At 38.3% G+C, this 72,089-nt stretch overlaps 1 protein-coding gene across 1 annotated transcript; it reads left to right on the forward strand.

Annotated features, from left to right (window-relative positions):
• Positions 1-5,763: 5,763 nt before the first annotated feature.
• Positions 5,764-10,840, forward strand: eny2 (ENY2 transcription and export complex 2 subunit). Its single transcript, XM_017413109.3, has 5 exons — positions 5,764-6,008; positions 6,131-6,219; positions 8,294-8,364; positions 9,541-9,615; positions 10,563-10,840. Exons 2-5 carry the CDS (start codon positions 6,152-6,154, stop codon positions 10,634-10,636), a joined length of 288 nt encoding a protein of 95 aa, XP_017268598.1. The 5' UTR covers positions 5,764-6,008; positions 6,131-6,151; the 3' UTR covers positions 10,637-10,840.
• Positions 10,841-72,089: the final 61,249 nt, after the last annotated feature.

Below are 72,089 nucleotides of genomic sequence, written 5' to 3' on the forward strand. Positions count from 1 at the left end.
TTATCTCCGATCTTTGTGCTGCAACACTGTTATTTCTCTTCAGGTATCATTAAGGTATTATTCAGTTCAATTATAACGTGTGCCTTTAAAGTACTCTTGTATTTTCTCGCTGCCAAGCTTCATCTGCAAGTTTTTACTGCCTTTTAAGTTAATTAAGCAAACTCCAATTTTGTTTATCTTCAAGAAAAGAACCACAACCAAAAAAAAATAAAAATAAAATAATAGAACTGCTTAGTAAAAAAGAATAAGACTGCTTGTAAGTAATGATGAGTTAAATTGCAGACAATGCACGATGGTTTTACTTATACTGGTACTTTAGTGTGCTATTAGAGGAAGACTTTCTCTTTTTATTAGTTTAACCTTGTGCTTTAAAAAGACAGATGGAGGCTCACTTGATAAATTCACTTATTTACTAAAGTAATCACAAAACAAGGCTGCACTCGCATTATAGTGAATAGCTCTGTCATCTCAGTGCCAGAAGGTTTTCAGTTTAAGTCTTGGTTGTACAGAACTTTTCTGGGTGTTTGCATGTGTGCACTCTCTAGAGACACGCATCCTGAGCTGCAAAGGCAGCCGTTTTCTGGAAAAAAACCCCAAACATTTTAAATAAACTTGATAGGAATAGAAAAATAATCCAAACAAACAAATTTATTTAAAAACCTTGTGGGTCATCATAGTTAGTAAAACAGGTGGATGAGGTTTGTGCAAGAGGGTTGAGAGATTTGGGGTACAATCTTGGTGAATGAACTGAAAAATCATTCTGAATATAAATTTTCTGTATAGGAGCAGATTACAAAAGTGTTCACCCCCTTTTTGCATTCTCTGTGTTTTGTTGCCTTACAATCTGAAATTTAAAAGTATAATTTGCACGACTGCATTACTATGCCCGTGAAGATGCTAATCTCTTCAGGTTTGTCTCCACAAGCTTGGTACCTCTAAGCACTGACATTTTTGTTCATTTTTCATGAAAGAACTGCTCCAGCTCCTTCAAGTTGAATGGGTACCACTTGTGTACAGTAACCCTTTAATCGTACAACAGATTCTCAGTTGGACTGAGGTCTGGGCTTTGACTGGACCATTCCAGGACATTTAAGTGTTTCTCCTTGTGTTACCTTATCAGTGTGTTTAGGCTCATTGATGTGTTGGAAGTTGGACCTCCATCTCAGTCTCAAATCTCTGGAAGACTCAAATAGGTTTCTCTCAGTTTTGCTCCATCCAGTTTTTCCTTCAGCTGTGACAAGGTTCTTAGTTACTGCTGATTGTAAGCAATCTACACAGCATAATGCTGCCACCACCATGCTTCATTGTGAGGATGGTGAAGCATCCTAACGCTTCATGATGAGAAGTGTTAGGTTTGTGTTGTCCTTGATGGCTAAAAGTTTATTTTAGTCTCATCTGATCACACCAACTTCCTCAACACATTTGGGAACTCTTCAATATATCATTTAGCAAATTCCAATTAATGTGTTATTTTTAGGTTGCAGAGTAAACAGGTTCAGGAGGTACACACAGACATTCCTTTCCCAGTGACACTATCCAGCTTCACCTGGGGAATCCCAAGGCATCCCCATTTTAAAGAGGATACATAGTTCTACTAGCAAGTTTTGGGTTTGCTCAGGGGTCTCTACAAAGTGAGATGTGCCCAGAAAACCTCCAGAGGCAGGCGTCCAGGAAGCATCCTAATCAGAAAACCACCTCATTGGTTTGCATTCTAAAGGTTCTGGCCTGAAGATGCCAACAGAACTTCCTCATCTGCAAAAAGCAGAGACGAGACCCTGAGGTTCTCAAAGCACACTCTCTCCTCTCCCCGATTTCATCTCAAGATCCCGCCCATGGACTCCACAAACTGGACAGCCCCGGCATAGTCAAACTCCCACTGGGAAAGAGGTCATCTTTGTGCCAAAGTTGCAAACACAGCTCTCACTTTGGATTCAGGGACTGTATAGCCCCTAAAAATGGCATTGATGCCCCATACTCCCACAGCAACCCCCACAGAATGCTTCACGGAACATATTTATAAGCCTTATCCAAATTCACAAAACCCATGTGGACTGAAGAGACAAACTCCCCTGACCTGGTCCACTGTTCCAAGACCAGGACAAAAGCCACACTGCTCCTCCTAAATCTGAGGTTTAACAATCAAACAGAGCCCTCCTTCCAACACCCTGGAATAAACAGGGAGGCTAAAAAGTGTGATCCTGCAGGCTAGTTTTTCACTCCATTGGAAAAACTGTCCAATGGGGAAAAAAAAGACTCATTAAATTTTAACTTGAGTTTGTCTACATTGTTTAGAGACTGTAGTTGAAATTGAATGTGTTTTCTTTAACAGTGGCTTTCTTTTTGCCAGTCTCCAATAAAGCTCAGACTGGTGAAGAACCTGGCAACAGTTGTTATATGTACAGTCTCCCCCATCTGACCTGCTGAAGCTTGGAGCTCCTTCAGAGCTCACAGGTGTCTTGGTGGGCTCTCTCACTGTTCTCCTTTTTGCACTCAGTTTGTGAGGACAGCCTGATCTTAGTAGATTTACACATGTCCCATATTCTTCCATTTCTTGATGATGGATTTAACAGAACCCCTTGGATGTTTAGGGCCTTAGAAATCCTTTTGTATCCATCCAATAACTTGTACTTTTTGATCATCTTTTCTCTGAGTTGTCATTTTAAAGGGGGTGAATATTTATGCAATCACTTATTTTACATGACATATTTTTATTTCATTGGTATTACTCTCTACAAATTTGGTTTTACTTTACCATTGAAACAGGTTGTTTATTAATTTTTTTGTTTGTTTCTATGTCTTTTGCAAAGATGGCCAATTTATATAGACCATGACTGATTTATGACAGCAATAAAAGCATCAAACATGAATATTTTTCATAGATACTGTAATTCTTTTCCCACACCATCAGTTGCATTTGTTTTTGAATAGGCACACACACACACACCTCACTCTCCTTTGTGGTTTCCATGACAATCCCCATGGGAATCTAATACAATCTTTCCCCCACAGGGAAATGCACCTGTTTTGCATTCTCACAAACAATCACAACATTGTTTCAATCATATTTAAAACGCTTCTTGCAGCTCTGGTATATAAAGTTTTTTTAAACCTTGCTCACTGTTCATTCCACGGCAGCACAATAACCAAATTATATACTGTTACTGAGATGTTCTTCTTAGGCCACTATTGAAAATTAGAAATGATTTAAAAACAAATGGCCTTGATAAAACATTCTGGTGTGGCCATTTCTAACCAGGAGTACAAATCTAGTAGGAATGAACACGACAGGAGGGTTAAATTTAATATCCAGCCTATATATGCTGCACATTTTTCCCTTTAATTGCACACAGATGTGCCTGTTATGATGAAGCCAATATGAGGTTAGGTGTCTTCTTCTCTGACATGTGGAGGGGGTGGGTTTTACCAACTGAACCACCCGATTCACTGTAATAGTAATGTTAGCACTGTGGTTTGTTAGCCATTCTTATGCAGATCAAGCATTAAGTTTAATTTTGCTGTCAAACAAATTTTACTAATTATATTTCCAGAAACTCCTGAGCTTTTTTTTTTTTTATTGCTATCCCTGTTTTCTCATAAACTTGCAGTACTTGCTGTTGGGAAGCATCCACAGGGCAGAGTACAGACTTTGCAGTGAGGCCTGAGCAGTCTTAAAGCTGTGTGGTGTTTATGTAGCTTAGACTAAAAATAATACAGTTGATATTAGGCTCAAAAGTTATTTCCCCCGCCCTCTTTTAAACTTTCCAGCATCTCACGTGTCTGTCGTGTAACCAGAGAGGTGATAACTGTTATGTTTACCCTAAAAACACAGAATCCTATTTGTTATTGCCCTAAATCAGTTTTTGCCAATGAATATACAGTGCTTATCACAGGGCACAAGATGGTCAGTTTCAAATATGAATGAAGAAAAGCTTTCCAGCTTTTTGTCCTTCATTCCATTCCTATTATAGTGTGCACCCCGTGAGAGTGGTTGGTGCAGGATCTGGAGAAGAAGCATACAAGTCTTACATCTTGACACATTATTCAGTCCAGACTGACATTCATCCAGCCCTTCTCTCCATTTGCTGCACATTATTTCACCTTGTCATTTTCACGGGGATGGTTTCATTGCTTATTAATAAGCATTTTATTTACAGTCAACTTCGTAATTAGTCTTTCTTGACATCCCAGCAGCTAATAAGTTGAAGCAGCCGTGATAGAAATCTAATCTTACATGCTTGAAGGAGTTCATCTTCACTCCGTCACTCCTTCAGTTGTTTTAAAAGTTCATTAGTTTCCCTAATATTTACCTATGTGCCATTTGGAAAATCTAAAGAGGTAGTCTGGTGATTCTTCAAGTGATGTTCTGCCAAATAGTTATCAGTAGTTAGTACCTTATCAGTTGTGACATTAATCATTCAACATGGAGGATATGGAAAAAGGCAGAAGTCTTCCTCCAGACTAGGCTGATGGCTGGCCAAATGAGGGCCCAATTTATACTGTTTTCTCCATATTATCGAACAATAATTTCTCAAAAATGTCATTCTGTTGTGAAAGAATGCTACATTGACTAATGATAACCTGTCGTACTTTTGCATGACACTGTTTGATTAGTTTGTCACTGTTTTCTCAACCAAACAACATCTGTGTTACTCGGTGAATTTGTGTGCTGAGTGTAGACCGCGTATATCATGTCGCTGGTGCTGAGGCTGCTAAACGAATCGGTCTGCCTGATCAGCACGTCTAAGCTTACTTCACTCCCAGTGGGCCGATACATTCAGCAGCATCAGGACACTGACATATACATTTGAACAGTAATTATGGACGTTGTTCAGTTGAGAAAACAGTGTGAAACTAAACTAACAATATCATGCAAAAGTGCAGAGGTTGAATATTAGCTAATGAGTTGTTCTTTCAAACCAGTATGTTGTTTTATAAGTCTGTAAAGCAATATAAAACAGGCTACATTTAGTTAGCCTTTAGCCCATCCTGGAGGAAAACCTCTGCCCTTTTCTTTGTACTCTGTCATGTGACTGATGACACGGCCGATAAAGTACTAATTATAAACATATTTTGGCCATCAAATACATGCAGAGCCACCTCAGCTCTTTGGTGTAATACTCACACACACATAAGTGCAAACACTCTTATAAATGGCTGATGATGCCATAGATGTTCTGCAGCTGGTTAAGGGCACAGCTTGGGGAGCATTAGAGGCTGTTATTCTTTCTTTGGCATTCAGGTTGAGCATGTTTTCCTGCAGCCCTAACAGCCAGACCTCTTCTGTGAGTGGTGCTTGTGAGGGAAATCTGGTACCACTGCATTTGGAAACAAAGTACATAATATCTTATCTAAAACCACTTGAAATAAACACTTCTACTGAGTGCGTTGTCTCCACATGGACATAGAGCAAGTAAAAAAAAAAAAGAGAAAAAAATCACACAATGAGCCAAAGCCCTACTTTTTTATATAAACAATGTATTGATGATTTTTTTAGTAATTTTTCTTATACTCTGTATAAGGTCGAGCAGTAGTTTATCTTATTGACAAGAAACAAGACAAGACAGGAAACATATTTATATAGAAGGAAAACATCAGCAACCACAAACAACTTTGCATCTCTTGAGAAAGAGGCCAGTGACGATTTAATTTGTTTGTCTAATGTGAAGCGAGTGTAAGATGCAGCTTGTTCAAAAAAGACTTAACCAACACTGCCGCCGTGTGGGCATTCTGAAGAAGGCGTAGGAACTCTAGAGGTTTCCCGTGTTTCCGCACGGAGCTTATTAGCTGTTGCGTTTGGGCGTTGTCAGGAAAGTGTTAACGCGTAACTGTTTTAAATAGTAAATTTAACATCTATTTAAATTATCGATCGGCGGATAGGAGGAAAGTTTTCTTAATGCGCTTGATGACTTCTCACCGGAAGTGAACATCGCGTTTGAACTTTTTCATGCAGCTACGCCACCGAGTGCCTTGCGACGAGTAGAACCTCTTTAATAACCTTTTACTAAAATGTAAGTTGGTTTCTTCTAATTTAGCAAACCAATTCTAGTTTTAACACGATTAGCGATTAGTATTATTGTTTGAAATGGTTTGGCGTTGGCAGCTGTTTCCTCACGTTATGTTTTTTCTTAAGTTTCCCCCGCAGATTAACACAATGAACAAAGAGTCCAGAGTAAAAGCAACTATAAACCAGAAGCTCACGGAGACGGGGGAAAGAGAGAGGTGGGTTTAAACACTTAAGTTATTATCACATCACTGACTGCTTTCCAGCTCAGGTCATTCTGAGGTCAGATGTCTGGCGTGGTGAGAAAAACCTGGATTTTTGCTACAGAGGTGAGAAGACAACCCCTGTTTTAACAAAAAGTTTGGAAGTTATTTGAACATGCTGCTGAAGCCTAAATTTGGAATTTGCTAACTAGTTTGATAATTTACCAGTCACAATGTCAAAGGAAGTTACTTCTTAGTGTCTTCACTGACTAAATATATTGTATTGTGGACATTTTAATTCAACAGCACTTTCTAAATAAGTGGAGAGAGAGGCAAAGAAAGTTGTGTAGAACTTACAGACGCTTCTCTGGAAGATGCTCCAAATGACAAATTATTTGGTGACAAATTAGACCACCTTCACAATGAATGTCGATCTGACTAACACAAAATACACGACCTGTTAGAACGTGGCTGGATTGTGGCAATTTGGAAAACCAGCTTCAGTGTGAAGGCTATGTACTCTCTTAATATTCAGCAAACAGGTGTGTCCTGGTATTAACCCCTGCTCTGTGTGCCTACCCTGGCACGGCTTTCTGGGACTGTGTAAGAATGCATCTACTGGTATCAAATCTGCGCTGCTAGGTTGGATCCATGACCTTGTTTATCACAGTCATAGTCCAGACATGAGATTCTCATGACCGAGCTACACTGATGCAAGCTGGTCCCATGTCACGGATGTGCTACCAACATGGACCTCCACGCTCCACCCAGGACCCTGATAGGCTGTCACCACAATGATAAACCACAAGCTTGTGATTGAGGGTTCGTGCACGCTCAAAACCGCCATGGACTTATCGCATATGATGAAAAGCTCATTGCGTTCTGAGTAGGTGCTCAGTTGCCTCACCAAGACCCTGCAAACACCATCCAAGTTTTTATTTACTTATGTTTTTTTGGGGGGTTTTTGACATCACAACTGGATTATCATTCAACGTGAAAGAGGCTAATGTTCATGTGGAGTCCTTGGGTGGCACTGCGTGAGAAAATAGTCGTGCCACCATGATATAGGTAGCCATATTTGTTCAGAAGTAGTCAAATAAAAATCACTGAAACGTAACCTGAAAACAAGTTTTACAAAACTTATGTAATTTCTGCTCTGAGTTGCATGAGTTCAGGTTGTTCTCTGTTGGAGAGAAAGACCATGAAGGCGTGTTTAGTGCTTGGCTGAGTCCACGGTTCAGCCTGCTCTTGAGACAAAAACAAAGTTGGGTTTTACATGTCACAGATCGTCAACACTATTATGATGGAAGGCACAAAAGCCGAGATGTGTGACGCGTCCCTGTTCATGGATCTGTAAGCAGCATGTGTGTGAAGGTACCTTTGTGTTTATTGGAACATCGAAGAGGCGAATACAACCATCGACATGACATTTTTTCCCAGGAGGTCAGTGTTGTTGTTTTTTTTTCAGCAGCAAAATGTCAGAACCTCATTGTGCACGACTCACTGCAGTGTGGCTCCATAAACACGAGGTGTGTGTGCTTGACTGGCTAGCCTGCAGTCCAGATCTGCAGATCTGTCTTTTTTTTTTTTTTTTTTCCAAAAGTTTGTGGCGCGTCATGAAGAAGAGAATCAGACGATCTCCACAGACTGTTGAGCAGCTGAAATCCTGTATTACACAAGAATGGACAGAGCTTCATCTTGAAAAACAGAAACTTATTAATGCTCTCTTTGGCTGCACATTATTAGAGAAATTTAGGATGTGCGGTATCGTTTAATATTTTCTTTAAAATCCACATTTTCCTCACTCCTCAGTGTCTCTTTACTAGTTCAACTTAACCAACGTGACCCAGGTGTCGACAGAGCTTTTAATGAAATGTTCTACTTACTGTTTTTATCAGTTGTTCTTAGTGTTTCTGTTTTCTATTAAGCCTGTATCTGTATCCCTGTAAAGCACTTTGTGTTGTTATCTGTGAAAGGTGCTATATAAATAAAGTTTACTTGCTTATAAAGTTGTTTCTGCCTGTGTGTCTGTGAATGAGCATTCAGCGGGAACTCATCAGCTCTCTGTGTTCTTACGTCGTTTAAACAGACTAAAAGAGCTGCTGAGAGCCAAGCTCACAGAATGTGGATGGATGGACCAAATGAAGGCTCACTGCAAAGGTAACAACTCTTTCAGCACACATCAAGGGGGAAATCACTGCTGGAAAAAGTTCAACTTGGTCAGAGTGGGAGGCTTTTGTTTCGTTGTTTTCTGTGGGTATTGCAAGGATTTTTTATTTTATTTTTTTATTTATTTAAGATAAATAAGTGAAATTTGCATAAAAATAGGAACAAAACTTTTAAAAATAAGGGAATACGCATGTTTAATTTTGTATTTTAATGTTCTTAACTGGACAAGTTTAAGGGAGGCGAGGGATGAAAACCAAAGAAAGTTGGAGATATTTGACAGGTGTAAGGAGCAGAACCAGGTTGAATATTTTTGCACCGAACACACTGTTCAGTTATTTCGAGTATGTGTTTGTTTTGGCCTTCGACAACTTAAATGATGCCCACCAAGTGAGCACCCGTGACTTAATGTTTCTGCAAAAAGAAATGTTGTTTTCAGATTATTAGTTGCACAGAGTCCAGGAACATGGACACAGTTGGATAAAAACACGAGTATGACAAATTAAACAATGAGCATATTTTACTACTAAAAATGGCTTGTTGAAAAATGTTGCGCTATATTTTATTAATTTATGTCCGAAAGGTTTAAGCCAAGCGGGATTAGAGTTCATTTGGGATTTAAAAATGTAACTAATTTGATCCTCAGTCTTTTGTTTTTAGACCGTGACAGTTTGAGAGACATTTATAGTCACCAACTAAAGGGTGGATTTATCAGGATTTACTTCAAGCAGAACTCATCTTGATAATAAAAAATGCATTTAGGAATAATCTATTCATTTTTGATGTGATAATGGGGTCAAATACAATTTGAATATTTGAATACATCTTTATAATGAGCCAAATTGCCTCACATAGCTTGGAATCTGCATTTCGGTGTATTTTGTTTTTGATTTATTTCCAAAATCTGGGCATCACCCGTTGGCTGTTTTTTCTACGTCGGATAATCTTAATCCTCTTGAGGAGATTCGCCTGTTTGATCTCATTTATTATACAGATGAGAGCAGTGGCTAGCTGTTTCATAATAAGATCCATTCAGCTTTTTTTTGCTTGTGAGTCGTTGCTCTCGTTTGTCTAAACACAGCAGTTTCAGGATTGTTTGTCACGTTTTTATTTTATTTAGTTTCTGCTGTTGCTCTGAGTCAGCTGTTGTGTCCATGTGCTGATTTGCAGAGGTCATCAAAGAGAAGGGCTTGGAGCACGTCACGGTGGAGGACCTTGTTGTGGAGATCACCGCTAAAGGGAGAGGTAACTCCCCTCCAGCGAGTCTGGAACGATTACACACTTTTATCATGAGATACGTCACTAAAAATCTTCAATTTTCATTCACCTTAATTGAAAAGAAAGAATTCTTTGACAATGATGTAAACAGTTGCATTACTTGTAATATTAATTGCAGTTTTCATAGTAATACAGACTGCAGGAGTAAGATGTTCTAATCCGAACAATAATAACAACAGACACGGGATCAGATGTTAGGACGAAGAGTGTATGGTTCCTGGTGGAAGCTGTTCGCTGCCTGTCTGATAGTAAAACCTATTTGACAAAGAGTGTCCTCTGAACCAGAGTTCAAAATCTTCTAAAAATCAGTCTCCAGGTCCTGTGAGCGGGGCACAACTGGCAGTCTTACTGATATCATGATTTATTTATTTCTGACCTGACCTTTTACTCCGTGGAACATTATTCGTGGGGGGAAACCACCTCCCCGCACCAGTGAAGTCCAGGTGCTTAGAATAAAGTTGAAATCGTTTTAAAGACATATTTCAACCATTTTAGTATGAGGTTCTACGGAAAAGTTGTGAATAAAACTAATATCTTACCAAAGCTCTTTAAACAATCCCAGTTTGATGAAATGGTTTACATCCAACTGGACTGATGAGCTAATGGCTAGTCTGATCGCCACCATCAGCTCATCAGTCTGCTGCTGTTTTTAACAACTCTGATCTCAAAAATTAGTTTTAAAGTGCAGCTATTTGCGTTTTGACGGACGCTAAAGTCTTATTGTATTTCTGGCCCCAGGCTGTACCCGAAGTCCTGCTGCTTTTTAGACTTGCACATAACCATAAAGTTTATGTAAATAACTAAGTAATGCAAAAATAACTTAATGCCTACTTCTAATTGAATCTGTACACAGAAAGCTTGAAGAAATACCAGCTCATCCCAGAGACTGACCACAGTGTGTTTCTCTCCTGCAGTTTTGGTTCCGGACAGCGTGAAGAAAGAACTTCTTCTAAGAATCAGAGCCTTCTTGTCTCAGCATGCCTCATAATTCATCCATTTCATATAATTTGCCAATATTTTTGTGATAAAAATTCAGCCTTTTTTCTTCTTTTTTTTAAGGTTTAGTTGTATTTAAAAACATATTATCATGCAATTCTTTGTAAATCTTTTTTATTTTTGGTAACTTACATTTTGGCTCTGACACTGACTAATCACGTGACTGCAGTTAATAAATCTTTTGATGGTCTTACGATACAAGTGTCGTTGCACTTTTGTACGAGGTAAAGTTTTGAATTTCTTGGACAAAACACCTTCTCTGCCTATTAGTTTGCTGAACTTCCTTAAACTGTCATTTTCCAGCTAAACATTGTCTTTTTATGAAAAAGATCAGATCAAGTAAAAAAGTAAAGACTCCTCTCACGATTTGCATTTCTAAACCAAATAACTTCATATGTTTAAATATATTAATTAGTCTGCAGTTGTGATTTTTTTAAAATCATTTAAGCTTTTACACGTTTTTTTGTTTTGTTTTGTTTTAAGGAAACATGATCTAAACAAGAAAGCACTTAAACTAATAAAAAGAAGAGACTCTTACATTTCTTCATGAAGGTCATTTCCACCTTTCCTAAAGTAAATACTTTCTACTTACAGTTCTCTGCTGACCAAAATGTCATGGGTTTTTTGTAGCGGTCAAGAAAATGTAGTTGGAAAGTTAAGGTTTAGACTAATTCGGATTATTTGAAATAAATTTGGGGGGGGGGTAGCTTCACATCTGAACTTTAAAGATAGAATCAGAACAAACAGGACAGTTTTAACATGAATCAGATGTTGCTGCCGAACGTTAACACTGGCTTTTGATTATTTGGACACGGAGCCAAAACCTCAGGACCTGTTTGTGACAAACCAACTGCTAGCTTTTAATGTGAGACTGACAAACTGTTCCTAACCGAGTGTGACACTTAAAGCTTAAAGATGAAACCTGAGTGGCAATGTCCGTTCAAATTGTCTTCAGTAAAACCTGCTCATCATGTTGGCTTAAGGATTCAATTTGGAGTAAAAAATATAAGAGCTCCCTAATGGACAAGGAGGTATGTAATGCACTAAAAACATCATTACCAAAATTAGTTTCAAAGATATTAAAACCAAGACAATAATCTGAGTTTTAAAGAGACATTTCAGCCGTTTTTAGGTTGATGTTCTGTGGAAAAGTTATGAACAGTTAATATGTTACCTGCTGTAGATGGCTCTGTGATCGGCCTCAGTTTGGAGAGTTTAAGTGTGACAGGACTAGTGAGGTAATCTGAGCACATCCAAGACCAAAATAGATTGGTGCTGTCTCTAAACCACTCTATTCTGACAAACTTCATGGAAGCTTTAAGTGAACACTATTTCATAGACCTTCATGCCACTATCAAGTTTACATGACACTGTTATTTATATAGATTTACAAGTGTAAACGGAAGCAGCAGCAGGAAGATGTAACTCTTCCAGTGAAGCCTGGGAGCACTTCTGGCAGAAATATCACAATATTGCAATCAGACCATACTAACCCACTTCTAAAGCAGATCTTTCAATTTTAAAACAACTCCAATCTTCAAAAGTTCATAGTAGTTCAAGTAAAGACTGTTATTCAAACTTTCGTACTGCTGTCGTTTAACATTAGAAATATAAAATTCCTGCAGTGACTGGTCCATCTCTCTGTTTGCTCGACTCGGCTCTACTCAGGTCAACCCAGCACGGCTTCAGTGTCTTCCCATTGGGTGGTCTCAGCCACTTTCAGCTCCCTTGGGACTTCCTTGGCTGAGGTTCCAAGAGAGCTGAGTCAAGCTGAAGATTTGATGTAAGCAGACTGTAGGCCATTGATTGGCCAGGGAGTGATATCAATCACAAGAGCGTCTCCTTTACAAGAAACCCACCATTTCTAAAATCTTCACAACCGCAGCATTCATTTTTGTTATTTAAGGGGCAACATGCAAACCAACACCACGGTACTTTGAGGAAGTGCAGTAGTTTCTGTGCTTGTTGGCAGATGACAGAATTCCAAAATGGACTCTATTTTCCAGCTCCAGCCGACAGAGGAAATGTGCCCTGGACTTGGCCCCAGCATTTTTTGAAACCATGACAGAAAATGGTAAGTGTTTTGGGACTGTATTTCACATATTAACCCAGTGGTGGTAAGTTTCAGGTGGCGCACTATGATGACCTGTTCACATTGTGGCAGCACTCAAATAAATAGAAAACTAGACTGTGTAGAACTGAGTTGAGTCGAAGCGAGTTGTGCTGAGAATGGATAATGGAAAAACAGCTTATATGTGCATGCAAAAAAGCACAATTCCACGTAAATTATCAGACATATTGTGAACTCCAAATAGGTCATTCAAAAAACTGTCTACAGCAGGTAAGATGCTAACAGTTCCCAACTTTTACACAAAACTTCACTTTGAACTTCAAAGAGTGGAAAACCCCCTTCAAGTCTTTTGTTGTTGTCTTGGTTAATATTGCCAAATGTTTTGGACCTGAAGCTGTTCTCTCCTTAGTTACCCAGTCTGTGTATAATTGGTAGTGAAGTACATTTGCCCATGAACCCAGAAATAACGCAGCTTTTGGCATGAATTACTGGGCAGAGACTGACCGTGTGCCGGTCACTCACACAAAACAGAGAATGTGTTTTCTTAGCCGTGCTGCTGTGACATCAGCCTAGGTGACAGCATGCTGATGTACAGTTCTGTTGTGGGGGCCAAATGTAACATACCCCTCCAGCCCTGCGCACACGTTCGTTTAATGGCTAACATCAATCCCCGTGTTATCAGCAGATCTCCCTGAACGCCCAGCATGAGGGGGGTTCTGAACACTGAACTGCACCCTAAAACCGGCGCTGGATAGAGTTACCGCTGATGCAATTTATTATCATACAGATTCCTATTTACATTCTCTCTCTGTGTTCTCAGCTTTTCCTCATCATTCAGGATCTGTGCAGCTGTACATTAACCAGATTCTCTTCACATCATAAAAATGTCAGACAAAAAAACAAACTGAAACTAAAAGGCGAATATAATTTGATCAATCCTGTTCTCCAACTTGTTTACTTAGAATGGCAAAAACAAATGACACGTTTAAACCAGTGAATGATAATGTCATTCTTTAAGACCAATGCCATCTTTTGACAAAATGGGAAGAAGCCACTAAAATAAAATTGCTGTGGACATGTTGAGGGCCACAATTTGTGCCTTTCTTTTTTAAACCTAGCCAGCTAGCAGAGTAATGTGTTTCAAAGGAAGGTGTACGATAATCTGTTTATAATTTTGTCTTTTTTAGTATGATGGAGGATCATCCTTGAATAAGCCAGAAAAAAATAGATTTAATTTGAATTTTGTTGTAGGATTGTCTGTTTTTATGCAAACTATAATGTTTTCCCAAACCTAAAGATGTCATTTTAGCAACTAAACCTAATCAATAACATTTTTTTGCCTGAATTCAGCGGGATAGGCTGGACAGTGGAGCCGGTGGTTAGCACTATTGGCTCACATTGAGACTGTCACTAATCCAAATCTCAGGCTTGCCTGTTCTCAGAGTTTTCTATGGGGGTTTTCCTCCCACGTGTTAATTGGTGATTCTAAACTAACCTTAGAGTGTGTCTTTCTGGATGGTCTCTCCAATGGGTTCTGTCCAGGTTTTACCCAACTTTCACTCGTTGACTAATGAGTTAAGTACCAACCCCCTTCTGACCATGTTGAGGGATAAGTGTGCATTAGTGAGTTTAAAAGTCCTTAATCTAACTCCTAAATGTAGAAGAAAAAAAACAGAGTGAGAACAAAAAATCTGGCTAGAAATAAATAGATCTGGTTCCACATGACTTTGGATCACCTGGTTGACAGTTAGGTCTTTAAGGTAGTTTCGCACCAAGGCTGCAGATGTCGGAGACTAGTTGGAAACCCAAAAATGCAAAAAAAACCCGGAGATTTTCATTTGCATTTGCAACCAAGCGACCAACGAGCCAGGTGGCCATGTTTTGAGTGCCCCATTGTTGAAAACCATGGCCTAATTTTGTGTGCACAGCTTAGAAAATTGTTTTTTACGTCATGCACATTATTAAATTTGCCTACATCGTACCCGACTGTTTTGTACTGATCTTGGAAGCTGTTCCCCGTGTTTATGATTTAATCTATTAGAGTTCACTTTAGAAATAAAGACAAACAGATTTTGAAATAATTAGTTATCATCAACGAGGTTTTTAGACCTGGGCATTCAGGGCTGTAGCTTCAGATATTTGCTGTCACAGGAGATCTCCAGTGCAGGAGTAAAAATACAGCTCGAGTGCTGTAGATTGCACAGAAACTAAACTGAGAAGAGTTTGAGATGCCCACAACAACTTTGCAACTATTTTGAGAGAAAATTTATTACACACATTTTTCGAATGTGTTCGAAAGTTAAGTGACAAGACTATGTGACTCGTTAGGAAATTAAAAAGAAATCTGACGTTTTATTAAGGTGCTACCTTTAATACTTTTAATAAACCACACCAGCCTCAAAATTACTTAATTTTCCTGCTACAGCTTGTTGTCATCCTTCCAGTAACAGCCTTTTAAAGAAAAACAAGAAATTCGTCTCCGGACAAATCAAGATACAGTATTGCTTTTTGGAGCAGTACTTCTGTTGGTAAGGTAGCCCCTGAATGATCCTGCAACAAAGAGTTTATGTCCTAATATTTCAGCACAAGCAGAATTGAGTTGTGTGTGAGGAGCACTTAATGACATTTAAAAGAAGAATGTAGGGAGGTGCGCTCAGATTTGTTCACCACCCCTAGAACTGCAGCATGATAGCAGCTGTGTCAATAATCAAAAGAGCCAAAAGTGCGGTCCTGTGTTCCGAGTCCCAGAGGTGCTTTACAGTCCTCTCTCTAGTGAAGCTGCCAACATCCAGAGATCATAAACACCTCCCTTACTGTACAAACATCTGAGGGAAAGGCAGTGCAGGTTGGAAACAGATGGTAGAAACATGCTCACATTATGAACAAACCTTGAGAAATAATGATGTTACTGCTCATTGGCCTTTTCAGAATAACACTGCACCTGCTTCCAGGGTTGAGAGTTTAGGTAGCGTCAGTGAATCACATCTCTTGATCACATGACAACAACAATTAAAACTCTTCATGTGCTTGCAGCATATCTGACATATGGCATTTACACAGTGAGATGGAGCACAAACAGAGACACATTCAATTCAGGTATTTTTATATAGCACAAGTTCACAGTAAAAGTCATCTCAGGGAACTGTATAAATAAAGTAAGTCTAAATCAATTAATTCCTAATATAATACAATGCATTCACATACAAGACATCATAAAAAGCCAGTTAGTCAAAGTTATCTGCCCACCCGCTTCGGATGTTCTGCCAGCAGGTTGCGTGGAATCTTCATTTTGCCACTATCTCCTATCCTAAGCAGCACATTCAGCGGCAGAGGAAAGGAACAACTCCGTTTTAACATGAAGAAACCTACAGCAGAACCAGAACTAGGCTCAGGATGGGCAGCTATTTCCTCGACTGGCTGGGGTTTGACGGACAGAAAAGAGACACAAACAAATACAGAAGAATGGGTCCAAATGTAGTTTCTATTGGAAGAAAAACAAAGAAAACGACAGGTTAATGACAGCAATAACTGAGATTATTAACATGGAGAGCGGAGAGAGTAAATACAGCAGAGTGGGGAAATGTGGTGCAGTCTGAGTCTATAGTCACAAATCTAAGGGATAGATCAGGAAACCTAAGCCAACCGTAACTATAAGATCAAAAAAGAAAGTCTTGAGCATTTTGAGTTCTTTAGGATATCCAGATAATAAAGAATTACAAAAGTCCAGCCCAGAAGTGATAAATGCATGAAGCAATTTTTCTGCATGGTTTTTGGACAAGATGTTTTTAATTTTATTACAGGTAGAAAAAAGCTATCCTGGTAACATTTTTAATGTGAGAGTTAAAAGACGTGTCCAGGTCAAAGATCACAAGGTCTCTTAAATGAGTACTGGAGATCAAGTTAATGCCATTCAGAGTGAGTAAAAAGGCTGTATAATTGGCTCCAAAGATTCTCAGGTCCAAAACCTCAGCCTCTGTCTTGTCAGAGTTTAAAAGCAGAAAATTAAGAGTCGTCCAGGTTTTTATGTCTCTAAGACATGCCTGTAATCTAAGAAAATTCAAAGAGGTTGTCTGAAAGTTGGAAAAAGGAGGAAGCCACGTGCTCTTAAAAATTCTCAAGCTTTGGTGCACAGTTGGTCTTCTTTACCGTCAACATGTGTGAATCCCATGCTCGATAAATTTCTCTTTGAATTCTCTCACTAGAATTTATGAGATGTGCAACATGGGGTTGCAACTCTTTTGAAGCCTACACACTCGCAGCACTACGTGCCCTTCACGTTTTCAAAAAAAAAAAGAGGGAAGGCTGACATGTAGCATCCTGCAGCGCGGAGAGTTTTAAATGTATTTACATTCTCTTGTGTCCCCTGGGAACTGTTTTCTTCAGACTAATGAGGTTGAAGAGCAACTTTCTTGCTGTTATTTCTGGCATCGACACACCAGTCACAGGCATACCACTCTCACACAAACCCCCACCCACTTTTTTTTTTCTTTTTTGCTCAGTAGCCCTGTGCAAAAAATAAATAAAGCAAAACACATCATCCCCCTTTTCAATCTATGAGCCAAGAGCAGGCCTGCCAAAGTTAACACAAAGCAATCTTAGGTAATGGTCAGCAAATGTGTATAAAGTTTCATAGGGATGACTTCAGATGATTCTCTTTAGATCTTATTGGCTGGCTGAATCTCAGCTATGATGCTGCAGTTAAACACATACACGCACACACACACACACACGCACACACAATTTCTCCCCTTGTTTGCATGACACTTAAAAGCAGCACTTCTGTTTTATAAGTTGCTGTAACTGATTTGATTTGGTGTAACATTGTGGCGAGGATTAGCTACTGGTCATAAATTGTGGAATTTTAAGAGGCTTTATGGCACGCTCATACTCATTCATTCTGAAAATGTGTGTCAGATTTTCCGATCATTTACACACATCCGTCTCACAAGCAAGCAAATACATACAAAACATTTCAGCATGGCTCAATTGATGACAGTTATTTGCTGATTGCAAAAAAAAAAAAAAGAAAATGAAAACAACAAAAAAAGAGAGCTTGATGAGTTGTGTTCGGGCTCTACCTACAGCACAGTTGAGTGCAGAGAGAGAGCCGGGGGGTCTCCATGCAGCAACACAGAGGAAAAAGTGAAACACAATCCAGACATTGTTTACCCTGTTTCTGATGTAAAGGCCACTTACTGTCGTGTCCAATGCCTAACCCTTAATTTGCTGCTCCAGCCTTTGAAGTGTGTGCACATTTCTGTTTCCTGACACACTACCTTTCCCCTCTCTCCCTCCGCTCTGAGCCGCAGCAGTTGATATTGCAACTGGATAGGCCATGTTTCCATGTGGGGGCTCTTTCTGGGCCTGCCCTGATGATAAAAAACACAAGTGGGGAAGGGGAAAAGGAGCACTGGGCGCACAGATCCTCAGAGAGGCCCCAGACCCGGCCCAGACAACGCTGCAGGGGATTAGAGCACACCCTGGCAGCAGAATGGTTTCACTTAAGAATTTCAGTAATCACTTTTAGGAGTGTAATATATAGCTGACCTTCGGCAGCGCCACACGACCCCCCGCTCCCCCAGCCATTTGATCAAAGGAAGCGGCAGTGACTGCGCAAACAGGCGCTATCAGTGGACTCCAATGGATTTACAGCCTGCTTCTTCTCTCTTGTCTCCCCTGAGTCGTGCGCTGATACACACTGAAAACCAGTTTCATCTTACAGAACCCATTTCTCTCCCTGTACTAATTTACGGGCCAGATCATGACTTGGGGGAGCCTAGAGGAGGTGGAGGAGGACGAAAGAGANGGGGGGGGGGGGGGGAGTGGCTCCAGAGGCCTCAGGGAAGGGGAGAGCGTGGAGCTGGGAGCACCTTGGGGCCCTTTCGCACTGCCTGTGGACTGGGCAGACCTGAGAGTTTCTGATCATCATGGGAAAAGCCCAGTTGGTGCTCTCTTCTCTGCTGGAGCAGCCAGACACCGTGGCCTGTGCACCGCAACAATAACGGCGAGCAAAGAGGCCAAAGGGCCAACTCCGTGGGGTTTATATGGCGCCTTAAATCACTGACAAAGCGGAGAGGATGTTGGTATCATAGCAACTATTAACCTAGTATGTCAAGGAGTCTTCCTGCTGAAATATATATATATTTTTTTATTCCTCAGTATGAACTATATTATTGTATATATGTAACACTAGCTTTTATCATATTGGATCATAATGACCTTGTCTGGTATTTTAATGGGCTATTTTATTGCTATCACAGCTGTTCTATCAGTTCTAAACAGGTTATTGCTGATAACACCTGTGTGAAAAGGCTACCAGAATACAACATCAACATGCTGACCTTTATCCTTTTACAAGGAAGTACATTTCAGCTGGTTCAGTCCACAATTATATAGACCTGCATCACATGGCTCACAAGTTATAATTTCACACTCCTGTATTTTTTGCTGTTTAGTTTCTTCTTCTTTCATAAAAAAATTGTAGTTTTCTCTATTTCTAGATTTGTACAGATGTCCTGAGCTGATCTAAACTATCAAACCGGAGTACCAATCAAGGCATTTTTTTATTGATCAGTACCTATTTAGCTGCTACATTCTGCTCCCAATCTTTGTTGTTGACCTACTCTCAGTGGTTTTATGTCAGCCATGTGACGATATGGCTGCCATACAGTAGCCATAACACAGCACCGTCTTGTGATGCACCATGCCGGCATGTCTGCAACATGGAAGTATTTCAAATCACAAAAGGAGAGCAGTTTAGTAGCTGCTTGTAACATTTGAAATTCAGATGTTTTTTTTGTTGTTGTTGTTTTTTGTAGCAGCAGAGCTGCATTCAATGCCATCAACCTAATAGGACATTTAAAATCCAAACTTTTGGCAAAGTGCATTAAGCTGAGATGGCTATGCAACACACTTTAGAGGAAACTAAAGAAAAGAGATAAATTTCAACAGGACAGTGATAAGACAAAGAGAATTACAGAATGGATAACTGAATTTATCATTCTGGATGACCAAACTCTTGCTGTAATCATTGCCTTTTGGAGGTGTAGGAGCCACTGTACATCCTAACCTCTCGACACTTCATAACTCAACACATTGCTACCTGAGCTGTATCAAAAAGTTCACCACCTGATTAATAACTTTAATCTACCTATAATATGTAATCTGCAAGTCTGTACTGTAAAAATTGCAAAATGATGCAAGATTTAGACTTGGTATGGGTCGAGCTTTATTTTACATGACTCAGATTGGTACAGGAAATAAAAAGTACTGATCTGTACATCTCTCTATATATATTTGTTTCACATGATAGAAAACCAAAATATATATTTTCTCTTTTTGGCATAATTACAAACAGCAGGAAAAGACTGTATCAGGTTGTACTTAGCAGAGAAGTAAGTACCAATTGTAGCCAGCTGAGGGAGTCAAAGAACAGATGACAAATAAGAACACTATATGAGGAGATATATGTCCTTTAAATTGCTTATTTTAAGCAGACTTTCTGTATGAAATTTGACTACATAGGCATTTGGGGGATTTATTTCTGAATAAGCTCACTAAGTTGATCATGGAATCAATATTTTTTTTCTAACTGCTCACTGTTTCTATAAAGGGACATTCATAAAAGATTGAGTGCTAGTGATAAAACAAACATAAATGTTCTTTCAAAGGAATGCCAGGGAGTGTTTATGTAACTCATTTGATTACCACAGAAACTTTTGTCCTTTTATGAGGTTCTTAGACAAGCTTTGGTTTGAAGCTAAAAGAGGAATGTTCACTTTAGAGCACATGAGAGCAACTCAACCCCATCTACCACATTTCCCGGTGACAGCAGGGAGGAAAATAAATGAAACCTGTAATGATGCTGCAATCAATGGCCTTAAAAAAGAAAAAAAAAAAAACTTCACCTTGGCTTTCAGGGTTTCACTGCAGGTCAGTCTGGGTCCTGTTTTTGTCTGTGAGAAAGAAGGACCCCTGTAGGCTTTGTGAAGACAGAGTCCAATGTATTTGCTGCAAATGCATCCAAGTCCAGCTTGGTAGTTATGTAATGCTTGTGTTTCTCAAGAACTGATGAGGAAGTGCATGTGCAGGGCATTTTTCCTGAAATATTTCTGCATCCGCCCCCCTCCAATCAGCTGATATGGTGACTTGTTTGGAGAGTAAACACGTGGAAAAAGTACTTGCTATAAATGCTCTGCTGCCCTTGGACATAAAAGCATTTTATGATGTGACAATATCATAAGCAGGCTGATAAGTACAATGTGCAAATGTTTGCCGAGTAATTACCATAATACAGCTGGCCATTTTGATGTTAACTGGTGTTGAGTCAGTTACAGTAAAAAATAATGACTTCTCGCTTTGCTTGGGGAAAAAAAAAAAAACGTGTCTCAGACTGTAATAATGCAAATGCCTTATTAGTTTTAATTTCAGCTTCAGCTACATTGAACATGTGGCTAACAGTTGCTTTTGGGAAAATGGGGAGAACTCTCTTGACCTTTATGATTATCGCTAATTCTGCGGAAGAGAGTGCAGCTTGCTGGGTGGGCAAATGAGCTTTCAGGCTTAAAAATGATTAACAATGTGTCTATTTTAATTAGCGTCAAGCCAATAAAACCCTTAACTTGACTCTGCGCTTTGCAGTCATCATTCAGCACCATCTCCTTCACACACATATCGTGCTGTAGAACTTTGATCATAGAGGAGATACATGTGGGTGAGAAGGCAAGGACCGTGTGTTTGTGTGGCTGTAGGTTGTGTGAATCAGCTGAGCTTCATGTGGTTGGCCCGGCCTTGCTCTCTGCGACCCAGTGGGGCTCACTCACCAGCTGCATAGCACCCACTACACATTCCTACTTTATTCCCAAGCTCGCCGTTCTTTGTTACACCAATCAGGGCAAAATGTGTACCAGCTGTAACACTGTCAAGCAAATGGGACCTTTGCACCGTTTTTTTTTTTTTTTTTTAGATTAGTGAAAAGTTAGCTAAATCACTAGCATTAAACCAAGGTGTTCCTGTTCTGAGACATGAAGTCACACACAGATGCACTTGGTCTTACTTTGTAGTACAAGGATTGCTCTGACTTCAAGGATGTCGGTGAAGGTTTGTTGGACAGCCAAAGAACTACTTAAGAGAAATATTTCAACAACTCTTGAATGGATTACAAAGAAAAGTTGTCCCGAAAGGATTAATCATAAAAGAAAGTGTTCCTCTTGCATCACATTCTTGAGAGATCTGGACTATCACTAGATGGATTGAATTGCCATTTAGCACAGACAGCCATGTTTTTGTGAGCCTGGATTGCAGTTATTTTGATGGTCTTTTGCCCTTTTATCCCAGTGCTAATTTTTTTTCTCTTGATTTATTGACCAAATCATTGTGATCTACTGATACTCCAATCACCCTTAGGTCTGTTTACTATAAAACATCCCTGTACTCTGAAATGCTAAAGAAAGTACCCACTAAACAACATTAGCATTTAGCCTAAAGCATCGGTATGTCTAATGCACCATAGCAATGACATTCCAGCAGCTAATGTAAGGCCTTGCATTCCTTGAATGAATGTATGTCACTGCTGCTTTTCATGCCAGAGTTTTGCATTAAGATTGTGTTGAGAAATGTTAGATTTATGGCTTTTTTAAATAAAACCTTGAAAAACTGTTTTGAGCGACCTCACACTATAATGTGAACATTTATGTGATCCATGAGTGCATGGAATATGCCTTGTAAGTGGCTATCAACTGATGCACATTAGATTTTACCTCAATATCTGTAGGTTTGACTGAGTTATAGTCATTTATGTGTTTGCTAAGGTTGATTAGATGATCTACTAGTCTAGTCAGTTGTAGATATACATCCAATGGCTGTTTTCTGCTCACAACGATGGAAGTCTTTCCTGAGAGGTTTTTGGTTTAGGTTTTTCTCCCATCTACCTACCTCTAGCTGCATTATTTTTTTATTTGTTGCCTAGAAAACAGTGAGAAGTGTCATACTGTAGGTTCACAAGGTGCTCCATAGATCAGTTCTTTATTTTCTATCATTATTAAAGATTCATCTGTTGGGATTACACTCTGGAGAAAAAAAGCACACACAAAATAATATTTGCATACTATAACGCTGTGCACCAAAGGGTTCAATCCAGTGTTTGACACACACTCTGAGACATACACACCCTTCCCTCCAGACTGCCGTCACAGCACTCCAAGCGCAGCTGTCAAAACCTAGAAACTTCCAACACAACAATAGTGGAATACCTTTGGGGAACCAAAGAAAGACAGTTTGTGGACAAAAAAGACCCATTTTTGCACCTCAAAAAGTTTGGTTTCACATTCCCTGCATCAGTTTCTTTCTTTTCTTTTTTCTTTTCTGACACTTATGAATTCATCTCAGCTCTCTACTTCTCTATTGCTTCAGGCACGCAGCACTGTTGTCTCACATCAGCTCTCATAACAGCTTCGGGAAGACCTCCCTCAACCTCACGCCTTGCATGTGAGTCCACATGTCCACAAGGAATAATAACACTGAAATCCTCCAAATCGGGTCATGTCAAATTAAGGGAGGTATTTCAGGAGCCCACCCAAGTCTCTGAAGGGGTCAGTGGAAAGCTTGCTTGAGGCCATATTTGCATGTCAAAATACACTTGGGCTGCATTACAAAGAGGGGCTGAAAGTCTCCTACAGTCTACGATGCTGCAGATTTGTTTTTGGGAAGACAGGTGTGAACACGGGTGAGAAATTTTATTGGCATGCAAAAACTGGCAAATCAAAGGTTTTGAGTTGAATTTCAGTAAGCAAGACCTGCTCAGTTGGACTGACAGTAATAATATTTTAAGAGCATTTGGTTTTTAAATCCTTGCTAAGGAAAATAAGCTGTGCACTAAGAAGTTAGTATGTGTTGGAACTCGTGATGCCACTCTTGGATACCAAATCCATGTGTGTTCAAAAGTGGATTTACTTACATGTTGATAATCATCACTTTAGCCAATCTTGGATGCATCTATAAGGATCCCGTTGCTAAAAGTACTACCTGTAGGAATCAATAGTGGAGCTTGAGAAGTTTACCTTTGCTTCATCTCTGATCACACAGTGTTGTGCTGGAAACTGATAAGGGTTAAACCTTGGTTGGATCTACAAACAATTCTTTGGCAGCTACAAGCATTCCAAGGAAGTTCAGACTGCCTTGTGATTTATTGCCAGGATGTGGCTGTGCAGCGAGAGCGTGTGGACTCCAGGTTAAAGTAGCTGGTGGCTCAGCAGGTCAATGAGATAACTGAGCTATGGAGCAATCTGGGACTCATTCGAGAGAGAGTTCCCGAGGGGGCTTTAGACTGGAAGGAGGTGGTAAATCTTCGCTTTGAGGGTTTTATTTTTGCTGATATTGTGTAACCGCTTGTGAGGAAAATTGCAAATTTAACTTCTCACACCAGTTTTTTTAAGGAAGAGAGAATACACATTATTTGAGCACCTTGAGTGTCTTTAGTGTCATTGTGCCGGATTTAATCCAACAGGAGCCTTTTGCAGGTTGTTGGTATACTGAAAAAGACAAATAAACAAAAAACAATCATTGTTAATCATCATTAGTGTCCTTTTCTGTTTTCTGTTTTCTGTTCAGGTTAAAATGAATATTTGATTTGAATATTGTAGAGACAGTTACTGTTATTGCTTTCAAACACGTGTACAGTATTAGGCATTACAAACTAGCTGTTTCATATTTTTTTTAAATATCTTATGATTCAACGAAAGTTGTCAGGATATGGATGACGGAGATGAACCCAGGTTGCAGACTTAAAAGAAAACTAATTTATTAAACAAAGAAACAAACAAAACAAAAGCTGACGAGGCAGCAAAAAACCAAAAACTAAATACAAAGCATAACTGAAACAAGATACGGGAATCACGGAGCGAGACAGCAACAAACAAACATCAAACAATGAACCAGCGGATAGTGAGAGAAGTGACCGGGTTTTTGAATACTGAGGGTGACGAGGTAAGTAGAAACAGGTGAGTGGAGATAATTATGGACAGGTGGAGATGGGCATGACAAGGAGGGCAAAAAGAGTGACGGGGGAGGAGTGAACTACTGAGCAGGAACATAAACAGGAAAAAAACCAAACTGAAAACAATCACAAGACTAAATAAAGAAAACAAAACCAAAAACACAAAAAATCCAAATCCTCACAAAAGTTGAAGAAAAAATACATGTATTTCTTTTTTTAATCCCTATAAAGAGATTATATTCCCGTGTTCTCAAGACTTTCTCAACAACTTCTACAACTGTACAACCAGAGGCAAACTACAAGTAAATACATTATTGATTTGACATTTAAAACTTCCCCTTTAAAAATGCAATATGATAAAATAAAGTGAAATGTTTTGTTTCAGACCCTTTTTTAAATATTGTTTGCCATCAGATGGAACAGCTGAACTAGAGCTACTAACATAGTAAGTTATATAGTAAATCATTATTCAGCATTATTTAGGGAAACAAAATTAAACAATATTATCTTAAAAGGTATATAAGTGTCATATTTTAATATTAGACCAAACATTATTCAAAATTTTTATACATGTTTTTTTAACAATTTTTCTACATAGGGGAGATGCAACACCATTGCTGCTGTTGGCAGGTGTTTGTTATTATTAAATAATTTCTATATTCAGTTTAAAGCAACATCAGCCTTCATTCAGAGAGCTGTCTCCTACCTCATTTTGGCTCAGTTTTGATCAAAATTGAAATCATGTGGCAAATATCTGCCCTTTCTCTTTAATGCTTAGTGTTTGAAAGCTAATGGCAAACCTTGTCTACCTGCGTTTTCATGCTGGGCTTATAAATCAGGTAATGACAATAGCAAAAAAATAAACAAACAAAAAAAATAGTGCTTGGGTTTTTTTCATGTCTACAGTCACCTGAACCCTAAACAGCATAAATCAACAGCAAGAATCAAAATAGAGGTGAAAGTTCATGTAATGCAGACCGGCTTTAATTACCAGCACATGCCCTGATGTACAGGGAAAACCTATGTCAGTTCCTGAAAGCAAAAGCTGCAAATAATATTCTGTTGACTTTACTTACGAGTGAAGAACAATGTTCTCTTAAATGCAAGGGGTAGGAAGTAGCAGATTGTTGCAGTGCATCAAATCAGTATAATCATAAAAGTACAGGGCAACTTCAACATCAATACCTTTGACTTTACTTGCACACCTACTAGAATTGGCAAGAGTAAAGGGAAAACGAAAGGGGGGGTTCATATAAGCTGGACAATAAGCCTTAACCCTCTCCCAAGATATGACTAAATACAAAGATTACCTGAAGTGAAAGGGGAGGCAGAAGAGGGAGTGAGGATTCGACATGTGAATGCTATAGAATAAGATGCTTTTATACTGAGGGGTCGATTTAGGCGGGGTCTTTCTCTTCAAATTTAATTATTTCAGTATTCTACATTGCTCGCTCGTTCCCATGCAGTTTGGTTTCATTGAGCAAATATGTTTTGATTAGATTTAGGGAACACATATCTTACTTGGTTAGGTTTAGAAACAGATTGTGGTTTGGTTTAGAATAAGTTGGTTGAAACTTCAAATTGACACGTAAAATAATTGAACACAAATATGTTACTGTACAACATTTACCTGCAGTTTTTAAAACTGACAGAATGCTTTCCTATGTGTTGATTTATAATGCTACAAACACCCTTTTTTGATGTTGTCAAACTCTGAATGAGATTATATTTAAGTGTGTATCCAAAATTTTAAGCAACATTAATTTGATTTACTGTAAAGAAAAAACAACTTTACTTTATAATTTACAAAAATATTTATTTATTTTTATTCATTTGATAAACAGGAAAAGTCACACTGGCTGTTTTAACATTTCAGTTTGGTTCCTGCAATATTTATTTTACTGAGAAAATCAAAACTTTTGACCCTGTTTCTGTCATTTAGAGCCATAATTGTCTGCTGTCGAAAGAGCGGATAAAGATTAGAAAGCAAAGCATGTTCCACAAAGTGAAATAAAACAAACTCACCTTCTATAAATTCATCTGCATGCTCCATCTGAGCTGATGTATACAGGTCCTCAGCAGCAGAGCAAGATGCAAAGCACTTCTCAACTGCACGGAAATGGTGCGGTTTCACAATTTCAAGATTAGGACTGAAATCTGCCATTCCCCCACCACTTTAAGTGGCTGTGGTGCACACACAAACCCACTGAGACCATAGAAACATACACAGTGAGTTAGTGCTGGGTTCTGGCCAAGACAAATGACTGCTTCAGGTGAAAACAAACCATGGTTCCAACAGATTTTTTTTCTCCCCTTTGCATCTGCAGGTTTTAGGGGCAACTTCTCTTTGTGTGTCAATTGTTCTTCAACACATGCTCCACTTTGGCTCCTCAACCTTCCAACGCTCTTTTGGCTTGTAACTGATTCAAAATTGGGAATTAATGTTTAAATGGTGCTCTGCAGATGCAGTGCTTCACATGTGTTGGGGACTAAAAGTGAAACCGCTCTTTCTCAGATATATCACATAGAATTTTTGTCATAGCATTTTAAACTGAAACAAACTTTAGGAAAACAAAGACTTAGTACAGTACATTGAAAAGTGGTATAAAAATATCCTACATTATAGCAAAGGACAGGCATATAATGAACACTTTCAAGGCAATTCATTCATTCTCTCTTGACCACAATCAGCCCCAGAGCTGCAACAAATCCTGCAAAGGGATTTTTACATTTGCTGTATAATTTACCTGTATGCTAGTTCATAATCATGTTTATTTTTGCGATCCTGCAGCACACATAGTTGTAGTTGTGATACACAAGGTAAGAACTTCACTCAACCAGTTCTTGTTTTTTTTTTAACATAAGGTAAATAATCAGTAAGTAATTTGACTCTCTAAGACCTTAAATATCTTTTTAATTAAAACTTGTGACCCTGCATGGAAAGGTTAGTAGAGAAAATGGATGGATGGTCAGATGTGTGTGTGTGTGTGTGTTTATCTGATTTTTAGTTAAATATTTTAGTCAACAGATTTTTATTGAAACTCTCAAAAAGGAATCCTTGATTTGCATTTAAAGCTGATTACCTTTTGGAGTCTTTCCAGTTCAAGATAGTTGAGCTAATCAACATTAGTCAACACAAAAAATGACTGTAGCTGAGTCACTTCCACAGCTATTAAGCTAAGAATTGCTGTGGTAGTAGCTCAGAGTCATCCACTAACCATTCACATTCTAACTGATTGCATAAGACCTTTGTTTAAAATTTTACCAACAAGTATTAGAGTCAACACTGCTTGTTTGTCCGCAAAATTTCTCATGTACCAGATTTTAATAAAACTTTCAGAATAACTAATAAATCATTGTAGGCAACCCAATTCATTACGACTACCACAGCAATTGATCCTAAATAACACAAAAATAATTATAACTCAGTCAATTTTACAGATACTGAGTTTAGTAGCAGTTAATCATTACCAATACATACTCTGAGCAACACACATTGCCCAAGATCTTTGCTTAAAACTTTGACATTAAGTGTTGGAGTCAACCCTTTTTGTCTGTTAGCAAAATATCTTGTGAACCAGTGAACAATTTTTAATGACACCTTCAGAAAATAATTATTAGATGTACATCTACAACTGATTGGCTGTTGGGAGTCAACCCAACTCAATCTGGCCTCCCCAGCTTATTGACCTAATGAACACATTGGCTATAAATCAATCATTTTGCAAATACTGAGCTAAAATTTGGTGTGGTCGTATCTGTAAGGAATTCACAATAAATACTTTGAGGCATAAAAGATTGCACAAGATCTCACAATATTGTGCATACCACTATTTTCAAGGTTTGACCAAAATGACGATAACACTATGGCTTCTCATCATACCATGATTTTATTTTAAAACTCTGGCGTGAAAGTTGGCAGGTAAGATGCATTCTTTTAAGAAATGCGAGGCCTTTAATTACAGATATTTTGCTCTACAAACAAATGTAAATTCATGACAAAGTTTGTTCCGCTCCAACATTTCTGGATGGTCACCTGACTACCACCTGAGGGTAGGGGGAAAGCTCACAGAGGCACTGAACATCTTCAATTAAAAGAACAATTGCTTTAGTCACAAAATTATATGCTCAGGGTGACTAAATGATAAAAGCCCTGAAGGGGCACTGCTAAAGATCTCTGGCATCTCATTCAGTGCGGTCCACCCACCCCCTGCTGCCCATTACTTAGACCACCAACTGGGAGCAACATCACTGAGATAAACAGCACGACCACAGAACTGCATGATTGATTCAGTTCTGATTAAGAGTCTAAGGACAAATAACATTGGCTGATGGATTTGTCTGGGTTTTACTGTTTCCAAAAAAACCAAAAAAACAAAAACTGTTTATACATCATATCCATTGAGTCACATTTGAGTCACAGACATATATATATATATATATATATATATATAATATATATATATATATATAATATATATATATAATATACATACTGTATCTTGAGAGGTGCACAATTTTAACCCAGATAGATTGGTAGAAATAAAATTAAACTGCCCATGCTGACTGTACTGCAATGATTACAATATTAGGTCAAATAAATAAAAGTGTGCACTGCTGGTTTCATAGGGTGTGGTGCCCACTCAAAGATTTGATGCTGAGCCAAGTCATACAGTTGTATTCTCTCCTGCAGCAAGTAGGTCCATGACTACTAGAGTTGGGGAAAGGTCAGAGGCCTGTCTGGCCACCAGAGGATCTCAACATGATGCATGGACACACATGGCATTGTTGAAAGGCTGTACCAGGGTTCTGTCTCATGAGGGGTAATACATGCAGAAGCATGATGAAACATCATGATGTAAGGAGTAATGCTGATGTGTCTCTCTACAACGGGATTGGTTCTCTCCCCTCAGTGCTGCCATACATGAGCATCCGTGGTAATGCAGAACCGGTATTCATCACTGAATATGATATGTCAACCACTTCTCATCAGTCCACGGCTCCTGGTTATAGCACCACTTCAAACTCAGCTGTTTCTGCTCTGGTGTTAACAGTAACCTTCGCATGGGGCAATGAACTAATAGTCCAGCTGATGTCAGTCATTGAGACATACTGCAGGATGACACTTTGTCTTGCAGAGTTCATTAAAAGTGTCCAGATAGCAGGCATAAATGTCATGTGGTTCTGTAATGAATGACACAAAATACAAAGATCCTCCAAACTAAAAAATTCAGTATTACACAGTGAGGTCGCTAAAGAATTCAGTGTTACTGTGAGCTAATGGAAAAAGTCTTGCATGAATTCTCAAATAATTAAAAAAGAAATGTTGGTATGCATACAGTTTTGAAGAGATTACCAATTGAATTAATTGTGTGTTTGTGAAATCCTAACATGCCAGAGAGTTACAGGACCAACTTGTTCTTGTGTCTTTCCACATCCCTGTCCAGTTTTCAGATTTCAACAAAAAAGTAAACAATGTAGAATGAACACGTCTTCAGAAGTTATCACCTTCTAAATGAATCTGCAGCCATCTTGGGTTCACTATTTGGATTGGTAACTCTGCAGAGCCGCACACTTCCACAGCACTCAGGCTTTGCTTTGGCAACAGGACCTCTCCTTGGAGAGGAATGAACGTGCAAATGTGTTACAGGTGGGATTCATTAAACTGAGACCTGGCACATTGGTACTCGCTCTGCACAATTACCACGTTACAAAACCAGGGAACAGAGAACTAAGAACATACACCTACAATGTGGAGGGGTGCACCCCTCATGCACGCACACACACAAAGGGGAAATGGAAAAATATATAAATGCAAACATATTGTGCGTGTAAGAGCACTCACTTTCTGCATCTACAGCTGAGATTTAATGGAGAGATTTCATAGCTCTCAGATGAGCTTTTCAAAACAAAATAACCTATTAATGGAGCCGTTTGTGCCTGTGTTATTTCACCGAGGAGGAAAAAAGAAAGTTCAAATTTCACAAGTTCTTTTTATCCCTTGTCCGCTCCCACGTCCCTCACCTCTAAGATAAAAAATTCAACCTGTCAATTCTCTGCATTTTTAGCATAAATAAAAAGTATTTGCCGTGTGTTTCTAAATGCAACATATGATGAGACATTTAGAAGTCTTCCAGGTTCTTCTCATCATGCAAGCTGCAGTGTTAGTTTTAATGAATAATGTATCTGGTGTGTTTGCAGAGAGGTGGTCATGTCACAGAGGATTCCTATCGAATATGACTTCCATCACCTTCTTTTTTCATGTTGCACATCACCCATGAAAGAACTGAAAGCATTTGTTGTGCAGTGATAGTGAATATGCAAGAGGGTGGAAACTGAAGGTGTTCCACAGATCCTAATTATCATTGACTACTACAATGCATGGAATTCGTTTGCAGTGTTGGAAGCAATAAAATCCTGGGTCTTACAGCTCTAATGGGAACTGGCTTGCATAGTTATGTGCTTTTTTGATTTGATTTGAGGCCTATTTGAAATTTTCTCTTGTAAACTCTCGGACTGGCAGCTGTTTCTCGTCTCTCCACACGTGTGACTCGTGCATTCTGTGTAATGTGTCTACGCTTGAATGTCTTCAGAAAATTCAAAAAAGCTTGGTTAAGGCATTACAGCAAGAGCACTGCTAAAGAGGAAATGACACAGTCCTCTTGAAAACAAATCAGGGATCTCATCCATGAGCTGGGCCCATATGACAGCTGCTGTTAAATTTTACTGCAAGTAGTAAAACAACAAGGTACGGATATTTTGCTGTTTTGTCAAAAAGCAACATTGTGTGACTTCTGACATACAAAAAGCTCAGAGGACAGTTTTCCACTAATTTTTATGTGTTGATGCGTCAACAAAATGTCGTCTACAAAAACGTCAAACTATTTTTTTCAACATGGTTGCATTTTTTTGAATTAGTGATGCAACTATAAAGTATCCTGGAAAAATAAGATTTACCGATAAGTCCTCTGAGATGTCCTCATTAGGAGGCAAAATAATTGTAATGTATAGTGGAAACAGTATCTGTTCACAATTTGATGTGAGGTCATGTTGTGAAAACACACAAAAACTGTAAAAAGATTAAATAAAATGAAAAGAAATAGAAGTCCTACCTTATTAGAGTTCCTGAGTACCTGAATATGAAAAACAGAAAATCAACAGTAAAATTCTGATGAAATATTGAAGGCTGTCACTGCATGAAATTTAATTGTACATCAACTTCCTTCTAAAAAAACAACACTATTTTGGGCTTTTCTTTTGTAATAATCTATGCTGTCAAAATGTTTACATTTTGATGTATAAACTGTATAAGAAGTGTAAAGAGACAATAGGCCAAAAGATATGTCAAAGCTGCTGCCAGTGGCTCATTAAAGTCACTATGGTGTTATCAAAACAGGTAGACAGAAATGCAGAGTAAATAGGTTCAAACAAATTGTAACTGTGCAAAAATGGTCATACTGAAAAAAATCCTGAACTGTAAGTGACAGAAGTTTTTTGGCCTACCAACCTAACGGGATGTTGTTCCTCTTCCAGTTTCGGTTCCTGGGATCCAGTATGGGAGTCCAGCATTATAAAATATGTTGATGGGTTTTATCAAACCAGCTATAACGCTATCATCTCTCAATATAAGATTCATTATAAGATGATTTAGTTTTAAAGTCTGGCATGAAAGGCATATGCATTTCAATAAGTAATGCTTTAATTTGTAACACAGTTAAGGACTAAGTATTTTACTATTTGACAACTGAAAAACACTTTTAAATGTAAAACAACCAATCAAATACTGTTTTAGGAGCAGAATGTTATAGAATTCAGTTTTTTCTTTTTTTGTGCTTTTTATTATTGTGTATATTTTTATGTATTTAAAGAAAAAGAAAGAAAGTCAGTACATCCGTTCATCCATCCATCCAAAGGACCATCCAACTTCTACACCTGCTTGATCTTGTTTAAGACTGAAATGAGCTGGAGACTCAATGGGCGAGAGGTGGGAGGCACCCTGGACAGATTGTCAGTGCATCACAGGGCCACACACACTCTCACCTTAGGGCAGTTTATAATGTTGGAGAAACTGGAGTACCTCAAGAAAAACCCACTACTGCACAAGAAAAAAATGCAAGCACCTCAAAGAAAAACCACAGCTGAGGTTTGAACCAAGGACCTTCTGTGAGGCGACAGTGGTAATCATTGTTCCACCTTGTTGTTAAAAAAGATTTTAAAAGGTGTATGGGTTGTGGATTAAGGGTTTAATATTTGGGAGTTAACTTTTAGTGGAGAGACTTTTACATTTTTATTAGCTTAGGAACTCCTTTTTAGTGGTGTCACAGGAATAAACTGTTTTAAAGCTTGGTTGTGGCATCTATTCTTTTGGGTCTCGTATCACTCACTCCCTCATCTAAAAGAATCTTTGACCATCTACATCACCTTGGTGGTCCTACATAACAGCCAAGTTAGGAGTTGATCCACTTTTAAGTCTTGCACACACTTCACAACTTCAAAAATTGACTGTACAAGCTCAAATACAGTATATCAGTCCAACAATGGAAAGTCAGTGCTGGCATTAATGCTCTCATTTGAAAAAAGTCTTGAGGGATAATGAAAAGGAGACCACTGTGGGGCACTTATGGCTGGAAAAAACAGCACAAATTGCATGATTTCTCTAGAGAATTACTAAAACTGTTTGAAATTTGTAGGTTGGCTTTGGTTGTGAAAGTGATAAACCAGCAGTTGCCTATCACACTTATTAAACACAGACCACTGGTTCAAACACATAACCAAAGATTTTCTTACAATTATTTCATGATGAGTTTTGTCTATGACAGTCAAAAATTGCACAGAGTCAAAAGTAACACTTTTAGGGGGTCTCAAATCGTAATACAAGATTGTTCCATATGTAAAGCCAGTGTTACTCTGAGCTACAACTGTTAGGGACTAGTTGGTGACTCAGAAATGTAGGACAATAGGTAAGGTCTTAGTTGCAGCAGTCTCACTAAATTTTTAATTTTTGCAACCAGCGAGTTGTGCAACCACATTTTATGCAGCCAGTTTCTGAAACTTAAATGCTTTGTAACAACCTTAGTAGTTACTGCCATGCATATGATTCCATCTGCTGGAATATATTTTTGAAAGGCAGATGTAGACCAGTTTTTTAATAATTATCAACATCATGGTTGGACCTGGACATTCAGGCCCTTAGCTTCAGATGTTTTCTGTCATAAGAAGAGCTCCTGTCCAGATGTCAAAATACAGCTCCTGCACTCAAAGATTTGAAATTGAAAAGAATTTGGGATGGGTTTTAGACACCAGTAACAACTCTGTGACATTTTGAGAGAAATTTTGTTGCACAAACTTGTTAAATATGTTCAAATTCTGAGCAACAAAAATCTGAGCTTCTAAGAAACACATAAGAAAATTAGGAACTACATGTTTACAGGTAATATAGAAATTCTATACCCTACCTCAGCCACCTGTTGTATTTAAGTCTTCTTTAGTGCAAGTATTAATTATGGAGGTCAAACTTTTTCTTTCCCCCTGTAATTTGAACCATGGGTTACACCAGCTATTCATAGACCCCTTAAATGTGGGTGTGAAGACCCATTCTGATTGCCACAAGCAGGCTTTAAAACCGCAACATCATGAATCAAGTTGCACAATCAAAATTAAAGCAGAGTGTAGAGCATTTTAGTTATGTGGTAAAAGTGCCTGTGAAAAGCAACCAGCTATAAGCAGGAACTTGCTGAAGCATCACAAACTTTAATACAGCTTCTCACAAGTTTCCCACAAGGTTCAGCATAAAACAATCAAAAAGAAAGATAAACAGAATGCCATGCATAAATATGAACCAGTATGTGTTTATTGTAACATAATTTAGACAGCCATGTGTCAGTCACAACCATGCACTGAGCCTTCACGCCTGGTGATCAGAGCAGGGTGCGAACATATGACCTGCTTCCCCGAACCCACAGCCAGATAATTATTTCCAGTTGCAATTAGAATAACCGCAAGATTTTTTTCTGTGTGAGCAAAGGAGATCAGCAAATATCCTTTTCCCCCTATTTTTGCTTTTCTGACATGCTTGTATAAATACCCGCCACCTGGTCAGGGGAGTGCCTTTAGGGGAGCTATCAAAGCATTCATAAAAATCAAGATGTATGTGACATCCACTGGATTTCTCCCCATGCTACACACAGCAGGCCAACTCTGCAGGGCCAGAGTTGGGGTAAAGTTTCCCCTCTTTTCCTCCCTGACTAGCATCTGAAGCCTGATTGACTGTGATGGGCTTTTTTACACCCTGCACATGTTGCTCTGCTGCTCAGTCAGTTTGCTTTATCAGCTTTTTGTTTCTGGCTTCTACGGCTGCTGGAATTCTAACATGTATTTGTCAATCTAAAACTTGACCTTAGAACATTTGCCTGCTCAAGTACTTCATGCTTTGTTCGTGAATTACTCAAACCACATTGCTCCCATTCCTCTCATTCCTCATTTACAGATTAGGCCTGAGTTGGTGTATAGAAAACACCAGAAGAGGCAATCGGATATCAGGAGCATGACTGTGAATCAATGCATTTGCATGTGTGGATCCGTCTGTGTCGCCTAGTAGCTTGGCTCATGTGTAAAACCTTGACAGAGCTCGGATTGATGACACGCACACTCATATCTGGTGATCAGAAACTCTGGGAAGGTGGCCATGATGGAGAGCTGCCTGACTCCTGTGTGTTCAGACCAGTGAAGACTAATTGTTCTAGCTGAAAGCAGTTGGAGCAAAATGGGAATACTGAATGAATATGAAACATCAGTGGAAGGAGTGCTCCAAAGTAAGGACTCAGATATGTTTGAGGTATTCAAAAAGAAACCTTGAAATAAACTATTTGGATAAAAGTGTTTAGACACACATGATTTTTGCTGAATTCAGGTGTTTCAGTCAGGTTTTGATCTTCAGTGATGGACAGTCTTAATGGTTCAGCATACCAAGACATTGAACAATGTTGTGTTTCCAACTTTGTAGCAATACTTTGGGGAAGGCACTTAGCTATTCAAACATGACTGTGCCCCAGTGCACAAAGCAAGGACTGTAAAGACATGGTTTGATGAGTTTGGTGTGGAAGAACTTGACTGGCTTGTACAGAGCCCTGATCTCAACCTCATCGAACACCTTTTGGACTACAATTTAGATTGTGAGTCAGACCTTCTCATCCAACAACAGTGCCTGACAATATAAATACTTCACAGATTGAATGGGTACAAATTGCTACAAACACACTCCAAAATTTTATGCAAAGTCTTTCAAGAGTGTTTCTGTGGGAATTTATGCCCATTCGTTGGTTATTTATTCATCATTCACAGACAACCTGGAACCTGTAGGGGGCAGTGTTTGTTTTACACAGCAGCATATGGTGCAATTGAGACCAAACACTGGTGTTGCCAGCCTGCAAAAGTAGCTACATACTTTCCATTCTTTATTTTTGAAGCCTTTTATTGAAGCTCTTTGACGACTCTTGTGCTACAGCACTTGAGATACTCACACACACACACACACACACTTGTTGTTTCTACTGATGTACATAGGAGGCCTGTAAAGTAATTCAAATTGTCGACCAGCTGTGAGATTGCAGGCGTTTGAAAGACACTAATGCATGCGCTGAGGCCTAATATAAACAGCATTACTCAACATGAAAACCCTGTCGTGGACCTAAGGACTTTTTGGCGAGGTGGCACTTGTCGTTTAAACATAAACATCTGTATGCACTAATTCCTTTGTAATCGGTATCTTTACGAAAATCAGCTGGAAAATGATTTTTTTGCTGACATTTCCCAATCCCTGTGTTCTCATCAAATCATAACACAAGTCTTCAACCAAACCTCCAAGGGGATTTGAAGCGTGTTTTCTGTTTGCTTATTATCCCATAATAGCAATCAATATTCTGCTGAGAAGCAGCTATTGCAGCTGTTTAAATACACTCCACTTCTTTGTGCAGCTCTAAATTGCATTTTTTTTTTTTTTTTTTTTTTTTTTTTTTGAGGCTTATAACTTACAATCACTTGGAGAGTATGGCTGGCCAGCGGATCATATACTCACAAAATTAATAATCCTGCAGAAACATCAGTTCATCATAAAGCTGTTGAAGTCCAACATCTTGTGTGGCAAATACACAAGAGCCATCCCTCCAGCAGCAGATTGTAACTTCCAAGCAGAACAAAAGGGTTGGAATATTTGAGGAAAATCCAATTGAAAGAAAAAAGGGGAGGAACATACAGTAAATGGGAGGAGATGAGGGGAAATAACATTTTTTTGGCTTCAGCCACTCTATAGGAAATCAAAGAATCTAAAGCGTTTCAGAGTCAGAGACAACATAGATAGATTAGATTTGAATTGCTCTCACCAGCCAATAGAGGTGATCTGTCTTGCCTGTTGACAGTATGGTTTTAATCAGGAAAAGATGGGATGGCCAAGCTGGTTATTTCACAGCTATTTTTGGCCTCTCCACTTCAACTCTATTTTGTCAGCACCTTTACCAACTTCCCCTTTTATATAAACAATGTCGATGTTTTAGTCTAAAGCCATTGTTGTGATTCCAACATTAGTATTTGTTTTTCTTTACATGGCAATGTCTTATTTTAATGACAGAAAATTCTTGAACATTTTTATTAAATGGCCTTTTCAGACCAAACAGTTATGAGGACTCCCTGAGGGTTATAAGGCTTGTTAGTCCCACCCACTACAGAGTGGTTAAAAGGACCTACATGTTTGCGTTTGTGTTACGTCCCAGCTCGGCCATAGGAGTAAAGACGTGACATTTAAGACTCCCAGACTCTTTTAGGTGGTGAAAAGGAAAAGAGTTTATTCTTGCTGAGCTTAAAGAATTGGGTGAAAAGTAAAGTTACAATAAACATAAACTTCAAACAAGTGGGTAGCACATGAAAGAAAAATGTCCCTCACTAACAAAGTCTAAGTAAGGGCTGAAAACCAAACAAAGCACAGAAGTACCAGACAACAAGCAAACCCAAGATACTTCTAAAACACAAAGTCACAACACGTTAAACTGTCTAGTCTAACAAAGCGACAAAACTGAAATCAGAGGCACACAGTCAGCAACCAGGCGCACTGTTCAAACAAAGGAACAGCCGCCCTGGGGAAAGGAAGTGAGGGTTTAAATATGGCAAGCCTCCTCAGGGATAGGTGGAGCAGTCAATTGGCCAGCCAATCACGACGTCTGTAGGCGGTGACCAGGAAGGAGAGACAGGAAGGGTTGCATCCAATGGTCCCACAACAGAGCCTGCACAAGGAGGAGGAGGGAAAAAAGAAAACATACACCGAAGGCCACCAGGCCGTAACAGTTTGATCATTGTTATTGCACAACACCAGGTCGACAGTCAGCATAGTCATACCACCTATGCACGACATTCATCAACAAAAATAACAACAATGTAGGATTCCTAGGATTCCTAGAGCTGTGTGTTGTGGATTCTTAGTTTAATTTCTAAACCAAAGTCTGAAAGAGCTCTACAAAGATTTAAAATGAGCTTTAAGTGCCAAGACTTATTAGTCTGCTTTGTTCTGCACATGTTCAACAAAGAGCATGTCACAGCAAACACTAGAGACAGTTAAATAGCTCCTACATTAGCAACGTTAATGCAGTTTAAAAGTGTGGGTGCTGGAAAAGCATTCAGTTTGCTTGGTCAATCAACAACTATTTATGTATTGAATAATCACATCCTTACTTGACTCAGGAGTCCCTACTGCGCCAATAAAGTACCTACTCTGAACCAAGAGCTAACCCCCCCCCCCAAATAAACGTATTTACAAGGACTATGAAAGGCCACAGTGCCGGCAATGCAACACCAAAAAAGGTAAACTGGTTATAAGGAGGGCGGCACAGTAGTGAAGTGGTTAGAGCTATTGTCTCACAGCTAGAAGATTACAGGTTCGCCTACAGTTCTGATGCCTTTTCTGTGTGGAGTTTGCGTGTTCTCCTCGTCACAGGCGGGTTTTTCTGTAGACACTCCATCAGACCAAAAACATAGATATTAGGTACACTGGTAACTCTAAATTGTCCCAAGGTGTGAGTGAAAGTTTGAATGGTTATTTGGTTTGCTTAACTAAATTGTAAATCACTGTGATGGACTTGCGACTTGTTCAGGGTGTCCCCCGCCTCCCGCACAGTGACTGCTGGAGATAGGCACCAACTCCCCAGCAACCAAGAAAGAAAAAGCAGGTTAAAAAAATGGATGTATGGATGGATACAAGGACCAGGTTCTGGGTATGAATGTATAAATAAACCAAAGTTTTGAAGTATCTAAAATTTTGCATAGTAATATAATTATTTTTTCTTTATTATTAAACCCACAATTAAAAGAAATTTGAAAAGACTCTTTATACATTCACAACAGAGTGAGAGTTTTCTATAATATTTAGATAAACCATTGAGTTGTTTGTATTTTTGTCCCACAGTACAACTTAGTGACCTTTCCACTGGATAGGTTCATCAGAGATTAAAGGTGAATATGAGGTCAAATCAGTTATCAAGTCAGAAACATTCTTCATAAACTTCCTACTGTGTTATTACTGCACAGGCGCACACACACTCAAACCCTCATTCATCCTACTGTGGAGGTCATGACCTCAAGTATTAGTGTGGAGGAAGGAATGAGGGTAAGGATCCCTGGCCTTTAAACACATAGTTGATTATTTTCATGCCAGGCATGATGAGGGATTTTAGCAGGACTTGTACTGTCCAACACACACAGAACACAACTGTCTACGTTGGACAGAAAATTATGAAACCTACAGTTTCATAAAAACTGCAAAGAGTTCCTGCCACAAGACGCTTGAGAAAGTTTGCCTTTTTTGTTTTGTTTTCACACTAATGGTATCTTGACCATTTTTAGTCCTTATATTCTCACTTATCTGGTCTTCTTTAGCCCCCATTTTAGAAGTGATGTGACTGGTCCATATATAAATGTACATTGTTTGGCTGAGCAAACTGAATACTCTTTCAGCACCTGTGGTCTTTATAACTGCACCACAACCCTTATAACCATGAGAGAGTTATTAAAACAGTTTGGGACAAAAGCACAGAATATAGGGCCTTCAGTTAGTTTTGCTTAGTCTAAAGATTAAAACAAGTTGAAACTGCTACAATTTTTTTTTCAGTCTGTAATAGTATGTTGAGGTGAAACTCTGACAAATTGTAATGCTTTTTATACCTCTCACTAACTGTAATCATGATTGTAAAAAAAAATTCACTTACACTCTTTTTAAATAACCCTTCAGGTGAATTTTCAGATCATCTGGGGCCTCATGTATGAACAGTGTGTATGCACAAAAAGGTTTCATACGCCATGTTCTACGCACACGTCGGCTGTATGAAAATGAATGTTGCTTGTAAGTGTGCGTAACATGAATAAAAACAAGGTTTATTTATTGTTTTTGAGCAATGCAATGCCAAAACCATTGTGTCTTTAGGACTTTTAGAAAGTATTGATCAAATATCTGCACCGTACCACATTTGTTTTTGTTTTTATTTCAGGCAAGGGCCTGAATTTGGATCCTGTTGCATTAACAGCATTTGCCACCTTATGGCACTCCATTTTTTTCCATTTAATTACTAATCCCAGAGGAATGACTACCAAATAAAATTTTATCCCTTGCCTCTACCTCCAGCACTAAAACATCAAATTCACATTCAGTCATTTTTTTATACATATATATATATATATATATATATATATATATATATATATATATATATTTGCCTTAACTGACAAATTTGCTATTCATAAATCTGAATATATTGTGCATACGCACTTTTTAAGTTTTGTCGTTACGCCAACTTTCAGTATGAAAGCTGTGCACTCTTTCAAAAATGAGGCCCCTGGTGTTCGGTCCATATCTTTCAGCACTCCAAACACATTGCGATCTGGAGAAAGGGGGCCAGCTGAAACTGTAGGAGGCTAAATATTGATGGCTCCTAATGGGGGGTGTCGAGTGACAATACATGTAACTCTAAATTAGTCAGAGAAAGGGGAAAAGATGAACAGAAAGAAAAGCCTACTTGTGTGTAACCACCTGAGACATACTGGTGACAGACTTTTCACTAATGTCATTTTTGATTTTTAGTTTTAAAAAATAAAAAAGATCTATTTTACACATAGCATTTACATCTTATGCAGACAGCTGGGAGGACAAGTGGCGTACCAAAAGATGGGTTCCATTTTTATTAATGTATGACCAGGTAACTACTTATTAATGTTTATATGTTGTGCATTTAAAACACTAGTTGGAGTTACTGAAACAGCTTTCAAATTTTGGTAGTCAGAATCTATAAAAATCCCTTCCAATCATTTGTTTATAATTAGACATCTAAAGTAGTTTCACCATTTGAAAGTATCACAACTGTAATTATGTTAAACTAAGTTAATGGTGAAGCAATAGCAATCTACAAAGAAGTTTAATGTTTCAGGCTTCATCTTGTTTTTAAGCTTTTAAGCTTAAAACTTTTAAGACACTGAGAGCTTAGGGAACCTCAGCAGTGGGTAAGTGGCTCCTCAACTGGAAAAACATTGGCTTATAGTTGTAAAGAGCTAATGCTTCATTAGCTCACATTGCATCTACCCCCATTGCACTCCCCTCACTTCTTCCAGTTGGAGGAAAAAATATCACAGGACTGATGGTACAGGGATGTCTACCCTGTTATCTGTTCAACAACCTGTTGCTTTTCGGTAACTAAGGCCAGACCTTGCAGCTTCCCATGGGCAGAGTTTTCCCGTACGTTATGCTGACAGCTATCTCCCAGAGCATTTGTTGGTAAACACGACTGAACTGCCTACCCCAACAGCAGGTTTCCTCCAACCTCTAATCCAGGCCACAGAGGAGACCCCCCTCTTACCCTTTTGACCCTTCCCTCAGTCCAAACTCCCTCGACTCCCCCTCATCCTCCGTTGTGGTGGCAGCCGATGGGCCGGTGAGATAAGCCTGAGTGGAATTCCCGTCTGGGTGTTCTTGGGAGGGACCTGGGTGGCAGAGGAGCGTCAATGAAAATCACTCAGCACTCTCCTCAATAAGATCTGTCTGGCTACATTTTGCATCATACTAATGTCAAATTCTTTTTGGTGGCTCTAAATTTTATTGCTTCAATTTTTTTAGAAGAAGAAGTCGTTAAAAATTAAACAGTGCTGACTTAGTTGGGAGTCTGTGTGAACTTTTGGCAACCTCTAACCCGAGGTAAGACAGCCTTAAATACTCTTGTGCATGAATCATGGAATGAGCTTAGTGCCGAAAAAAGAGCTTGAAACTGGCACCAAGAATGTGTTCTGCTGCAAATCCGATTTCTTAGACTTATGAAATGGAATCACATTTAAACCAGATTTACAGTAGCACCAGACGTGCAATTTTTTCTCAAAAACACACTTGAACAGTCTCTTAAATTCTGTGTCTAAACCCATGTTTTCCTTTGACTTATTTGCAAGCATCGTTCTCAAATGAGATGAACAACTGCTTGCTGGAGTCCTGTCGGTCATACTCACCGTGCGTCTTGCACTTCCTGAGAGACTGTGGGTCGGTGGTGGAGGGGCAAGTTGTCTGGGAAAGAATGCTTGGGGTCTAGAATGGCCTGGGTTAGCAAACGGCTTGGCTATTGTGCCCCAGGAGAAGGTAATTAGGAAGTGAAACCTTGACCAGTTGACAGCAGGCTTTGTTCAGGGGCGAGTAGGGCAAGAGAAATGCTTTTGAAAGCTTTTTCACTTTCTTTGCAGAGGCGACCTCAACCCCTTCCTTTAGAACCATGTATGGGAGATCATATAAGTTTAAAAGGAAAAAATGCATTTGAGGGGGGCTTAAGTTGTATTTCTTAAAAGAGACAAAATCTAGAGACAGTTCTGCTTTTGACAAGGGTACCAAACTTAATGTACAGAGTAAAGTGTCTGTACACTAGAAATGTCATTTCGAACCCACAGACAATTATTAAATATGATCTTATTATACCTCCACTTTGACACATTTTTCAGACTTTCATAATTGTTTCATTAACATTCAAACTTTAGGCAGAGCGGGACACTTTTAATGTTCAGGATCTTCGACAGAGCTGCTGCTACAGCTTTAATCACCAGCCAGCCAATAATCAACTCTGCAGTCTACTTTACCTGGACTTGCTTTCCATCATTAAAATTGCGAATGTGCCAATGATCATCATTACTACAACAAGGACATCCAGCACTGTAAAGCTACACCTGACATAGCACTGTCTGCTCTGACCTTCCGCTCTGACCTCTGAATGGAGCAGAAAGGAGTTTTCACAAGCTCTAAGTTCCGGGGGGAAAAAAAAAAAAAGCAACTTTTGTGTCTTTCATACCAATCTTTAACATTAACACCTTACACTTCTGCATAGAGATCTTATGTTAAAATCCTTATATGATTGAAACCAAAACACAGCTTTGTCTTGTTTAATGGACTCATCCCTACTTCATTAAATCTGAGTAACTGCCACAAAGATCGTGAATCACTTTAACTGGGTGGAGAATCTCAAAAGCTCCCAGATGGATTTTTATCAAATCTAACTAAAACATATCAACAGTAGATTGTGTTTGTTGACAACAAATTTGGGAAACAATGAATTAAAAAAAAAGAATGGAAACAAAACATCTGGAGTGAAGTGGATCCATCATGTCTTTAACATGAAAAGCCCTTGACCACAACAAACAGATTCCTCTTCATCTTAAGCAGCTAGTCTATAAAACACGAAAGAGAGGATGTACTTGTCTTTTGTTATCTTCTTTGTCCTCGGCCCTATTATGGCAATTCTTTGAGCACGGCTGACAGTGGTTTCATTCAACTTTGAGATTTGGGGTGGGGAGTGGGTGTGTGTTCCTTTACATTTGGTTTAATGAGGAAATTTATATGTGCACATATCTTCTTAGTGAGTAAATAAATATGAATAAATGTAAAGCAGACAAACTTAAATGAGTTGTATGTTAAGATTCTCTAATTCACATGACCCATACAGATAACAGGCTTAATTCAAATGTAGCTAAATCCTCCTGTTTGCTCATCTGTAGAATAAAATGATCCAAAAACAGAGGAGCAGTATTTTAGGATGAATCAATTTGTTTGTTTTGGGTTTTTTTTAATAAATAGTTTGACAGCTAACTAACTCTAGCATGGATCTTAAATACTGTTGTGTTTTGGAAAAAGTGCATCACCTACTTAAAGTTCTTTTAAACATCATTGGGAGTTTATGAACTTGTTAGGGAAAGTCTGGGGCTCTCCTGGTGGTTTTGTACAGCTCTTTGTGCATTTACAATGCTTACGTCTTCTAGTGTGGTTGTCACTAACAGGCTCCTCTATGTAAGTGAAGTCAACTGATTGCCCTTGACTTTCTCCTGGACACTATGAGGTTCAGCTGGGACAGAAATCAGTCCTCTGTGACTGTGGTTGTTAAAGTTTTTATATAGTTGACAGAAAAGGCAAAATGAACCAAACAACACTGAGTTAATGATGACATCCCTGAGACCAGTGTTATGTCACTCTGAATGAGGACTGAAGAGACAGAGGGATGACATTTTTACAGGCCTGGCAAGGAAAGACATGCAAACACACAAAAACAGCACATGCACGAGCTCATGCGCACACTTCTCAAGGGGTGCAGCTGTGGTTGTGTCCCATAAGTGTGCATATGTGTGTGTGATGAGTGCCATAGTTGGCTGGTGGGCCAGTGTTTGATGATGAAGTCATCAGTTTAGGTAAACTCCAGATGGCCAGGCAGAAAGTAAAACAAGTGCCATCTGCTTAGATTCAATTGCAGCTCAACACCTCTGCTCTCTGTCTCCCCATTTTCTCTCTTCTCTACGTTGGCACTGTTAAGGACCGGAGCACTCAGAACATTAGTGCCATTAGTGAAATGTTTCAGAAGAGGCAGCCAGGCACAGTGCATTACACCAGCACTACACTACCACTAAGGGCTGTGCTTGCAAGTCAAAATGTAACAGAATCTGTGAACCATCCTTATAGGTTATTATGTGCATTTTACCTTCAGAAATGTGTTAAAAGTTTAAAAAATTTTGATGATAAAGCCATCAGTAAAATTAAAAACCTAGCATTTCTTGAAGGAATGCATATGATGCACTGCCTTTCATGCCAGAGTTTTGAACTAAGATCCTCTTATGTTGAGAAATCACAGTTGTAGCCAATATGGTCAAACCCTAAAAATAACATGCAAGATTTCATACAATATTGGAAAACATGTAGCACTCAGAGTAAGAAAAAAAAAAAAAAAAAAGAGTATGTTTTGTGAATGACTAGTAGCTACTATCACATTAAATTGTATCTCAGTATCTGGAAGATCCGCTGAATTATAGCCATTTTTGTGTTTTGTAAGGTCAGTTGGCTCTGGCAATGATCTGGAATTGAAATTACTACAAAAGTTAATCAGCTGTAGATGTGTATACAATGATTACTTTAAGAATGTTTTCATTAAAAACTGTCCAGTGGTTTATAAGATGTTTTGCTATCAGACATAGTTGACTACAATACTTATGTTTTGTTCAAGGAAGCATAATAAGTCCCCTTTAAAAAGTCAGGATAGGCCTGTTCATTTGTGCAATACATTTAATACACAAAATCCTTCTCAGATATTAAGATTTCACCTGATCAGTTCTGCCTGTTTTAAGCTCCTTTCAGAATGAGCGGTTTTAGGGCTTTGTCACTATTTTGCAAAAAAGCTGCTGTTGGCCACGCCCCCCGACTCAGGGTCTTCTCTCAAAACATAAAAACTGACTGAAGGATTAAACACTGCGGATCTTACGCACATTTATATTGTTATTAATTCAAACTCTGAGAATTCTGACTTTGGGACAGACATTTGTCAAGTAGCAGAGTGGCAATAAACCCTGACTGTTAGCAGGTTGGGATACTGGCATGCAGCAGGTCTAAACCTGAAAAGTGTCCAGACAACCGCCTGGTAAAGATCAGTTTTTTGTTTTGTTTTTGTTTTTCCAGGTTTTCTTCTCTTTTATTAACATAGTACTAATGTTAGTTTAGACAAACCTGATGTGACTTTAACAGAGACGTGTTTCTGGGACAGCTGAGCTTTTCAAACTACAACTTTCTTTGGCAATATCCCAGGAATTTTGCCATCAAACATGAAATGAAGCCTTGCAGCTCTGTTCTCCGTGACTGGGAGAACATGCATATGTTCTATACTGCAGCCGACAACAAAACATTTTCCTTTTCCAGCAGACATTGTTCAGCAGTAAAACCAGCAGAACAAACATGATGGTCTTCTTTTAATGAAGTGGGTGGAGCTCCACTTGGGTTGCTAGGTGAGGGGCTAGGCTCGGCTGGGGGTTGCTAGGTTACAGGGATTGTGACGCAAAAATCCAGAGGTTTTTGGAACAGATCATTTTGCAGACACCAGAAAACATTTAGTTACTGTCAAAAAGGGTGTTTTTTCTGCTTGGACTGTTTCTAAAAGCAGTAGTACAAATGGAAGTACAAAAACAGGCAAAACATTAATTTTGCATAATAGATCCCCTTTAAACATAAATATTGCAGAATCAGTTAGAACTCAAAGTATAGGTTTATAGGCAAAAACTCTCAGCTACTACCACACATTAAAATCAGTTCAGTGATTTATGAGATAGTTTGCTAACATGACAGTCAAACAAACACACACACAAACAGCAAAAACATTGTCACCCTTTTGCCTTTGATGGTCGGTGATAATTAACCCTCTCAGGCTCAAATTAAGTTTTAGTAACAGGAAAAATCAGATATGTTGTTGCAACGCCTGCCTTGAGAGGGTTAATAGAAATTAACACCTGTTGAAAATGTCTGAGATGTATTTTTTAATATATTGATAAGTTAAAGGTTCCATTTGATTACATGGACTTAAAGTTATTCGACAGCTAGCCTACAGGAGCCTACATTTTGGTACAGCTTCAACTCTATGCTATGTTCCAATGTCCAGTTTATCATGCTGTTTATGGCAGAGGTGCCCAAATGATGGACCACTGTCTGGATCCAAACCCAAATGTAGCTGCACCCTGATTGGTTGGTAAATTTCAATTATTTATTTATTTATTCAACATTTGCACTTTTTCTTGCATTTGTGGTCTTTTGTTTTGAATGCCACATCTTTTCTAAAAAGAACTATTTTGAACCAGACAACATGTCCACTTTTCTTTTAAAGACGTGCAGACAAACTGACTTCCGCTTGGCATCTGTTGTTTTAATTTTCAATTGACACACAAACTGTACCAGAAATTTGAAAAAAATCTATTATTGTACTCATTCAAAAATTGTTAGGATCTGGGTTTTTGTATTCTGTTTTGTCTTCATGTTTCAGTTTGAGTTTATTGTTTGTGTTATTTAGTTGTCATCTTCCCTGTGCCTCAGCCACCTTTCACTTCTCCGCAGTTACTCTCTCTCTCTCTCTTCGCTGTTCTCACCCATCTACACCTGCCTCTAGCTCCTTAATCATCTCACCTGTGCCTACTTCCACTAATCACCCTCTGCCTTTAATACCCAGTCACTTTTCACATTTCCTTGCTGGTTCATTGTCAAACTCTTGCCTCCCTGATGTGCTGTCCAGTTTTTTCCTGTCGGTATGCGCTGCCGCCTGTGTTCTTGTATTTAGGTTTTATTACGTTTAGTTCTGCTGCCATGACAGCCTTTGTTTTGGGATTTTGATTATTTATTTAATAAATTAGTTTATTTTTCCATCATGAGTCTGCATACTGGGTTTGCTTCCTTCCACCTCGATCATGATAAAAATGGCATCCCCAAAGGAGGACAATGATTTTAGGCCTGTTGTACTTACCTCAAATGTTTTTAAAAGCACTAGAGAGACTCATGATGAATGCACTTCATGTAGATCCACTGCTAGACATATATCAGTTTGCCTACACAATAACATGTAACACAAGTGATGCTTTATGAACAATAATGCATCTTACTCTAAAGCACCTTGAATACCTAAGTATATATGCTACTGTTGTTTGGTGATTTTTTGTTGTGCATTTAATTATGTGACACATTCTCCTTGGTAAGTGAAAACAAATAACAGGCCCCAGCATGTTTAATTGAACTCTACATTTTCAAACACAATGGTCAGTAGTACTGGCGCCCCACAGGGATGCACCAGCTCACTATTTTTGTTGACTTTGTACACAAACATTTGTGTTAGCTTAGAGCCAAATCAGCATGTTGTAAAATTTTTAGATGATACTGTCATCCTCAGCTTGCTCACCAAAAATTGTAATGGTTCTATCCACAGCGGTGCTGTGGACAAGTTTGCGGACTGGTGTAACAACAACAAACCTCCTATAAATACCAGTAAGACAGGTGAGATGCTGGATCACAGATCAGCTGATGACCATACACAATAATCCCATTAACCAGGTGACTTCATTTAAATACCTTGGTGTTCATATCCATAGTGACTTGACAAATGTTGCCACCATCTGTGCCAGAATCTAGCAGGGCCTCCACTTGTTGACTTTTTTTATTTAGTATTTGCACAACATGGTATTAATTTTCTACAAAGGAACAATAGAGTCCATTCTTTTGTATATCACCAGCTGGTTTGGAAACCTAACAGTCAAATCCAAAACTCAAATTTACCATCTAATAAGAACAGCAGGCAAGTTCATGGGTCACACTCCTTTTAACTTCCAGGAGCTGTTTGACCAGGCAGTCATTTCAAAGTCAAATAGTGTTCTAATTGACAGCTCTCATGTCTTACATACAGAATATACAACTAAACTCAGGGAGGACGTACAGGGTGCCCGTGTGTCAATAAAACAGGCAGAAACATTTATTTTTCCCTCTATCTATTAAAGTTATCAATAAACATATTTTAATATTTGGTAAATCAAGTATGGCAAAATCTGTCTTTTTTTAAACAGCATATTTGCACATTTATGTTTGATATCATTACTGTCATGTTTTTATTGTTATAACCTTTATTGTCTTATTGCTTTGTGGTTGTTTTGTTGACTTGAATGTATTTATTGTTGTGCAGCAGTGCCCTTTTTTACTAAGCAAAATTTCTCCTTTTTCGAAATAAAGAACGTCGAACTTGGACATTTTTGTTAAGGCAAACTTTTGTTTTATTTAAAAACTATGTCTATGGTTTCAACAGGTAATAAAGATATCAGTGATATAACATTTAAATATAAACATTTTCTTTTATGTTAAAGAAATATATATTTGTAGATCTGCTCAATTTATAGCATTTGTGCTTTTTGGTCAGTGTACCAATGAAGCTGAAGCTATAAATGCAAGAAACTCCACCTTTTTTGTTACTTTTTTCATAAGCAGTAAAGCAGTAAAATAAAAAAAGCAATTTTAACTAAAATATAAGTAGACTTTTACACCCAAAAGGTGGGAGAAATAACATGTTTTTGTTGAGTGCTGTGAGTTATTGCTCCAAGTGATGAATAAGCTCAGGCAGCCATGTTTCTTTTCTTCCACCGATGCAGAACTTTCAGCAATGCCCTTCATTTGATTTAACAACATTGGACTCTACACATCGGTTTAGCTTTGCGTCCTAAAAGAAAAACAGCACCAATCTCTGTCACCACTTTGCTGTAATTAAGAACACAGCTGGCAGTTCCCATTACGCCATCAGGGCGAGCAGGCAAACCCACTCTGTGCCACTGCAGGCCCTCCGCCTCACCTCTCTGCCTCACCGCCACCTTTTTCCTCTTTTCAGCACCTGTACATTGTAAAGAGGCCGTGTGTCCACCCAAACAGCTCTGCAGCCAACAGTGAGATAGCTTTAAGGGCGTTCATTTTGAAACACTTTGGTATAACACATCATACACTGATTTAGCCGGCCCAGGTGGGGGAAACGTCCACACGTGGTTTTAGACTCAGTAAAATTCACACCAGCCTTTTTATATCTGACAGGAAACTCCATGGAAATGTGGCATAATGGAGAGCAGAAATGTGGTGCAACAATTGCAGTGTGAGTGACAACAGTTAGGGTTACGAAGAAGGGTTTCATTACATCAAATCCCCACCTTGCGTCTCGTTCTCTTTACCCCTTTGCTCCTCTCACACTTCACAGTACAAAAATATTACGCTCCGGGAAGAATTTTAATGTTGTGCCGCTTTGAGTTTGCCTACACCACACCAAACGCAGGCCTGTCCCTGTAGGCCAGCACTCTCCTGGCCAAGATCAGCTGTCTGACCTCAGAACAGCATGTTGTAAACACTGGCCAGACAACACACACACACATACACACAACTCTGCAAGAGTTATCGTGCTGATAAACTTACAAGCAACTATTGTCAACAAAATAATTTGCTTCCAGCTGCAAACCATATTGAAATTAATGAAGGCAGCTAAAAACACTACAAATGGATCAACTACAAACTGAACACTAACATCCAAATTTAGTTCAGATTGTGGGAAGAAGTGTAACATTTGGTTGGAGGGAATGATGTGCACCTAACCAGCTATAGCTAAGTAACAAAAAAATTAATTGCAGGTGCTGCAGCAGCATAATTAGGAGGTAAGATATACAACTAGAAGCAACCAAAGCAAAATGAACCAGGGTCACAACTGTCAAACAAAGAAATGACCGTACATTCTGTTAGTCTGTCTTCTTTGGTTGATGTATGTTTTTGTAAGTTTCAGTCAAAACATGAAGAAAAGATAAATGTGGATAATTAAAAGAACATTTTTTGGTAGTTGATGTCATAAAAACCTTATTGTAGAGTCCAGGGGCAAAATTTCTCTTTAACCAGTCACATCTTCTGTTCATAATGAGTTTGACACTAGCAAAAGTGTCTTTAGTTTATTTTATTGCCCACCATCTAAGGGAAAAGGTGGTTAATAGTGTTTTTGCCTCTGTCTGTGTGTTAGTTTGTTTGTCTTTTGGTAAAATATCTCATGAACCACTGGACAAATTTTCATGAAACTCTCAGAAAGTAAACATTACATGATTAACTTTCGATGTCAGCCCAATTCAAGATGGTCACCAACTAAGTCTGTGTCACAAATATTGAGCTAAAGGTTGGTGTGGTAGTAGCTAAGACTCAACCAAAACACATTCCAAGCGGTAACTAATCACCTGAGATCGTTGTTCAAACCTTTGCCGCTAATTATTGGAGTCAACACTGTGTGTCTGCTAGCAAAAACAATATCCTGATTGCATTTTAATGAAACCTACAGGAAGTAATTATTAAACATACATCTACAATTAATTAACTTTTGAAGTCAACACAATTTAAGACAGCCACTCAATATTTGCAAATAGAAAATGGGTATAACTCTGTCAATTATACATACATTGAGCTTAAATTTGATGTGGTAGTAGCCGAGTCATTTGCAACACATACTACGAGTGCTAAGAGCTCGCACAAAATCCTGCTATATTAGGTGAGCTCACACCTAATGTTAACTTCAAGATCTGACCAAAACACCTATACCTACTTTAGTTTGCAAAATAAGATGAACTTAGTTCAAACCTCTGGTGTAAAGGGTGACAGGCAATATGCGTTTCTTCAAGGAATGCTAGGTTTATTTTTTCTTTATTTTTCTTTTGTGACTGAACAAGTGAGCAATTTAGGACTTTTTTTTTTAAATTCTGTCAAATTTGTGCAAAGGTAGAACTGTCATTAAAAAAACTGAACTGATGGAAACACTGAATCCCTGTGAGTCATGGCTCTTAAACAAACTGAACCGAGGCACGGCACTATGAGCACACTTGCTGCACTTTTGAGCTACCCGCAAAATGTCCTCTACACGTGTGTGACTCCTACTGCACTGTGTCAAAATGCAACGTGTTCTGGCTGACCACAATTAGGCGGCAAAATGGAAATACCACTGATTTAGCCATGCATAAATTGGCCAATATGTGTTCTAGAGAGGAAATGGTAACCTCATCAAATTTATCAAGGGTGAGTTTATCAATTAAAGGGTTTGTCTGGTCATTTATGAAGTCGTTTTCTGTCAAATAGTTATTATCTTATCAGCAGTAATATGAGTCATAAAGAAGAAGTATAGCAAAAGGGTCAGAACTCTTCATCCAGGCTCACCTAAAGGCTAGCCAAATGAGAACCTGTGTTTTATTGATTTTCAGGTTCAAGTTATTTTCAAAAACAACATACGGTTTGATCACTGCATTAGCTAATGTTGAATCTCTAAACTTTTGTATGACACTGTTTGTTTAGTTTGTAGTTGTTCAACCAACCGAACAACATCTGTGTTTCTGTGAGAATGCATTTGTGCTAAGCATAGACTGTGTTTATGCCGATATCAGTCCACCTGATCAAAACATCTAGTCAGTCCAAAAATTACTCAACTCCCAGAGGACTAATACATTCACAGCATCAGCTCCATTGGCACATACATAGTCTATTTATGCTCCGCACACAAGCATGTAGTGATGGTGACAAACAAAAGAAACAGTGCCATGCAAAAGTGAAGAGGTTTACTATTAGCTAATGTAGCATTCTTTCATACATGTTGTTTTCAAGAAAGAGATGTTCTATACATTTTTAAAACAATAAAAAGAGGCCTTTGTTTGGTTTGTCTTTTGCCTAGCCTGGATGAAGATGTATGCCTTTTTCTCCATACTCCGTGCTCTGTGACTGATGTTACGCCTGAGATGATACTAACTTTTAGGCACTTTCATAAAACAGTTACACAAAATGGCCATGAAGACCAATCTATCATTAAGCACCCTCTGACCATTCATAGATCACTAATCAAGCCATCAAAGTGAGCTTTCAGATATAGAATGAACTTCATGGAACCAAAAGACGCGTGAAGTCTTTTAGTTTAGTGATTGTCTTAATTGTGGTAAAGCAAAGTTTTTTTTTACTGAATGCAAGGTTGCTGTGCGTCATTATCAATTTTCTCCCAAATAATGAATCTGTATCTTGTTGTCGCACAGACCGCATGTCATCACTGAATCACATTCCTAGGTCGCAAAACTGGTTTACCTTTTCTCAAATTGACTGTTACAGCTCTGTTACTACCTCACTTAGTGGCCCAAAGACACATCAGGGAAGGGTTGTCTTTAACCCCCCTCACCGCCTCAGTGCATTCAGAAATCTCACCGAGGCAGCCGGAAGAAGCCTAAGTCCCAGCTTGAAGTGTTTTGTGTCTCTATTGATAAGTATTTTACAAAACATCACTTCAAAAATGACCATACTATCCCTTTAGGTCCTCACACCTGCTATTTCATGTGTGTTTCAAGTTAACACAAAAATCATCTGGAAACTGCAGTCTTCACGATCAGTCAAGGGGCAAAACTGTGAGGCGCTAGACTAAAATCAACACAGCCGAGTAAGAAGATCTTGAAGAAAAAAACATTACAATTTTATACACTGTTTTTTTTTTTTACTCCTGCTTTATTATTTGAGTCTGTTAAACATCATAAATCCTCTGGATGAAAGATGGAGTGGAGAGTCTCAGTGAAAGATTTATATCCTTTGCCTTTTTCTAATCCAATATCCCCTCCTTTCTTGCTTTCCTAAAATGTGGAGGCTCTTCTGAGGGGAAAATGTGCACACACACACACGCACACACATGTTCACACACCCTGAGTGACCAGAGCAACAAGAGGAATGTAGCGAGTTGCGCCACATCCCAGCTGGACTGACAGTGAGCACTAATGGTGTCCTCCTTTGCACCATGGAGGATGAAAGGACATCGTCTCTTCTAAGACGCTGATGAAACGCCTGGAATCAAGAAAAGAGGAAGCTCTCCAACCGAGGCTTGCCGGGGAGATGACCTTGGTTCACTACTGAAGCAGAAGAAGAAGAAGGGGGAGGAAAAGAGGAAGAAGAGAACTTCAAAAAACACTTTCTGTGCCACACCTGTGATCAATTATGATCTGCAAAATTAGAGAGTTACTAGCAAAAGCCCAGCCTGTAATAATTCATAATTATCAAAAGAACAGCGAGGAGGGAGCTTGAAGGGTTCACAGGCTCTCTGGAACAAGTCTGGAGTGGGGGTGGCTGGGGTATGTATGAGTACGTACAATGTCCTCAGTGTGGCGTCCCACCTTAGACCTCCTTTTAAGTAAAAGGTCGAACAAAGCTAATTGTGATACACTCACATGCCTGTTGTCAGTGAAAATATTTGCCTTGAGCAGAGGTTGTGTGATGAGAGTCATATTATTTTAAACTAAGATCCCCCTCACCCCCATCCAACTGCTCTTAAAGCCATCCAACGTTTTCATGAAAAATGGCATGCTAACATAAATAGAGCAGCAATAAACACCTTCTCCACCAGTTTCCACTTTGTTGTTTGCCTAGCTGCAAGCGTTTCATCTCTAATATAACACATTTGTAGAGTTAATGACATCCATTATCCATTGATCAAAAACAAATGAACACGAGATGTTTTAGTCTTATGTTTTTTACTGCATGTCCCAGCATGAACCAAGACTATTTCTCTTCTAGATCCAGTCTACAATAAAAAGGATGAGTCACTAAGGTGTGATTAGCCCACTAAAATGTGATTCTCTATCTTTATTGTAAGCCTTTATGGCTGTAAAAACAGCTCTTATCTTAACGAGGGATTATATGAGATAAATGGACTCAACATGCTAGGTGGTTTTAAGCAAGATTTCTGCAAAGTCTAAGCTTTAGGTGTTTAGATCAAACATTGGCAAAATGAGACCTGAGGGCCAAAACTGGACCTTGAGCAACAAAGAATGATGCGTCCAAAAAGAACCTAAATACTGTAGCTTTTAGGCCAAGACCTGATGTTTAAATTACCTGTCACAATTGATCTTTGAAGTGTTAGTAAACAAGAACTTTGTTTAAAATGACATTTAATAGAATATTGTTGAATTTTGACCAAGCATAGCAACTATGTTAAACTTATCAAAAAAAAGGTCTAGGATTCCTTGAAAAAATGCATATCGACTGCTTAACATCTAGTGCTGAATAGGAATTGAGTTACAGCCATTTTTTTTTTTCTAAAGTCAGTTGGTTAGGGTGACCACCTTGACTGCAAAACTTAATCAGTTGCTTCATTAAAATATATTATCCAGTGGTTCATGAGATGTTTTGCTCACAGCCAGAGTTGACTCCAATAGTAATGGAGTAAAACAGATCTTGCTCAGTTAGTGCTTAGAGTATGCTTTTGGAATGACTCTCAGCTAATGCAACAGTTAATTCAATTCAATTAAATTCAATTTAAATTAAAAAATACTTTATGGAAATTTAGGGAACTTAAATAATCAGTAATTAATTAATAATAATAATAATAATTAATCAGGTGTACCTGTACATTAAGTCATGGGCACCTGTTTATGTGCTCAAATGGAGGAGCAAAACAGGGATGTTAAAATCTAAGCACTCATGGTGTCTATATCATAGACATTAGGGTAATAGTTCCAAGAAGAGGGTACTCCCGATTGGTTTAATGAAAATCGTAATGATGTGGGAGACTGGAGTTCAAACCTACAAAATATTTATTTTAGGCCACATTTAGTCTAATTTTAGCCTTTACCCTAAAATATTCACTTACAAAAAAGATTGCTTTTGACTTTGGTGGCAGGCTATAAAATGCCTGCCTAAAAATAAAAATTAATTTAAAGCATTCAGCAGTTTACAAAAATGAAACAAGTCATGCAAATAAAAGAAATCCTTTCTTTGTGTACTTTTTCAGATGATGAAGATGATGTGATGTTGTATAAAACAGATGCAGTTAGCATACTGTGCCTATATATCCCTTCAATTTGTGGCCCTTTCAATCTGAATAACTAAGTCAGACTTGCCCTCTGGAACAAAAAAGCATTGCTCACCTGTGGTTTAGATACTGCACACAGAGCATTCAGACAGGAAGAGATACCATCAGTGTGAACAACATTTTCAAAACCTTCTCTGCTTAATGTTGTCATTAAAGCCGTCAGAGAACTGCAGCAGTGAGAATCACACATGGTTTCACACCAGTGGACACTTCTTCTTGGAGGAGCACGGGTGGGGTGAAGGCTGGGCGAGGTGGACGGCGGGGGGACAAAATGAAACTCTTTCCCAAGCAACTCCCATGCCAGTGATTATCCCAGAGAATCCACTCTCCCTGAAAGAAAATAACCAGATCTTCTGTTTGGGTTAGATCGCTGAGAAAAAAAAATAAAGCCAATTTGTGGAAACTGCCTAATATGTGGTGTATTAGCAGCATAGATAATTGGAGGAAAAAAATGAAATGTGAGCCAAAATGGACATGTGCAACTGTTGTTCCTGTGAGCCAAACGTTCCCATTGCTATCTCGAAATTAAGAGCTTCTGAAATCAACAGGTCATTGTGGTCCAGATCAAGGATTTACCTGTCTCACACACACATAACAGATTGTGTTCTGTGACATTATATAAAAGAAAAAAAATTCAACCCAAACGAAAAAAAAAAAAATTATCATGTCCAAGTCAAACATTTTTAAAACTGAGACAAGAACGTCATTTGTTTTAGTTTAACATAACGTTTTCTCAGCTGCAGCTTTCTGCAGTTGTCTCTAATGTTACACTATTATACATCAGATTTTGGTTCTTGGATTTAATTTTCAGTTTTCTTTAACTCTATGAAAACATTTTTGTGGGTAAATAAATTACTTAGCATTTACTTTGGAAATGTAAAGTTTACTTTTCAACTCTTCAGTTCTGACATATTATCTGACCTTCCCAAATATCACTGATGCAGCTTTTTGCAGGAGGTTAGGACTCTGGCTGTGATTATATAAATCAAATCCAAAAGGATATCCCTGTTTTTAACTTCCAGTATGGATAATCTTTCAGGTCACAGTGGTGATTTAATATGAGTCAGTTTATTTAAGACATGTATTCGTGTTTGAGTTTTTTACTGTAGGTTTTATTTTTTGTCTTGCCTTGTATAAATAAGTCAAAGCAGCAATTGTTCTGTAATTAACAGCAACAGAATCCCTCCCACCCCATAGATGAGACTATAATGATCACTGTTATGTTGGTGCATTCCTAACATTTGAATTATTGTCAACTTTTGTCCTATTGTAATGAATTTAAGTTCATTCATTGCTAGACTGGATGAACAAAGAAAATTGGGACTCTGTCACTGTTTAGTAATTATCTTCATGCCTCCATTTTGTTTACCTGCTTTTCCCTTTCCAGGTCATAGGGGAGTTGGTGCTTGTCTCCAGCGGTCATTGTGCAAAACACAAATGATATATAAAAATATACAAAAATATTCAAATTAGGACTTACCTACTTTTTCAAAATGAATAGATTATGTCTAAACAATTTATTAGCTTTGTATATCTACAGTTTTTCATACCCCATCCAGACTATTCCAGATATGTTTAAAAACTGAGATTTTCTGCTGCTTTTGAACCTCCTGTCCACATACAAAAATGGTTTTTGGTCAAAGAAATGGTTTATATCAGTTTATCTATTTTTCCCTATCCACATTTTTTAACAAAAACACTGAAATACCCATACTGCACAACTATGTGATATGAATGGTTAAATTAATGATAAAATACAGAGAAAGAACATTCTTATCTTTATTGAAGTTTGTCCTAAAACAAACAATTTTTATGTGATACCATCTACTTTTCCTGTTATTAAGTATTTCAGCACAATCAAAACTCAGTCAGGATCTGGTGAGACAGATGCAAGAAAATGTCTTAATTTTAGAACACAACGTGATAATAGGCATGTGTGAAATAGATTGCTTTGCCATTGTTTCTGAAAAGCTCCATATGTCCAGTTAACTCAAAGACAACCCCTGGCAAAAACCTATGGAATCACCACTCTTGGAAGATGTTCTTTCAATTGATTAATTTTGTATAAGAAAATAAGTAAACCACTGACATGCCACAAAACTATCATTTTTCAAAATTTCAACTTTCAGCCATTAAGAAACAGTAACAAATAAAGAAATATAATCATTGTAGTCAGTCATAGTTGCTTTTTTAGGTCAAGTAGAGGAAAACAATATGGACTATTGAGAACAGTCCTACACCATAAGTACTTTGTTTTGCTTTTCTAACAGCTTGAATTCTCTGGACATGGACCTAACTAATGACAACCGGTACTCTTCATCACTCTGTTCCCAACTGTGTCTTATTGCTGTTCTCAGATCAGCTTTGCAGGTTGGAGTCTTGTCATCAACCATTTTCTTTCATTTTCATCAGAGATTTTCAGCTGGATTGAGATTTGGTCTATTTCTAGGCCATGTCATCAACAATATGTCTTTCTTAAAGGATATTTTTCACATCCTTTGCCCACTGGCAAGATGCTTTATCAACCTGAAAAATGAAGTCATCGTCATCAAACATCCTTTTAACTGATGGAAGAAAAGTGTCCAAAATCTGAGTGTAGACTCTGGCATCTACTGAAGATGTAATGACTGCCATCTCCCCCATGTCTTTTGCTGACATGCAGACCCAAACCAACAATGACTGTGGAAATGTATGTTTTCTTCACAGTTATTTTCATAAATTTTGGTCTGTGTGTTAATGATGACTTTCATTTGAGTTTTCTGTTTGTAAATCCCATTTCTTTTAGGAGATTTATTACACTTCTCAGAGACATTGAATTTGTTCTGTTGTGCATTTTCTGTTTTCAAGACTAAGTTTTCTATCTTGACTCTTTGATGTCTTCCTCAGTCTACAAGGGTGCTTTTCTTTTACAGCTTTCCATTTTGTTAGTATTTGGTCAAGATTTTAGACAGTTGGCTGGGAATAGCAAACATCTTTTGCAACATTTCATGATGTTTTACCTTCTTGAAGAAGTTTTATAATACTCTCTTTTGTTTTAATTCACATCTCTGGTGTTGGAGCCATGATTCACGTCAATCTGCTTTGTGCTGCAGTTCTCCAAGATGTGAGACTTTTTTTTTAACCGAAGACTAAATAACATATTTTATCTGATGCAGCTGTTTGTTTTAGTACTGCAAATTACAGTGATTCCATTTTTTTTAAATCAAAAACAAGCTATTGTGATTGACTTCAGCAATTATATTTCTTTTTTTTAATTATTGTTTTTTAGTTTGTAGTTTAAGTTTGTATTTTGAAAAATGATAGTTTTGTGGCATGTGTCTGATTTATTTTTATGGAAAATTAAACAAATGAAAGAACATCCTTTAAGAGTGGTGATTCCATACTTTTTGCCAGGAGTTGTAGTTTTTAGAAAAAATCTGCACTTGCATAGCTTTTTAAAAAATATTGGGGAGTTTTCTCACACACAAACACTGGAAAATAGGAAGTCCAAACACAGCAGTAAATCTGTTTTTTAAAATATCTGCAGTATTATATTTGATGTCATTGATGTGGATGTTTACTGTAATGTGGATGTTCTCTCCACTTAGTGGCGCTGTATGTGTATTTCAGCATTTTTGCTAAAGGAATGTAGGCAGAATTTTTTTATTATGAGTGGATCAAATATATTAGTGTGAAATGTGACAGTGGGCTGTTAACTATTCTTATTTGTAACATGGGCTTGTTGTCAGTCACAATTTGAATTTTAAACTTGTTTCGTGATCTTTAAACAGAACAAGGAAAAATATGTGGATGAGAGATTTTACAGGGAATGTGAATCAATTAACATACAGAAAAAACAAGTACAAAGAAGTAAAGTGCTGACAGAAATTACAATACAATTCAACATGATCACATAATGAATGTGGTAATGAGAGTATGTTTTTTGGCATTTAGCAACGTATTTAGGCTCTTATTACCAAGGAAACAGTTTTTCCAAAACAGTCCTTTTTATGTCATTTCTAAAAATAGCCTCGTGAACACATCACTTTTTCTAGAAATTTCTTCCTTCCCACGACAACACCAAAAACAGCCCAAAACGCTTAGTAATTATGCCAGGCCTGACTGTGGCGCTGCAACACTGCCATGAAAATACACTATGCTGCATTCAAAATGTAAACACAAGAATAATAAGAAGATGCCATTGGGTCACATGTTAGATTAGAGGTGAGGCTGTGGCATCATCGTTTTCTAAAGGTTACTTTTTGGCTGTCTACACAAAAACACAAGGGTTGTTTTAAGATTGTTTTCACTCTGACTCTTGTTTTCAAAAAATGCCCTTTTTTGGGCTCCGAATTTCCATGTGGATGCAAAGTTGAAACAATAAAAAAAAGCGTGTATTCACAAAATACCATTCTCACATTGTTATCCTTTGTATCTCTCTGTCCCGTGGAAAAAGTTTAAAAAAAACAATTTAACATGAAGGATTTTTTTTTTATTTTAATTTGTCACAGTTGAGCAAATTTGGATCGTAATGTTAGTTTAATTGACCAATTCTACCACAAAAGCCACAACTAAGAAGTTTTGCTCTTCTTTCTGAAAACATGAACTGAATGTTTCAAAAAGAGCTAAAACTTTAAAAAGTATGTCAGCTACAAATGGAGTATTGGTGCTTCATTAGAAGCAAAAGGGTTTAACCCTCTAAAACAGGACAGATTGATCTGAGACATTGTACAGCATGTTTTAAAAAGTTTAATTAATCTTTATGACAGAATCCTTAACCAAACACTGTATAAATCTAAAACAAAAACGCACATGTTAACATTTGGTTTTAGTATGTGAAAAAGTTACTCAAAATGTTTGCCTGGAGGGCTACAAGGATGAGGTCTGTGGGCCCAGTTAGCGGGAGGCCTAAACTGTCTCTAAAACTCCTTAGTTCATCTCATCAAGTTAACAGCTTGCTGTCAGCGGAGAGACAGGAAGTCAGACTGTTGTGTCATGATAAATGCTCTTGTAAGCACCTCGTGTCATGGATGGCAGTTAAACTGAAGTATTTAGACAGGAGTGCAGTGGGGGAGGGGTGTCAGTGTGTCATCGACTTTTTTATATCCAGAGTTTTCCATACATCTTCAAAATCTGCTCCATTTTAAACATGTTAAATGGCACCAGTTCTCACCAGCATACATCTGATATAAAATGGAAATATGTAACTCCTATTTTACCATCAAGTCCTCATCAAGAGCAAGTTTTTTTATTTCAAACGTCTCAATCTGCTTAATGTACATTGTTGAAATTTACTTGCGGTTTTGTAATACACCCATGGCTTTGTAAAATACGATACTTAAGCATAAACATACAAGATTTATGGGACATTTTTAAATAGTGTGCAACTTTGCAACAACTTAGATCATTCTCATTTATTGTGTCACAGACATGCACACATTGGAACTGTTACTCAAACATAAATGGAGTTTCAAAATGTTTCAAAAATAAAGATGACAAAAAAATGGCTAACAGACCACAGAGCTATGCCCAATAATGTTGAAATATAACCAAGGGACTCATTTATCACACATTATAATTATTTCAGTCCTAAAAGGCAGATTTGTAATTATTTTACCCATCAATCACCGGCTCGGAAATCTTTTACTCATTGGCAGCAGTGGTTTAATGGATGTTAAGGCATAAAATTCTTATCTGTCACACCAATGCATTTGTTATTCCACTAATTTGCAAAGAATACCCCAAGAACCTTCTATATAACCATTTTCTGGGATAATTTAATTGTACAGACGCTCGTCTGGATCCCCTGTGTCAAAGTACACTATTTCAGTAAAGCAAATAAACCTCATAAAAACTAGGGTCTGTGCCAACAAGTACTCAGACGGACCATTTAAAAACCATGCAAGCTGCATTATGTGTTGTGTATGTTTCATACAACTGCTAAGATTACTCCCTAATTCATTTTAGGTGTGTGCGCACACACACATATACTTACCTCCCCATGCATGTATATTTCAACCTAATATTTGGCCATATGTGTTTGCAGACATCAGAACAGGATGATGTGTGTGCTCCTATTAAAATTCATGGCCAGCTACCTTCCATATGGTCAAATATTTTAAAAAGAAGGGGAGAAAAAAATCTAAGGAACAGATGTTTTAAACCTAGTAATGCTTTTTCTATGTATTTCTTTTCATTTTCTGTATGTGAATAATATGTCACGCTTAGGTTTTCTTTTTTTTTCATACCAATTTTATTAACCTAATTAAACATTTCTTACCTTAATTTATTGTTATTGAAGTAGAGTTTGCAACAAAATTTGGAGCACTGCTTCATCTGGTGCACAGAATAAAGACACAATCACACATTGTTGACACAAGTCAGAAGAGCAACATGATAAAATAAGAGTCTGTTTAATTGCAATAATAATCCAGAACATACAGGGGCACCACCAAGGGATAAGCTTCAATAAGATGAGTAATGACTGTTCTCAATGTGTAATATCAACAGTTGTTGAAATAAAACTTAAGTATATGTATATATATCAGAAGGTAAACCCTTAACTCTTATACTACTGTATTTTTTAAATAACCTAATAATATATATTACAACAATATAACTCCTAAATTCTTTTGTCTTTTGGTTCGGGTGTGCTACCCCAAGATTAACAATGGCCCCCAGGGCAGCGTGACCAGCTCAAGTGACTCAAGTGAACCAGATCACTTTAGTGACTGACTCAGATTAACCCGAGTCCATAAAGTGGACTGCATTTACCAGGTCTAAACAGGACACCAGCACTTCAGATTGTTTTCTTTTTTTGCAACAAGGTTCCCAAAGATAATTGATACTTCAGTACTGAACAATACTAAAATTTCACATTTAGTTTGATTTTCATTTGATACCAGCAGTACCACCTGAATCAAACTTCCAGTACAGTCTGCTGTCAAACCCTGTTGAGACCACTAAAAGCTTGTAGGCTGGGATGTAGATGGTAAGGGGCGTACCAAGCAGACCAAGTGTTTCTGCCTTTTCTAAATTTAAAGCCAGCAGGAACCAGTTCTCCAGTTTCAGTACTCCCCTGCACACCTTCATGAACTAAATACAGCTAATTGTGTTAGAAAAATTAATATTGAACATTCAGCAGCAAGGTAAGTGCTGTGTGAATCAACAAAAGTCTGCATCTAAAAACAATTATCTGAGATGTATTTTTATTTCACAGAGAACAATGTTCTGTTCATTTACATTGAGAGGAATTAAAACTTAAAACTTGTAATGAAATCACTCTGCGGGAAAAGTTGGTCTTGTTCCAGCTTTAAAGTGTTTGTTCCAGTTGGAGGTCTAGATATATACAGTTTATAGCAGTGGTGTCCAGTCCGGGTCCTAAAGGGTCACTATCCGGCATGTTTTAGTTGTTTCCCTACTCTTCAGCAGATATGCAAGTTCTGCAGAACCCTGGTAATCACTCAGTCATCCAAATCAGGTGTGTCAAAGCAGAGAAACACATAAAACATGTAGGATAGTGACCCTCCAGGACCAGGATTGGACACCACTGGTTTATGGTAAAGAGACAGAAAATCCATCCCATTAAAAAACAGTAATGAGTATTGTTTTTAGTAACAAATTTGAAATTTTAGTGTTAAAACAACCCTAATGTTCAGATTTTGGACAAAGAACATAAACGGTTTGAGAGAGTGAGAGTAAATAAAGCCATCTATGTTAAACAGAAAAAAATAAATTTCCAGCACATACAATGTAGTTTGAAATCTAATCACTTTGCACATTCATGCATGTGACCAAAACATTTTTGCTTTTGTGAATCAGGCTAATAAAAATCTAAATGACCCTCATGGGGGATTCTGATTTGCATGTGTGTTCATATTGTATAACCTGAGCAGCTTCTGAAATCAACCTTTAACCTTCTCTAGAAATCCATTTTGGACCTATGATTATCAAGTTTGAGAACCTCTGATCAACATCAATTCAACAACACAAGCTATGAAGAGTTTTGCTTGCTGACTTCAACAATTTCTTGTAAATATTATCACTTGATGTCTAATAGTGAAAAGCAGGTCTTCTAATAAATTGCACCATGACAGGACTTTCCAAAGGTAGATAATACCCCCCTCCTTCACCATCTCAAACCAACCCCCAGCTTTGCTCTTTCAGCATCATTTGCAGCTACTGCTCGTCTCTGGGAAACTCCCAGCATGCTCTCTGCTCCAACAGTAACCGCAGGAAATGAGCCTCAGAGAGTGCTGAAGTTTAATAAAAAATAAATGAATGGGGTGTTCACAGGGACAAAATGAATGAAAGAAGTTCATGCTGGTGCCTTGAAGTAGAAGGATAGGTGAGGACTGAGACCAAAAAAAAAGAAAAACAAAGTTTTAAATTTGAATCCATAATTGTGTGTTGAATCAGTGATGAATCAGAGAAACCAAAACCAGCTGGGTTCTCGAGAAAAATGGCAGCACAGATCAGCTAGCGGGTCGTTTAAAACTGTCTAACTTCATCTTTACCGTTTTCCTTTCTCTGTTCGGTGGGCAATGAGCCTACATACACAGTACAAACACACACTCAAATGCAATTTGCTTGAGTATGCGTGTGTGTGTATGTGTGTGTGCAGAGATAGCCGTATAGATCTCTTTTTTCCCTCTCTTGACACAATAACTCTCCTGCTCTGAATGAAGGGACAAACATTCCAGACATGCCACATGTCGGGGCTGCTGGCAAATCATTAAACAGTGGAAGAGAAACTGCAGGATACCTTCTTCTTTCCCATGTCTTTTCTAATTACTCGTGTGTCTTTAATTGATGTTAAACATGAAACAGATACTAACTTAAGGGAAAAAGACAAAATGGAAATCTGCCGGGTATTTGGATATAAGCGGATGCATTTTATGTTGGGATATGTGATTACTCTATAAATTAGGAATGTGTTATTATCTTCCTTTGCCAGCCGACTGCTCCCAGGATTTAGCTTACATCTGGGCCTCCTGAGGCAGAAAAAAACCCACTCTTCCTGGATCAGACATGACAAGAGAATTGGCTCTAAACCAGCTTCAACAAATCAAACTTTGAGCAAGTCTTGGGAGACAAAAAAGGTGACTCAGAAATGCTAGTTGTTGGATATCTACCAACAACTCGCATACCCTCGGGGGCCCTGGCCTTCTTTGAAAGTGTGGCCCATCTGAAGTGTCTGAAGTGTAACACCAAGCATTCTATTGAGAGGCAGGTGATGTGCAGAACAAAGGAAGGATTCAGCACCTCAGTGACACAGTGGGAAAGAGATGAGTGATTATTAGCCCCACTGAGGGCCTTGACAGACCATTTAAAGGCTGCTTCCTTTGATTGTGACAGTGTAATTGTTTCACAGATACAATCATGTTGAGTACTTACCTGAGGCAGGGGAAACTGGACTTTCATTAAAGTGCGGGATTGTCTCCAGGCTGCTCTGTAATTGTGTCTGTTGTCTTGTTTTGTGATGTTGTCAGGCTCTGTTCCCTTCTCTGAGGTAATCCAGAGGTCTGTGGGTGTGAGTGTGTGCGTGTGATCGGGTGTGAGCATGTCAGGATTTGATTGAAGACTATTTAGAGTCTAAAACACCCTCAGATGGATATGATGTTTTGAGTCACTGCCTACCACACTGTAAAACAGTTCCTTTTACACATTGCAAATTATAGATTTTACATTTTCCTGAGGCAGGATTCAGACTCTGAAAAATCACAACATCAGAGTCTCTTAATTTAGTGGTTAACCAGATTTGTTTGAAACAGCAACAATAGTTAGGAAATACACAATTTTAGACAAAATGTTGAAGGGTGCCAATGCACCTACTACCCAAAATGCCAGCATGCATCAGCCTTCTTCTAAAGGTCAATAGTAATTTGGTATTTAAATTTGTTACAAACAAAGCTGCCAAATTAAAATGTTTTAATGTATGAACTGCATAAGAAGTGGAAAGAGAACCAGGATCAAAAGACAAGTTAAAGCTGCTGCCAACCCATATCATGTTTTAGGGAGATCTGCAATGTTTTGTGTAAGAGATATGAAAAGTTTCAAAAAGGATCCTTTGCTTACAGGTTTAACAAAATAGTTCTGAGGTCAGACATAATGGAAGTCAGTGAGAGTTTGGATGTGTGCACTTTTGTTTCGAGAAACTTGGGAAAAAATCATAAGTCCTATAGAGGTAAGAAACACACTGTGTGATAGAAAACTCATTTTTTATGCATTAACTGTATAAGAAGTGTACAATTTGTTGGAATAAGGAAAATCTGCTAACATTTTGGAAGCATAGACTGCACAAAAAATAAAGTTAGTGACTTTATCACATTCTGATCTCCAAAAATAAAAAATAAAAATCAACTGTGATCTTGCAAAAATTGTTAAGGATAGCAAAATGCCAAGTCAGTTACATAAAGTCCAACTTTCTGAATTGAAGCATGTCTGAGCTAGAGAGCTCCAAAGAGGGCTGATTTTCTTCACTCATTTCTCCAAAATCCCAGTGTTGTCTATATAAAACCTTTTCAGTCTTTTTTTCACCTATGTCAAACAATATACTGCTACCAAAGGTCATAGCACACTATTCCTGATCTAGTTTCATGTTTTGATTGATCTATTTATTTTTTCCAAAGCTTTGGAAGGAGTAGCAAATTAAAAACTGTGATAGAAATGGAAGAATAACGGACGTTTCAATGCCTATGCAACGGCATCTTTAATAACTCAAACTTAAGGAGTAGAGACAGAGCTAAATAAACAGAAGAGTACGGTGGGAAGCCTTCTCGCTTCATCCTGGTCTGTTAAAAAAGCGAACTTGCACCCTTGTTTGTTTTTGATTCAGCAGGCTGAGATGACACAGTCTGTTAGGTGCTCTATTGGCCATGTGGTCTGGGTCCACTGAGCGTGGCTGTGTCCAAGGGCTGAGCTGATTAGATAATAAACCACAGGATGAAGAGAAAGCACAGAACAAGGCGGGACAAACTATTTTTGTTTTTGACCTTATATTGCTGCATCATCTGTCAGGCTGCTAAACAGCTCAATTCGTGATGAAAACCCTGACCTTAACAAGCATTTTTAAAGGGCTGACATCCAGCATCTGCTGCCAATCTCTAAATATGTGTTATCAAGAATGGAAAGAACAACTTTAAGGCATCTGTCTTTATTATAAACACAGGATGTTTTCTTTTTAGCTTTAGAAATTGCACAAGTTAAGAGCCAGTTGCACATGGCAGATTTTTGCTGGTTGGATGTTTGATTTGAGAAGATTAGTTCCAGGGTAATAACCGAACACCAGAACGCTGCCAACCGTGATTTGGCAAGAAGAAATACACAAAAACACAGCTGAGGTCTCAACATAAGAGCTCTCCCTCGGTTGTTTATCCCCTTCTTGTCAAAAGGCAGAGTGAGATATTTTTTCATTGAAGAAAAATGAATTAGCTTTATTATCATCCAAATCAGTCACGCTTTCCCCAGTGACTGTAACATAACCTTGTTCCCCTTCCTCTTGGTTTTGTGTTCACCGCTCAATTTAAGTTATGTATTTTTGTTGTCAAATGACAAATGTACACTAACTAGAACGGTGCCAGCACAACTGACCCATGTCCTCTGTGTTCAAGCTCACAGTACCTTATAGTAGCTCATTTGAAACCTGTTGATATGCTTCAGATCAAATGCAATAAAGGGGCGGGGCAAAAAGTCTACAAGGAGGTGAGAGCTCAGGAAAAAAAGAAGTGAATCTGCTCTACATGACGTCACAGAAAAAAAAATTCTTGCAGAGATCTTATTTAGACTGTATCCTAATTTTATTTTTAGCTAATTTTGTCAAAACACAACAAAAATACCTTGTCAAAGATCCAAAACCCATTTACATTAAATGAAGATTCAAATGTGATGCTAATCTTCAACAAATGCATCTCACTTTGGCTTTTAAAATCCATCTTAAAAACACACACAAAGGAACTGTAAAAGATTAAAATTTCCAACAATCAACTAACATACAACTGAATGCTATGATTTCAAATTCCCAGTCTCACCTGCCACGAAATTAGCTCTCAGGTTATATCAGTTGCTCACAACACAACAAAATGTATCTCTCATATCCAGTCATTCAAAATTTTCTTTACCATTCTATTACCATCAATGGAAATAATGTATGGCAATTCTAACACTGAAGAAATACAACAAACTTCTCTTTCTTGTCACCCCTTTGTATAAAATTACAGTGATCTACTCACAGCTAAACAAAAAATAGTGTCACTTTATTAATCAGCCTTTTTATTTTTCTGTTCCAAAATACACAACCATAAACACACAGCACAGATGTCAGCTCGACATTTGAAACATAATCAGTCCCTGGCAAAAAAAGGGAAAAAAAAATCATCATCTTTCATGGGATTTTTATGCAAGTACTGTACAGAACAAAATGCTAATAAAACACATTTCAAAGACTAGACTCGTGTTTAGCTCTTGTCATACCCTGTGAGTAAATAAATAAATTACTTGGCAAATAGCAGACAAAACAACAAATTAGCAGCTAACTGCATAACAATTATGACTTTTTGATTGGTTTCTATACTTACTACTAAGTCTTATGTTTACTGATACCAGCTGCACTTTTTCATTGTCTCTTCTCTCCTGCAGTAAGTTGACACCAAATCTTTCAGCATCAGTTCAGTCACACTTCTGCCATCTTACTGCCACTCAAATCATTTGTCTGCAGTTAAAGTAGTTAAAATAATTTTATTATGGTGTTCGAAAACAACATCGATTTTTTTTTTTAAAATGGACTCTTTTAAGATGTTTTAACAAGAAAATAAATGTATTGTACTGTTACAACATGGCAATATTACACCGACTTTCTTTTTTGAAAATGAAATTTTTTATGCCTTCGGAACAATTGTTCTCTCTGATCTTAAACAACATTGAAGTTAAAGAATCATCAATACAGTGAACACTGCTTTTAAAAATGTATTTTTGTTTTTTTTTGATATACTGTTGTACATCAGTACAAATAAAATTCAGCTGAATATGGTTACTACTGTGGTCAGGCAGTAGTAAATATATTGCAACAGTTGAAAAAGTGTCATCTTGGTGATTTGTCATCTATGTTTGGATTTTTATTTCTCCTATTGTAGAAAGCATTATAAACTTTTTTAGTTTCATCATTGCCAGCCAGATCATGTTCACCTACAGATCCTGATGCAATCCAAGAAGCTATGGAAGTGTCATTATAAATAAATAGTCACATTTCTAAAAAGTGCACATTGCAGCTTCTCTGCTGGCTAATGAGGACGTAAAATAACAGTTGACACCAATATTGCATCCCTTTAGTGGTTTGGCGTGTGTCCATGAGTCTCTGAGCTGCATGTTCCACACAAGAGGCTCACTCTTCAAGCCAGATCTTATTCCAAAATGACTCGGGGAGGCGCTGTTAACGGGCCCCCAGGAGCAGAATCATAACATGGATCCTGATGGGAAAGAGCAGTTCTGTAGAAGACCAGTTCACCAGTCTAATGAGACTCCTGGCCCCCTTGTGTATTTGACCTACCTCTCCTCATCGTTTCTCACGTTCACCAGATCAGATTCTCTTCCTTCTCACCATAAATCTGGAAAGCGGCGGGCCTGATCGACGTTAATTATACCAGCCCTCCTTCGAGGAAGTTCACTCACTCGTCAGATGACTGGACGGGCCGTTAATGTGCGCCAAGCATGTGCACACATGTGCACGCGTGTGTGAAACGGGAAATTGAGTTATGATAACAGGAGATGAGCAAATTGAATTCTCACACCATATATCCACACAGTGGGATAGTTCATCCCTCCCTCTCTACTTCATCTTCCCCCTTGCTTTCTTCCTTCATGCCTTCCAACACTGCAAAGACCCCTGCTCTCTGTTTATAAGTGCCCGAGCCCCCAGAATTTAAAAAAATAAGATCAGGTTTCTAGGCAGGTAAGTGCATCCAGACTTGTTATCTGTGATATCACCGGTGCTTTAGCCCTCTTCCTCCTGCTCCCTCCTTTTCTCCCTTATCCCCCCTCTCTTTCTCCTTCACTTTCTAGGTTATCTCCAGCTTCTCTAAAACTGTACAGTGAAACCTAATACTTTGCATTATATACTTTGTGAAAAGCGGTTTCTGCAGCATCTTGTCATCGTTTGGGTGACCGGCTGCTGTTTGAAGTGCTCTCGGGTTCAGGGCTCGGCGTATAACAGTGACGGCTCGGCTGCACAACAGCGTATTATTTACCCAGATGGGGTTAATTGCTGAATAAAAGAATGGTTCTTTTCAGCTGACCATTGTAAAGCTTTGCCCACCCCTCTTCCAAGCTTTCCTCTACACACACACACACACAAAACCACACAGCCACAGAAATACGAGCATGCTTACTGAAAGCGCACATAGGGATGTATAAGTAAACACACACTTACTACATATACATGTAAAGCCACAAAGATATTACTGAAAAATTAACAAGACACCACACAAAACTGCTTTTACAGTTTTCACACACAAATACACATCCAAAAACAACAAAAATTGAAGACCTAACAATTCTTAAAAGAATGCATATCGTTCACCAATTTTAATGCTAAAGTTTTAAACAAAGATCATCTTTCTATATTGAAAAATGACAAAGATATGGTCCTTTTGTTCAAATCTTTGAAAGTAATGTTCTTTCAGTTTCGAACAATGCAAGATCACTTGCATTCAAGAATGTGTGTCAAGAATGGCTCTCAAAAAAAATCTGTCCAGTTGTTCATGAAATATTTTGGTAACAGACAAACTAATGGACACATATATGCACATTCTGTCACAGGCCATGATATATTTGCCTGCCATTCAGACAAGCAATAATAACTTCACTTATTTGCTGCTTTTGCACCTTTGGGTTATTGTGAAGAAACAGCTTGTATTTTTTTGCATGTGGCTAGTGGAGATAAAGGGGATAAAGTTGGGTTGATGAGTGATAATCCACTAGCTTTTCCCATAGCATCAGTACTGAAAGAGATGGCATCATTTCACAAAAATGCAAACCTCTGATCATACACAGCATTTATCTAAATTAATCTGACACAACTTGCTTAATCAAATGACATATGCAGTAAGTAGGAACTAAAGAATGCTTGAGACAGAAGAAAGGGAGAATGAGAGTAAATGCATGGGAGGAAGGGGGGAGAGGGAAAATAGGAAAAATGTGAGAAAGAAATGTTGGGAGAGGTTAAGTAGCTCCCACACTTAAGGGCAGGATGGCAGGTTGGGCAGAGCTTGACAAGTCCCAGAACAGTAGCCTGTCCTGATCCCCATTAGCAGCAGCCTGACAGTATTTCTCCTTTGAAGAACAGAAAGTCAACACTCCATTTGTGGAGATAAGGTGCAGGTGAAGGAGTGCGCAATGGGCTAGAAAAATGGCTGGGGATAACTGGAAAAGAAAAGAAAACAAAAAAGAAAAGGTTAAATAAACTTAACCATGTGCCGATTCAATTAAACATTGTGTTTATATGGCTTCCTTCATATTTTTTGCTAAAATTCCTTTGTAACACTTATAATTCCTTTTAATTTGTCATGGCTGAGGTGTAATAATTTGTTTAACCATTACTAATGCATACACCCAGATGCATCATAAGTCCAAGCAATTCTTGAGAGTGAAAGCCATCAGGTTTCTCACCCTGTCCCTGTGACCTTAGTGTGTCTTAAAAAGCTCACACTCTCACAGCTCACAACCTCTTGTGTTCCATCTTATCCCAGCTCTTCAACCAGGCCTGCATTGATTAACTCAGGAGGCAAAGGGGGAGGGGGATTCTCTGCTATCCACCTATTAATTATATGGCCTTCATTAACACTGGGCTGATGAATGGCCTCTGCTGGAAAGGCGAGTTAAGAGGAGGTGTTAACACAGCACCTGCCTGCACTCATGTGGCCACTTATTAACCAACAATGACCTTCCACATCATAAACCCACTGGCCGGCTATTTGCTGTCTAATAAACGGAGGCCCTCTCTTCCCGCTGCCCCTCTTCCTGCCCCCCTCTTCCATGCATGGACCCCTTTACTTGAGCCCCTCAAAATTTATTCTTCTGGTGGGGGGAAAATAGATGCCTGTAAACTTTGGACACCTGGAATCAACTAAAATACAGATCCATGGGACCAAAAAGGAGTTAAGTAGCATAGGTTGGTAATGGATTGATGAAGAGTCTCTCTACAAGCCCTGTAAAGAGAAGACAGAGAAAGCTATAGGTAAGTGTCAGAGCTGTTTTCTTTTGACATTGCAGCTAATGGTAGTCGTTAGGCAGAGCTCAAATGCCAAGTTATCCTTCTAGCCAGTTGAGATGGGGGCATACCAGAGAGACTGAAGGCTTTTTCAACCTGGAACACATTAACACTGCTGGCTCAATCCATTGGATAAATTAAAGGTGTTTTGTCATACACACTTAGAAAAACACTAAATGACCAAAAACAAACAAACAAACAAAAAAAAACAGAAAGAATGGTCTGATTTGAACATGATTTAGTTTGCATGTAGACCAGCATTATAACACAATTCTCAATGTTGAAACCAGTAGGAACCTGAGGACACCCATACATGTTGTGAATATTCTACTTGTCCAAGATAGACCACACCAAGGGAGTATCATTGTATTGTACATCCATCCATCCATCCATCCATCCATCCATCCATCCATCCATCCATCCATCCATCCA

This window comes from Kryptolebias marmoratus, linkage group LG16 (genome assembly GCF_001649575.2).
Source record: "Kryptolebias marmoratus isolate JLee-2015 linkage group LG16, ASM164957v2, whole genome shotgun sequence".
NCBI classification, from domain to species: Eukaryota; Metazoa; Chordata; class Actinopteri; order Cyprinodontiformes; family Rivulidae; genus Kryptolebias; species Kryptolebias marmoratus.

Coding starts and splice junctions, on each gene's coding strand:
- eny2 (XM_017413109.3), top strand. CDS start 6,152: ATGAACAAAGAGTCCAGAGTAAAAGCAACTATAAACCAGAAGCTCACG. Junction 6,220..8,293: donor GAGACGGGGGAAAGAGAGAG/GTGGGTTTAAAC, acceptor TCGTTTAAACAG/ACTAAAAGAGCTGCTGAGAG. Junction 8,365..9,540: donor AATGAAGGCTCACTGCAAAG/GTAACAACTCTT, acceptor GCTGATTTGCAG/AGGTCATCAAAGAGAAGGGC.